The 66,858-nt window shown below is 44.0% G+C and overlaps 18 non-coding genes and 1 pseudogene across 18 annotated transcripts; 9 read left to right on the forward strand and 10 right to left on the reverse strand.

Moving 5' to 3' along the window:
* Positions 1 to 3,907: 3,907 nt before the first annotated feature.
* Positions 3,908 to 3,980, reverse strand: trnar-ccu (transfer RNA arginine (anticodon CCU)). Its single transcript has one exon. It is a non-coding gene; the product is annotated as a tRNA-Arg (tRNA).
* A 3,022-nt stretch (positions 3,981 to 7,002) lies between these two features.
* On the forward strand, positions 7,003 to 7,144 carry LOC138228241 (U4 spliceosomal RNA). The gene has a single exon (XR_011185327.1). It is a non-coding gene; the product is annotated as a U4 spliceosomal RNA (small nuclear RNA).
* Positions 7,145 to 18,283: 11,139 nt separating this feature from the next.
* trnas-cga (transfer RNA serine (anticodon CGA)) lies at positions 18,284 to 18,365 on the reverse strand. Its single transcript has one exon. It is a non-coding gene; the product is annotated as a tRNA-Ser (tRNA).
* A 2,250-nt stretch (positions 18,366 to 20,615) lies between these two features.
* trnag-ucc (transfer RNA glycine (anticodon UCC)) lies at positions 20,616 to 20,687 on the forward strand. Its single transcript has one exon. It is a non-coding gene; the product is annotated as a tRNA-Gly (tRNA).
* An 830-nt stretch (positions 20,688 to 21,517) lies between these two features.
* On the forward strand, positions 21,518 to 21,591 carry trnai-aau (transfer RNA isoleucine (anticodon AAU)). Its single transcript has one exon. It is a non-coding gene; the product is annotated as a tRNA-Ile (tRNA).
* Positions 21,592 to 28,844: 7,253 nt separating this feature from the next.
* On the reverse strand, positions 28,845 to 28,986 carry LOC138228231 (U4 spliceosomal RNA). The gene has a single exon (XR_011185317.1). It is a non-coding gene; the product is annotated as a U4 spliceosomal RNA (small nuclear RNA).
* Positions 28,987 to 30,279: 1,293 nt separating this feature from the next.
* Positions 30,280 to 30,398, forward strand: LOC138228446 (5S ribosomal RNA). Its single transcript, XR_011185523.1, has one exon. It is a non-coding gene; the product is annotated as a 5S ribosomal RNA (ribosomal RNA).
* Positions 30,399 to 31,033: 635 nt separating this feature from the next.
* On the reverse strand, positions 31,034 to 31,197 carry LOC138228109 (U1 spliceosomal RNA). Its single transcript, XR_011185205.1, has one exon. It is a non-coding gene; the product is annotated as a U1 spliceosomal RNA (small nuclear RNA).
* A 1,768-nt stretch (positions 31,198 to 32,965) lies between these two features.
* LOC138228078 (5S ribosomal RNA) lies at positions 32,966 to 33,084 on the forward strand. Its single transcript, XR_011185181.1, has one exon. It is a non-coding gene; the product is annotated as a 5S ribosomal RNA (ribosomal RNA).
* A 772-nt stretch (positions 33,085 to 33,856) lies between these two features.
* On the forward strand, positions 33,857 to 33,930 carry trnat-agu (transfer RNA threonine (anticodon AGU)). Its single transcript has one exon. It is a non-coding gene; the product is annotated as a tRNA-Thr (tRNA).
* Positions 33,931 to 35,811: 1,881 nt separating this feature from the next.
* Positions 35,812 to 35,893, reverse strand: trnas-cga (transfer RNA serine (anticodon CGA)). The gene has a single exon. It is a non-coding gene; the product is annotated as a tRNA-Ser (tRNA).
* Positions 35,894 to 37,282: 1,389 nt separating this feature from the next.
* On the reverse strand, positions 37,283 to 37,364 carry trnas-gcu (transfer RNA serine (anticodon GCU)). Its single transcript has one exon. It is a non-coding gene; the product is annotated as a tRNA-Ser (tRNA).
* Positions 37,365 to 37,960: 596 nt separating this feature from the next.
* LOC138228390 (U5 spliceosomal RNA) lies at positions 37,961 to 38,074 on the reverse strand. Its single transcript, XR_011185470.1, has one exon. It is a non-coding gene; the product is annotated as a U5 spliceosomal RNA (small nuclear RNA).
* Positions 38,075 to 38,467: 393 nt separating this feature from the next.
* LOC138228416 (U5 spliceosomal RNA) lies at positions 38,468 to 38,581 on the reverse strand. Its single transcript, XR_011185496.1, has one exon. It is a non-coding gene; the product is annotated as a U5 spliceosomal RNA (small nuclear RNA).
* A 3,297-nt stretch (positions 38,582 to 41,878) lies between these two features.
* Positions 41,879 to 42,020, reverse strand: LOC138228243 (U4 spliceosomal RNA). Its single transcript, XR_011185329.1, has one exon. It is a non-coding gene; the product is annotated as a U4 spliceosomal RNA (small nuclear RNA).
* An 11,005-nt stretch (positions 42,021 to 53,025) lies between these two features.
* On the forward strand, positions 53,026 to 53,107 carry trnas-cga (transfer RNA serine (anticodon CGA)). Its single transcript has one exon. It is a non-coding gene; the product is annotated as a tRNA-Ser (tRNA).
* A 6,009-nt stretch (positions 53,108 to 59,116) lies between these two features.
* On the reverse strand, positions 59,117 to 59,189 carry trnar-ccu (transfer RNA arginine (anticodon CCU)). The gene has a single exon. It is a non-coding gene; the product is annotated as a tRNA-Arg (tRNA).
* A 1,297-nt stretch (positions 59,190 to 60,486) lies between these two features.
* On the forward strand, positions 60,487 to 60,603 carry LOC138228423 (U5 spliceosomal RNA). Its single transcript, XR_011185502.1, has one exon. It is a non-coding gene; the product is annotated as a U5 spliceosomal RNA (small nuclear RNA).
* A 230-nt stretch (positions 60,604 to 60,833) lies between these two features.
* On the forward strand, positions 60,834 to 60,913 carry LOC138228288 (U4 spliceosomal RNA; annotated as a pseudogene).
* The last annotated feature ends 5,945 nt before the right edge of the window (positions 60,914 to 66,858 follow it).

The following is a 66,858-nucleotide window of genomic DNA, read 5'->3' on the forward strand; positions in this document are numbered from 1 at the left end:
TAACTGAACAGTTGGTGGTTCAAGCCCCTCCAGTATGCATGTCTCAGTTTTTCCAATGTAAACATCATCACCATCGCTAAAGAAGATGGCGCAGAAGGCTCCACAGCCGAAACGTTGTGCTTCTTTTCTTCTCTTTTCAGCATGGAGTAAACCTTTGCTTTATCCTTTGCAGCCTAAGCATGCTGACGCAGCTACCTTTCTCTTAACGCGCCTCAATCATTATTCACCAAAACGATCAGCAGAATAAGTCGCCTTTGTGGTGATGTCACTCCTCTGCTTCACAAATGTCCTTAGTGACGGGCCATTTCTTTCTGCCATTTTTCCGGAGCGGTTATTGATTGCTCCATCATTTCCCTCTAACTTTCCATCACTAGGTTGAAAAAAAAAACAGAAACAGGCTGACAGGACGACAATCAAATTGCAAAAACTCATCAAAGCACTCGATAGAGTATTTGAATCCACAAGTAGCTACGAGCAACTTTGTCCTGGCTTGCATGAAAGTCGGAAAATGTCAAAAAGAAAAAGATGGTGGCTTTTTCATATTCGTTCTTTTATTTTTAGTTCGTTGCTTCTTCTGTCCATTGTCCTCCTGCCTGGCTCTTGACCTGTTTGTACGCACACAGTAGACTTTCATGCAGGGGATTTGTCCTGAGCCTCTGTGAAAGACCCACCCACCCCCATAAATAACTGCTCTAGAAACACATGAATGCAAAACTAAACCACAGCTTAAAGAGGAGCTTGTCATGACCGCCAGGCAGTTAAGACCAACTCTTAAGCGATCTAATCAGCACCAGCAGTGGGTGATTATTAATAAACGCCGCCGCACGAGTTAACCCACCTGCACACACTCCACCGTGCGGTACGCAGTGCTATTTTTACCATCTTTACCTGCTTCCCGCTGGTATTGAGTCTACTCCTTGAGAGCTCTACCTGGCGTTTTTTCCATTACCTCGTTTATTCTGGATATTGGACTCCCCTTCTGCCTTTTCGACTTTGGACCTCGCCTCTCACCTCGGACTGTTTGCCACCAGTGTTCTCCCTGGATTACGACTTACCTTACGCCTCTTGACCACGAAACAAAGCAAAGCAGAGCAAAACAAAATGAACAAACGAAAACCCTCACGTCCCGCACTTGCATATAACGCCGTTACGTGCCCAAGCGGTATTGTACGTCATCCTAGCACTGCACCCCGGGGCGTATGGTATATGGGAACGAGCACACGCCACGAATCGTCTCGAATCACTCCCTACAGCTGTAAGGCACCTTGAAGCGTGCGCCCCCAACATTCTTCTTTGCGCATCTGTGAAAGGTAAACTCTTGAGCAAACTCTGAACCAGCTCTAAGGAAACTAATCTGATTAGACGTTACTTTGACTCATCCTTTAAGGGACCCTTGTTAATTGGAGAATCCAATGATTTCGAATGAATTCTGTATGCGTTAAAAGACAGCTATACACAGAAAACATGCAGGACACTTCTCATGATGTTTCCCGAGCCGAAACACAGTGCGTTTTTCCAAGCCATCTGACAAAGCCCGCCCACTGAAAACTGCAGCAGATCGTGTAAAGACGTTCAACTTTGTAACTACTGCACGCACGCACAGGAAGCAGAATAAATTCCTCTTTTCAAACTGTCAAAGGTTTGCTTTGCGAACACTGCAGGACATCGCACAATCGCTTTTGAACGGGGACAAACGATTTCTTATGGGGCGCAGTAAGTACAGACGTTTAAAAAGCTCCACTCATGCCGACGATGCAGCATGAAGAAGCGCAACCTAACGTTTGCATTCCTAGCAAATTCCTTTTATTTTTTTATAAATAAAGACAGTCTTGTTTAACAAACAACACACACAACATTTTACATTGTCAATTCAGTTCAAATCAATGTATTTCTATATAGCGCCTTTCACAACAAGGGCTTCCCAAGGCACTTAACAATGCAAGTTGTTAAGAGCCTTGTGTCTAATATGCCGCCTAGGTAACATGCTGTCTCTTATGAGGCAAATGTTTAAATCCTCTGAGTTAAGTGCTGAAGTTATAGTAGTCCTATCAGTATTGTTGCCTCCGATCAACAGATCCTCAGTTTTCTCAGAGTTGAGTAACAAAAAGTTTTCACACATCCAAGTATTTCCTTCCTTAATGCATTTAACTAAACTGATAATAGAAGAGTTGTCGTTTGGTGTAAACAAAATGTTTATTTGAGTGTCATCAGCATATGAATGAAAGTTCATATTATTTTTTCATATTATCCTACCTAGCAGCAGCATGTAGAGAGAGAGAGCAATATTGGTCCCAGCACTGATCTTCTGGTACCCCAAATTGAACTGGTGACATTCATGAAGCAGTACAATTATTAGATATTTGAACATAATGAAAACGATGAGTAAAATGTGATGTAAACCACTGAAGGACGGTTCTAGATAAGCCAACCTCAAACTCAAGCCTGTGTAACAAAACAGAGAGGTCAACCGTGTCAAAGGCAGCTCTAAGATCTAGAAGCACAAGCACTGTTGCATTCCCCGCATCAGTAGCTAAGAGAATATCATTTACGACTCTTGTTAATGCAGTTTCAGAAACCAGACTGAAATTTCTCAAGTATATTATTTGAATCCAGATACGATTGACGTTGGGCAACAACTATTCTCTCAAGACTTTTAGATTGAAATGGGACCTTTGAGACAGGCCTGTAGTTGTTAAGAACTTGTGGATCCAAATTTGACTTCTTAAGGAGCGGTCTAACAACCGCTACCTTAAATTGATCAGGTACAACACCTGACGCAAGCGATGCATTCATCATACTAATTATAGGTCCTGCCAGTCCTTTGAGGGGAATCTTTGACTAGCTGAGTGGGGATGGGATCTAGCGAACAGGTGGTTGACTTTGTCTTACGTCTGTGTTCATGAGTCCACCATAAGAAGAAATCTGAACAGGAGTGGTGATCATGCGAGGTCACCACGGAGGAAACCACTGCTCTCCCCCCAAAAAAAACCACCACTGCCCCTCTCAAGTTTGCTAAAGACCACATGGATGTCCCACAGCAACTCCTGGAACAATGTTCTGTGGACAGATGTGACAAAAGTTGAACTTGTTGGTAAATGTGCACAGCGTTATGTTTGGAGATAACAAAACACTGCATACCAACTCCAAAACCTCATCCCACCTGGGAAGCATGGCGGAAGCTGTACGGCTTGCAATCATCGAGGGACCGATGAATTCCAAGATGTATCAGGAAATTCTACAGCAGAATGTCAGGGTGTCTGCCTGTGATCTAAAACTCGAAAGACGCTGGGTCATGCAACATGACAAAAACAAAGGAGTACATCAACAACAGAGTGGCTGAAACAGAAGAAATTCCGTATTTTGGGATGGCCAAGTAAGAGTCCTGACCCCAATCCCATTGCAGTGCTGTGGCGTGATCTGAAGCAGGCCGTTCAGCGCAAGACATCCCAAAAATATACATGAACTGAAACAGTTTTGCATAGACGAATAGGCCAAAATACCTCCTAACCGCTGCTCAGGTCTGACCAGCCGCTACAGAAAGTGGGGGTTGAGGTTTTTGTCATAAAGGAGGTTCCACTAGCTCCTTAATATAAGGGTTCACGTACTTTTTCCATCAATGACCTTGATTGTTTAAACCATTTGGTCAATAAAGAAACAGCAATGTCAAATGTTGGGCGTGTGTTGTTTGTTAAATCAGACTCTCTTTATTAATTATTATGACTTAGATAAAGATAAGATCACATGTTAGGAGCCATTCATGCAGAAATCCACATCATTCCGAAGGGCTGTTTACAAAAGTTTTTCTCCCAACTCTATGTGAGAGAAAAGCAGAGACGCTCACTGAGTAAGGTGGGGTTGCAGCTTTGCAAATTGCAAGGACATTTGTATGCTCAAAATGGGACAGGAGCACCCCAGATGGGACTTGAACCCACAATCCCTGGCTTAGGAGGCCAGTGCCTTATCCATTAGGCCACTGGGGCACACTAGATGAGGTCGATCACGCTGATGAAGAGCCAGTTTTGTTTTCCTTTGCTTTTTCAAAGGGATCCCCAAAATTAGGGAAGTTAGGCAGCAGAAGGTTTACTGTGACCTGAGAAGGACCGGCATCCAATCACGGTGGTACACACACACACGCTCTCACTCATCTGAGCTACACGGCTATCTCAGGATGATCTCAGGTGCGCCAAGCTGGTACGGAACATATTGAACTGATCGATGGCGAATTGTCTCTCAGACAGGCTTTTCACCTCTGAGCTCCCTGACTGACAGTGATCAGCTAGGTAGTGAAACAGTCAGCTGCTTCTAAGCCTTAAACAGCTGCATCTCAGCGCTTCCACGGAGAGATGATTTGAAAGCCGAACAAGTCACCTCTGAGCTCCCTGACTTTAGGGTACGGTGTTCCCTGAAGGGCTCTCAAACCCTGCATTTCAGATGTCTAGCTGTATCGCTGATGTGTTGCACCTCAGAATCACTTTTAAACCTTACCTCTGGTATCTTTAATCCCTATTGCTCAACGCATGGTGAAAGTATTGCATAAATGTTTCTGAAAATGAGCAATGGGCACCTGAGAGTCTCATTTGCCTGTTTCACAAATGATCATATTTGACTAGAGATTCTGTTTGGGATTCAGTTGTGCATTCTGACAGCAATCCCTTTCAAAAAACGATACATTCTGGATGAGATCAAAGGTGCAGGAACACTGTATTTAGGATGTGTTTGCAGGTATTCTGTCTCTCTAGCTTCAACACAGTGATATATATATATATGCTCACTAATTTTTTGGTACATGCCCAGGGCAATAATCATTATGAGGATTTATTTCCTGATGTGCTAGGGGTAGTTTTGTGAAATACTTCAACACACTGGATCGCAGGTTTAAACCCCCTGGACTCTTACTCCTTAAAAACCAACAAATGCAGATATGTAGCAATCATATTGTAGCAGACACTCATTTGCCTGTTTCACAAATGATCATATTTTACTAGAGATTCTGTCTGGGATACGGATGTGCATTCTGACAGCAATCTCTTTCAAAAATGATTTTACCTTATCGCGGCTTTGCCCTTCTTGCCTCTTTGGACAATATCTCCATCTTGTGGTCGTTGTTGGTAATCTCTAGACAATATCTCCATCTTGTGGTCGTTGTTGGTAATGTCTTCTTATGCCCTTTTATAATTTCAATTCTCTATTAGTTGATTCTAGAATAGAGTTGAAAACATCAGTTTTATAGCACACAATATGACATTATTTATAGTCCAATTAGAAATTTATTACCCTGTTTTTAACATAATAACAAATTAAAATTGATTAAAACTAAGTTTGGAACACCAGGGAACATAAAAAAAATGATTTTTAGGAAAACCATGAGGTTCTCTGTGTCCGAAGCCTGCAAGGGGAGAAAGCTAGAATCCTTTGATTTTTCTAAATTTGAAAATAAACATCATATAACAACAGCTTTCATTCCTAGGAGTGAAAAACAACCATTTTTGAAGACATATTAGTTTCTAAAACACTACAATAAAGTTAAAAACATCCGTTTTATATTACATTATTTTTTGTGAAATTAGTCATTTTTTGCACTATTTTTAATAAAATCTCTAATTAAAAGTGATTAAAATTAAGTTTGGAACAACAAGAAACACAAAAAAAAAGATTTTAAGGAAAAAAATGATGTCTTCTGTGCCAGGTGCCTGAAAGGGGAGAAAGCTAGAATCCTACCCAGGCTCCTGGAGCTCTTTCCTGGCTAAAGGAGGGTGAATCCATCCCCTTCAAAGCTCCATGAAAAAATGATATTTTTAAATTTGAAAAAAAAAACATTATAGAACAACATCTCTTGGTCCACAGAGTGCAAAAATCCAACTTTGAAAAAAATCCATTGACTGGTCCCTGAATCCTGAAGTTTCTTTGCATGATATCGGGCTTGCAACCACTTTCTGGAAAATGATGAAAAATGCCAAAAATGAAAAAAAAGTTATCAATTCTAGAGCCTAAGAGGAAAACAAGACAAAGGTATATCTCCAAATAATTTTATGTGCTTCAGAAGAGCCCAGGAAAGTTTTTTGCATACATGAAACCACGCCCGTTTGCACGTAAGAGGACATGGTTGCACACACGACTGCATGAAAGCACGCGTGCATGCGAAGTCATCCTGTTGAGCATTTGAAAAGCCGCACCACGCCGCACTTGAAATAGCTCTTACATTAGTGGTAGACGCAGGAATCGCCTTTTTATTTACGCTCTTACCAACGCGATGGAAAGCAAAACAAAGCAAAGCAGAACAGAGCAAAACAAAACGAACAAACGAAAACCCTCACGTCCCGCACTTGCATATAACGCCGTTACGTGCCCAAGCGGTATTGTACGTCATCCTAGCACTGCACCCCGGGGCGTACGGTATATGGGAACGAGCACACGCCACGAATCGTCTCGAATCACTCCCTACAGCTGTAAGGCGCCTTGAAGCGTGCACCCCCAACATTCTTCTTTGCGCATCTGTGAAAGGTAAACTCTTGAGCAAACTTTGAACCAGCTCTAAGGAAACTAATCCGATTAGACTTTACTTTGACGCTAAACGCCACAGATTGTGTTTGTCCGTTCGTGTCAGTCGTCCCGCAGCCACGGGAAGTGGGACACAAACATGCTGCAATGCTTTCAAGACGTTAGGATTTGTTTGTGCAACATCCAAGAAGAGTACTTGTGGCTTGAATGTGAACTGTACGTGCCCGCCCCCTTTCCTCTGTAGTGCATGAGTTCCTCCCGGCATGCCCTTCGTCATTGTTCTCTCATCTTGTATTTAAAGGGTTGTATTTCTGCTGCTGAAAATAAGCAATGGTTTTCTCACAACGCCCTTTGTTCCCGACGGAGCCCTTGTCTGTCATGAAATTCTTCAAAACCTCAAGCTAGAAGAAGAAGACGACAAATATGAAGCGTTACAGCAACGACATGCCATGAGACGATTGATAACGATTTCCATAGGATCCCCGCGGTTGCCTGGCAACCGTCAGCTTTGCGCAGTGGCAGTATCGGAGCCTGTGAGGTTTAGCCGAGGCGCGATTATTGCTAGTTGAAAACTTTTCCCAATACCCCGCTTCCACCGGTTTGCAATAGAATCGGCGAAAGCAATTTTTGACAGTCTCGTCAGAGACTGAGCAAGGTGTTTAAAGACAGATTTTGTCATGGTGACATCATGGTAGAAAGAAACGAGCTTGTTACGTCTCAACAGAAACGCTCTTTAGCTCTTTCAGCGTTATGCAGAGAACAGTGTCTGTCGAGATTACTTTTGTGTCAGCGCGAAACGCCGTGTGCTGTCAGTTTGATTTCATATTGCTCGTAGCGGCGCCCGGCTTTTGTCTGTCAAACGTTGGGTTGCGCTTCTTCATGCTGCATCGTCGGCATGAGTGGAGCTTTTTAAACGTCTGTACTTACTGCGCCCCATAAGAAATCGTTTGTCCCCGTTCAAAAGAGATTGTGCGATGTCCTGCAGCATTCGCAAAGCAAACCTTTGACAGTTTGAAAAGAGGAATTTATTCTGCTTCCTGTGCGTGCAGTAGTTACAAAGTTGAACGCCTTTACAAGATCTGCTGCAGTTTTCAGTGGGCGGGCTTTGTCAAACGGCTTGGAAAAACGCACTGTTTCGGCTCGGGAAACATCCCAGTGGGCATTGATTCGTCGAATATACGTATATTTACGGCGAAAATACGGCTTTACGTATATATACGTCGCCTCGACGTATAATCAACGTCGAATTGCAACCGTAAAATCGACGACATGAATAAACGCATACATAACGTCGAAAACACATCTAACACAGTGCCTGAGGCTTTTTACTGTATGTATCGTGTGTGCCGCAACTAGGAGTATACGGCACTCTGCACAGTGTACGAAGTAAATTATTTTCGCAGTAATTAATTTATTATATTTACTATATTTATTATACACGTGTAAATTAATTACTGCGAAAATAATTTACTTCGTACACTGTGCAGAATCAGCGGTTTTACAGTATATATCGCCTTTAAAGGTGGCTTCTCAAAACGCTTTACGGGATAAAAACAACCAGAACAGCAGCAACAACAATATTGTATTTCGTTGCACTTTGAAAACCAAGTAATAACTTAACTATACAGTACGTGCAAACGTTTCGTATGTTGCTGTCGTGAATGCCTGCGTACCCATAAGTATCTTATTTGCCTTGAGTCTGTCTACAGTATATCTGTCCCACTACCCCCCTCTCTCCCTCAATTCAATTCAATTCAAGGTGTTTTATTTGCATGACAGATGGGTACAAGCATTGTTGGGTATGTATATGGTAACGCTTACTGCCGACATGCACTGTGTAAGACCCGGCGTACCAGAGCAGCGCACCGAGGAAGCGTTTGCATTTATAACTTAGTTTTTAAAATTAGTCAAGCAATATGAACTCCCGGAGTGCTGGCTGTGACAAATTAAACCGGTCTCACAGGTATTCAAAGTAGGAAGTACAGTGTTAAGTGGTAGCTGGGCTACTCCCTCAATAGAATCGCTTTAAGGAAAAGCATTTTCAGAGAGCAATCACGCTGTGTTTATGTAGAAAAAGCGATTAGGTTTATGAGCAATCTAATTACCTATTCGCTTAAAACGCTATATAAAATAAAGTTTATTTAGAGATGAATGATCAGTGTCGCAGTTTAAATAATGGGAGTCAGGAAACTAACACACAACGCAATTTAATAACGCAATAAAAACGCTATAAAATAATGTGACTAGGCACAGAAAAAGTTTACAGCACAGTACAATAATAAATGCTGACCATGACTTTAGAAGCATAAATTACCTTACACTCAATTTAAACACAAGCTGTCTTTCTGTATGAACCTCTAAGCTGGTTCAAACAGAAAATGTAGAAATGCATTAGCCTGATTATGATTAAAAAACACATAATTAAACACGCGTTTGCGATTTAAATCACAACACGATTTAAATCAATATAAATGTTTATATTGTAACGCATACTGTCCAGCCTCCATTTCTCTATAAAAATTTACTCTGTTGCACACACACACTAGAAGCAGGAACCGCTGTCAGAAGGGAAGATATGTTCAAAATATCGCAAATATCGATCATGTTGCGATATTTTGAAATATAAAAGTCAATTGATTGTCCATAATATCACTTACCTATTTTTTCGAAGAAATGTTTGTTAAAAGAAAAGTCCAACACCAGCTGGATTTGAACACACAACCTGCCAGTTGGTAGTCACGCACCTAGACCAGTCAGCTACAAGACAGCTCGCATGAACAGGCAGACGAAACAGCCCTACACAGCCCTGTCGCAGTACACGGATATAATCATACCGTTATTAAATTCTTTAGATACGCGATTCCATATTATATTCCCTTTTAATCAAATTCTAAAAGTATGCTTGTTGACTCCGGTATCACGTTAGTTAAAGACTTTGAAGCTTACAATGTTTAGGGAGAAATGGAATACTGGTGTGTATTTTTTTCTTTAAAGTACCAAGACCAGCTATATACTGTATGTTTATGTTCCAAAATTAATATCGTTTATGGCCTTCACACGCATTACAGTATGCTCCTATTCTTTTTATGCTCAGCTACTAAGATTTTCCTTCAGTGGTAAAATTCAATATCTACAACGGGCACAGTAAAGACGTTTACAGTAAGTCTTTCTACGACAGACCAACGGACCACGAGTGCCCCTGTCGGTCAACCAATCACGCACCGCGGTACCCCGTGTCATCTTACCTGCGGTACGTGTCTGTACCGCTCACTTTGAATGGCTGCATCTGTAGCTGATCACTGTCAGTCAGGGAGCTCAGAGGTGAAAAGCCTGTTTGAGAGACAATTCGCTGTCGATCAGTTCAATATGTTCCGTACCAGCTCGGCACACTTGAGACCATCTTGGTAGCTGTGTAGCTCAGATGAGTGAGAGCGTGCGTGTGTGTATCACCGTGATTGGATGCCGGTCCTTCTCAGGTCACAGTAAACCTTCTGCTGCCTAACTTCCCTAATTTTGGGGATCCCTTTGAAAAAGCAAAAGAAAACTAAACTGGCTCTTCATCAGCGTGATCGACCCCACCCAGTGTGCCCCAGTGGCCTAATGGCTAAGACACTGGCCTCCTAAGCCAGGGATTGTGGGTTCGAGTCCCAGCTGGGGTGCTCCTGTCCCATTTTGAGTGTACAAATGTCCTTGTGATTTGCAAAGCTACAACCCCACCTTACTCAGTGAGCGTCTCTGCTTTTCTCTCACATACAGTTGGGAGAAAAAAATGTGTAAACAGCCCTTCGGAATGATGTGGATTTCTGCATGAATGGCTCCTAACATGTGATCTTATCTTTATCTAAGTCATAATAATTAATAAAGAGAGTCTGATTTAACAAACAACACACGCCCAACATTTGACATTGCTGTTTCTTTATTGACCAAATGGTTTAAACAATCAAGGTCATTGATGGAAAAAGTACGTGAACCCTTATATTAAGGAGCTAGTGGAACCTCCTTTATGACAAAAACCTCAACCCCCACTTTCTGTAGCGGCTGTTCAGACCTGAGCAGCGGTTAGGAGGTATTTTGGCCTATTCCTCTATGCAAAACTGTTTCAGTTCATGTATATTTTTGGGATGTCTTGCGCTGAACGGCCTGCTTCAGATCATGCCACAGCACTTCAATGGGATTGGGGTCAGGACTCTTACTTGGCCATCCCAAAATACGGAATTTCTTCTGTTTCAGCCACTCTGTTGTTGATGTACTCCTTTGTTTTTGTCATGCTGCATGACCCAGCGTCTTTCGAGTTTTAGATCACAGGCAGACACCCTGACATTCTGCTGTAGAATTTCCTGATACATCTTGGAATTCATCGGTCCCTCGATGATTGCAACCCGTACAGCCTCTGCCATGCTTCCCAGGTGGGATGAGGTTTTGGAGTTGGTATGCAGTGTTTTGTTATCTCCAAACATAACGCTGTGCACATTTACCAACAAGTTCAACTTTTGTCACGTCTGTCCACAGAACATTGTTCCAGGAGTTGCTGTGGAACATCCATGTGGTCTTTAGCAAACTTGAGAGGGGCAGTGGTGGTTTTTTTGGGGGGGAGAGCAGTGGTTTCCTCCATGGTGACCTCGCATGATCAACACTCCTGTTCAGATTTCTTCTTATGGTGGACTCATGGACACAAACGTAAGACAAAGTCAACCACCTGTTCGCTAGATCCCATCCCCACTCAGCTAGTCAAAGATTCCCTCGAAGGACTGGCAGGACCTATAATTAGTATGATGAATGCATCGCTTGCGTCAGGCGTTGTACCTGATCAATTTAAGGTAGCGGTTGTTAGACCGCTCCTTAAGAAGTCAAATTTGGATCCACAAGTTCTTAACAACTACAGGCCTTTCTCAAAGGTCCCATTTCAATCTAAAAGTCTTGAGAGAATAGTTGTTGCCCAACGTCAATCGTATCTGGATTCAAATAATATACTTGAGAAATTTCAGTCTGCTTTCTGAAACTGCATTAACAAGAGTCGTAAATGATATTCTCTTAGCTACTGATGCGGGGAATGCAACAGTGCTTGTGCTTCTAGATCTTAGAGCTGCCTTTGACACGGTTGACCTCTCTGTTTTGTTACACAGGCTTGAGTTTGAGGTTGGCTTATTTGGAACCGTCCTTAAGTGGTTTACTTCACATTTAACTCATCGTTTTCATTATGTTCAAATATCTAATAATTGTACTGCTTCATCAATGTCACCAGTTCAATTTGGGGTACCAGAGGGATCAGTGCTGGGACCAATATTGCTCTCTCTCTCTACATGCTGCTGCTAGGTAGGATAATCCGAAAAAATAATATGAACTTTCATTCATATGCTGATGACACTCAAATAAACATTTTGTTTACACCAAACGACAACTCTTCTATTATCACTTTAGTTAAATGCATTAATGAAGGAAATACTTGGATGTGTGAAAACTTTTTGTTACTCAACTCTGAGAAAACTGAGGATCTGTTGATCGGAGGCAACAATACTGATAGGACTACTATAACTTCAGCACTTAACTCAGAGGATTTAAACATTTGCCTCAAAGAGACAGCACGTTACCGAGGCGGCATATTAGACACAAGGCTCTTAACAACTTGCATTGTTAAGAACCTTGGGAAGCCCTTGTTGTGAAAGGCGCTATATAGAAATACATTGATTTGAACTGAATTGACAATGTAAAATGTTGTGTGTGTTGTTTGTTAAACAAGACTGTCTTTATTTATAAAAAAATGAAAGGAATTTGCTAGGAATGCAAACGTTAGGTTGCGCTTCTTCATGCTGCATCGTCGGCATGAGTGGAGCTTTTTAAACGTCTGTACTTACTGCGCCCCATAAGAAATCGTTTATCCCCGTTCAAAAGCGATTGTGCGATGTCCTGCAGTGTTCGCAAAGCAAACCTTTGACAGTTTGAAAAGAGGAATTTATTCTGCTTCCTGTGCGTGCGTGCAGTAGTTACAAAGTTGAACGTCTTTACACGATCTGCTGCAGTTTTCAGTGGGCGGGCTTTGTCAGATGGCTTGGAAAAACGCACTGTGTTTCGGCTCGGGAAACATCATGAGAAGTGTCCTGCATGTTTTCTGTGTATAGCTGTCTTTTAACGCATACAGAATTCATTCGAAATCATTGGATTCTCCAATTAACAAGGGTCCCTTAAAGGATGAGTCAAAGTAACGTCTAATCGGATTAGTTTCCTTAGAGCTGGTTCAGAGTTTGCTCAAGAGTTTACCTTTCACAGATGCGCAAAGAAGAATGTTGGGGGCGCACGCTTCAAGGTGCCTTACAGCTGTAGGGAGTGATTCGAGACGATTCGTGGCGTGTGCTCGTTCCCATATACCATACGCCCCGGGGTGCAGTGCTAGGATGACGTACAATACCGCTTGGGCACGTAACGGCGTTATATGCAAGTGCGGGACGTGAGGGTTTTCGTTTGTTCGTTTTGTTTTGCTCTGCTTTGCTTTGTTTCGTTGTCAAGAGGCGTAAGGTAAGTCGTAATCCAGGGAGAACACTGGTGGCAAACAGTCCGAGGTGAGAGGCGAGGTCCAAAGTCAAAAAGGCAGAAGGGGAGTCCAATATCCAGAATAAACGAGGTAATGGAAAAAACGCCAGGTAGAGCTCTCAAGGAGTAGACTCAATACCAGCGGGAAGCAGGTAAAGATGGTAAAAATAGCACTGCGTACCGCACGGTGGAGTGTGTGCAGGTGGGTTAACTCGTGCGGCGGCGTTTGTTAATAATCACCCACTGCTGGTGCTGATTAGATCGCTTAAGAGTTGGTCTTAACTGCCTGGCGGTCATGACAAGCTCCTCTTTAAGCTGTGGTTTAGTTTTGCATTCATGTGTTTCTAGAGCAGTTATTTATGGGGGTGGGTGGGTCTTTCACAGAGGCTCAGGACAAATCCCCTGCATGAAAGTCTACTGTGTGCGTTCAAACAGGTCAAGAGCCAGGCAGGAGAACAATGGACAGAAGAAGCAACGAACTAAAAATAAAAGAACGAATATGAAAAAGCCACCATCTTTTTCTTTTTGACATTTTCCGACTTTCATGCAAGCCAGGACAAAGTTGCTCGTAGCTACTTGTGGATTCAAATACTCTATCGAGTGCTTTGATGAGTTTTTGCAATTTGATTGTCGTCCTGTCAGCCTGTTTCTGTTTTTTTTTTCAATCTAGTGATGGAAAGTAAGAGGGAAATGATGGAGCAATCAATAACCGCTCCGGAAAAATGGCAGAAAGAAATGGCCCGTCACTAAGGACATTTGTGAAGCAGAGGAGTGACATCACCACAAAGGCGACTTATTCTGCTGATCGTTTTGGTGAATAATGATTGAGGCGCGTTAAGAGAAAGGTAGCTGCGTCAGCATGCTTAGGCTGCAAAGGATAAAGCAAAGGTTTACTCCATGCTGAAAAGAGAAGAAAAGAAGCACAACGTTTCGGCTGTGGAGCCTTCTGCGCCATCTTCTTTAGCGATGGTGATGATGTTTACATTGGAAAAACTGAGACACGCATACTGGAGGGGCTTGAACCACCAACTGTTCAGTTAACAGCCAAATGCACTAACCGATTGCACCACAGAGTCTGACGGTCTTTTGTGCTCCCTACATTTGCAGGTTTATGGTCAAAGAAAACAATCGTTTGCGCTTCTCGTAGCCAGCAATAATTTTTCACTGACAACCAAGAAATGGATTTCATCTTTCACAAAATGTATGGATTTCTTCAAAAACAAGTTATTCCAGAAAGGAAATGAATTCTTGCATTAAACTGAACAAAGCTGTACATGTTTGTCTGAAATGATACATTTGGCACAACAAGACACGGAGAGAGGCACAGCTGGTATTCAGACCCAGGATCGCCTGCTTACTAGGCAGGCACTTTAAGCCACTAGGGAGCACCGCACTTTTACAGACACTTGGACACATCTGCGCTCGGTGTGCACTTAACATAATCTCTGAGCCCGTTGCCTCTTTCCCATTTAATAGCAGAACTGACGCCAAGAGAAATGATGAGAAATGGCATTTATCGGGCACTTTTCATGTCCAAGGAGCTCAATGCCCTTGACACCTCCCCAAGGCGACAGAGCTGTGCATTCTTTGGCGACACCATTTTTTCTTTTGTTTAATTTCTATATTTATTGATAGAATAAAAACGATATGTCATGTACTGTAAGGGAAATGTCTCTTTTCATGGGGAAAGCTAGCACCAGCAAATGTTGTGTTTAGAAGAAGTGATTTAACATGACACGTGACCTAATTTACCGGAGCAAAAGCTCACCCAGCAAGCCCTGCTTTACTTCTACAGGAGAGAAGTACTGTAGAGTCTGCAAGATGTTCAGCTGGGTAGCTACGTCAGCATGCCTCGGCTGCAAAGGAACAAGTAATAGGTTTATTGCATGCTGAAAAGAGAAGAACGGAAACACAGCGTTTCAGCTGTGAGGTCTTCTCACACCTGAAGAAGCCTCACACCTGTAAAAGGCTCCATGGTTTTCTTTCTTCTCTTTTCAACATGGAATACACCTATTGTCTGCAAGATGTGACAATTTCATGGTGTTTTGGAAGAAAACCTTTTTTCTTTGAATTCAAAATCAATCGGAATTTCAGCACGACACATCAACACTTTTTTTGTTTTAAGGAGATGACATTTTAAACCTGATAAAAATAGTAGGAAACACAAGTTTCTTGCTGTGAAAATTTAGATGGGGAAGTGTACTACTAGTAGCAGTGTAGAGCTCTCTGTGGTGGAGTGCAAGCGCATGTTCTATGGGCCAGTGGCGTAATGGATAACGCGCCTGACTTTGGATCAGAAGATTGTAGGTCTGAGTCCTGCCTGGCTCGTGAGGCTTTTAAACCTCTCAGGTTCCTCGGTAACAGGTTGCCGTCATGTATATGAACTATAGAAAAGCATTTGCCACAACCCGTAAATTAGCACGCAAGTGCGGGCTAGTTAACACAGAACTGTATGGAGATCATCTCCAGCTCCGAGCTCAATTGCAATGAAAAAACATGCAGAACAGAACTGGAGAGCAGCTGAATTTGTGCTCAGTAGGGTGGGGAGGACTCAGCATTGCTATTGTTCTAATTGGCATGAACTGCAGGAGATCTGAATCAGAACATGTCAGTTAGTTCGATCATTGCGTCAATATGTAGGCCACGTTAATACAGAATTATTACTTTGTCTGTCTCGTCTTTGTATATAGCTGAATGTCCCTGACAATTTCATGTTAGTTTTTAAGAACGACATTGGTGCTAATATATACATATATAGCATATAAGGAACACGTAAAAGTTTAGTCCATGCTGAAAAGATAAGAAAATCGCCACAACGTTTCATCTTGGAATAAATCTTTACTTGTTGTTTTGCAGCCTACCCATTCTGACCTAACTCCTCCCTTGAAATTCCCTAACAGATAAGGGTACGTAACGGCTCATGCGATGCTCAGTTGCAATTTGTCCCAAAACAAACAAGAACAGCAGCTGAGGGTTTGAGTTTGAACATGCACTGTATTAAAGCAGCTTTTATTTCCATTGATAAATGCTAGATATTCCTACAGAGATTCTCCAGGTGAGTAAGCGATTCCTGTTTCTGTTTCTATTTCTGTTTCATATATATATACAATATATATATATGTTACATGTGTCTCTGCAATAGTACAAATGTGTTATACACTATCAGGGGCTGCTTTTTTGTGCACCTCATCTACAACAAGGCTTTTTTTCATTTATGTTTGTGGACCTTCACCATTTGAGGAAGTGAGTTAGATAAGAAAGTTACAGGTATGGTGAGCAATGACTGACAAAGGCACGTACTGCGTATTCCTTACAGAAGAGTAAGCAATTTGTTCTAAAAAACACCGGCTAAAGTCAAACATCGTTAGCAATCTTATTACTTAAATAGAATTAACATCAATAAACTGTAAGGTGCTGGTACATGCGAGTAGATGTGATCTTCTATTAAACAAAAATGCAATTACAGCTCTAAAAAGGTCAACCTAGACTTCTGTAACAGATCTGTTCAGGTCATCGCTGTTCCTCTGACCTTGTGAGTCTTTGGAATTTTAAAAGTGTATTTTGCTTGCCTTTCATGTGGTCTGTGTACAAGTCACTGTGGCGTATGCGGTCCTACACAGCCTTGCTATAGACGTGACGAGCCTCCGCTATGTTGCAATGGAGAACAGGTTCAGTATGGAGCTGCCGAGAAAATTCAGCTGGAAAGCTCGTTGCAGAAAAGCATCGTTATCTGCGTCCAGCTGCAAAGCGTCACTCGTGGGTGCTGAAGAATCGATTTCCAAGGCAGTGGGTCTAGGCGATTTAGAGTGTTAAAGGTCCCAGCGAAAACAAAACAGCGCTGGTCCTTTTTCATGCACGCACGAGAGCACCGTAGTCGGCAGAATTTGAACCTGCGCAGGGAGACCCAAACAGATTTCAAATTTGTTGCCTTAACCACTCGGCCACGATTACAGTAAATACGCCAGCTGTTGGCTTCTTGCTACAATCGAACAGGGAGTGCGAGGCGGCGGCGGCGGCAACTTTTTTCAAGTTCGCTCTCCGTTTAAGAAACCTTTTACGCCATACGTGTAAGCAGACACACACCTCAGAGTACTTAAGCGTGGCTTCAAGTTGGAATGATAAAGTCTCCCCGTTCGGACATGAAAATAGAACTTTCTTAGACAGAAATAAATCAACAACGGAGACATGTGGACGACGATTTCAGTCACTGCACTTTGAATAGCATTTTTACTCGAGTTACAGGAGATGCACGAATGGCCCTTGACCTACGCTCTTACGAATGCCTTGGAACATTCAAAGAGAACAGCCCTCAAGTCCTGCGGTTTATTATAATGCTGTTGCGTGTCGAGGCAGTATTTGACTCCGTCCTACCGTTGAGACACGGGGCGTACTGTAAATGAACTGCACCTGACAGCTTTAGAAAAACACCTGGGCTCAGTACGGTGCTGAGAGCTCAGCGTTGCTGTTGTTCTAATTAGCACGCACTGCATCGGCTATGACCCGAACTTTTCAATTATTCCGATCAGTAAGTCAACACGTACTCCACATGAAAGGTAGAAATATTCTCTTGTCTGTCTCTTGTTTTTATAGAACTGAATGTCCCTGACAATGTACTGTTAGTTTTAATTGAAGAACGGCATCTGTGTTCAAATATACCAGACAAGTTTACGTAACTGCTCATGCAACACTCAGTTGTAATTAGTCAAGAAATAAAGTCGAACAACAGCTGCGAGTTTGATTCTGAACGTATGAGATTGCAGCGCCTTTTACTTCCATTGACAAATGATAGAGATTCGAAGAGAGATCCTTCAGACCAGCAAGCAAACCCACGGCTATTTCGGTTTTCTATCTAGGCAACGTTGGTGTCTGCAATAGCATACATGAAAGCGTGATGCAATTTCTGTGGCTACATTTGTTGCATGTCATGCACAGTAAGAGTGTTTCTAACACCAAATACAAAGTCAACAATTAGCGATCACGCCTTCTCCTCAGTTAACCCACTGAAACCCTTGCTGTTAACAGTTCTTTACTGCGTGCTTTACGAGCACCTACATATTGTGTCGATTCTTTCAGCTTTATTCATTAGGTTTTCAAAGGCATAAGTAGAGCACCAGAGGTGCGAACACAAAGTGTGTGGTTACCTGAAGAATTGATTTCCATGGCAGCGGGGACAAGCGATTTAGCGTTTTTATAGCACGAGGAAAGGAGAAGCGGCACTACACCTTTTCAGCGCAGGCACAAAGCGACGTGCGGCAGACGCCGTAGTCGGCAGGATTCGAACCTGCGCGGGGAGTCCCCAATGGATTTCGAGTCCATCGCCTTAACCACTCGGCCACGACTACAGCGAGCTCGCCGCTGCCGCATTCCTCCTATAATCTAACACGGAGTGCGAGGTGGCTGCGGAAACGTTTTCAAAGTCGCTCTCCGTTAAAAAAAAAAATACCTTTCACAAAATACGTGCCGGCAGACAGACACGCCTCAGAGGGTTTAAGGCTGGCTTCACGTTCAAATGATAAAGTCTCCCCGTCCGGATGTCAAAATGCAACTTTGGCAGACAGAAAAAACATCAACAAACCACAAATGCACCACACTGCACTTTCAAAAGCATTTACATTCGTGTTAGACGCAGGAATTGCCTTTGATTTGCGCGCTTACGAACGCCATGGAAAACGAAACAAAACTAAAGCCCTCAGCTCTTGCACTTGATTATAATGCCGTTACGTGTCGAAGCAGTAATTTACGTCATCCCACCACTGCAACACGGGGAATAGAGGGAAATGAGCACAAGGTGAGATATTTTTAATCTGTAAGGCTTCTGTAGTTTCTTTTTGAAATCATTGTTACAACATATTATGTAAAAGCATGTTGAAAAGAATCTACCTGCATTCCAGCGGCCCTGAGCAAGAGGAAAAAAATGATGTCTTCTGTGCCAGGTGCCTGCAAGGGGAGAAAGCTAGAATCCTACCCAGGCTCCTGGAGCTCTGTCCTGGCTAAAGGAGGGTGAATCCATCCCCTTCAAAGCTCCATGAAAAAATGATCATTTAAAATTTGAAAAAAAAAACATCATATAACAACAGTTTTCATTCATAGGAGTGAAAAACAACCATTTTTGAAGACATATTAGTTTCTAAAACACTACAATAAAGTTGAAAACATCCGTTTTATATTACATTAATTTTTGTGAAATTAGTCATTTATTGCACTATTTTTAATAAAATCTCTAATTAAAAGTGATTAAAATTAAGTTTGGAACAACAAGGAACACAAAAAAAAAGATTTTAAGGAAAAAAATATTGTCTTTTGTGCCAGGTGCCTGCAAGGGGAGAAAGCTAGAATCCTACCCAGGCTCCTGGAGCTCTGTCCTAGCTAAAGGAGGGTGAATCCATCCCATTCAAAGCTCCATGAAAAAATGATATTTTTAAATTTGAAAAAAAAAACCATTATAGAACAACATCTCTGTGTCCACAGAGTGCAAAAATCCAACTTTGAAGAAAATCCATTGACTGATCCCCGAATCCTGAAGTTTCTTCGCATGATATCGGGCTTGCAACCACTTTCTGGAAAATGATGAAAAATGCCAAAAATGAAAAAAAAGTTATCAATTCTAGAGCCTAAGAGGGAAATAAGAGAAATGTATATCTCCAAATAATTTTATGTGCTTCAGAAGAGCCCAGGAAAGTTTTTTGCATACATGAAACCACGCCCGTTTGCACGTAAGCAGACATGGTTGCACACACGACTGCATGAAAGCACGCGTGCATGCAAAATCATCCTGTTAAGCATTTGAAAAGCCGCACCACGGCGCACTTGAAATAGCTCTTACATTAGTGGTCGACACAGGAATCGCCTTTTTATTTACGCTCTTACCAACGCGATGGAAAGCAAAACAAAGCAAAGCAGAGCAAAACAAAACGAACAAACGCAAAACCCTCACGTCCCGCACTTGCATATAACGCCGTTACGTGCCCAAGCGGTATTGTACGTCATCCTAGCACTGCACCCCGGGGCGTACGGTATATGGGAATGAGCACACGCCACGAATCGTCTGAAATCACTCCCTACAGCTGTAAGGCGCCTTGAAGCGTGCACCCCCAACATTCTTCTTTGCGCATCTGTGAAAGGTAAACTCTTGAGCAAACTCTGAACCAGCTCTAAGGAAACTAATCCGATTAGACGTTACTTTGACTCATCCTTTAACAGTTTTCAGTCTCTGTCTTTAAACACCTTGCTCAGTCACATTCAAGCCACAAGTACTCTTCTCGGATGTTGCACAAACAAATCCTAATGTCTTGAAAGCATTGCAGCATGTTTGTGTCCCACTTCCCGTGGCTGCAGGACGACTGACACGAACGGACAAACACAATCTGTGGCGTTTAGCGTGACATAGTCTTGCAGGCATCGTGCTGTCTTACTGCAATACTATACCACTTGAGGAAACAGTCCATCTGGCCATGAAACTCATTTGAATGTCTAGCTACAGCAACTAACAATAACATGATTTATTCAGGATGTGTGGAATCAGCACGTCCCGGAGACAGCTTCTGAAATCGTGAGCATTCTCTGGTGGTGTCCTGGAGGGTTCCCCCGGGCATGTGTTGGTGGTATAGTGGTGAGCATAGCTACCTTCCAAGCAGTTGACCCGGGTTCGATTCCCGGCCAACGCAGTGGCAAGTGTTTTCAAATGCTGTCACAAGCCTTGGATTGTGACTAGCAAAGCGAAGCCTTTTGAAAGAGCTAAAGCACTGCAAAACGGAATTGAAGGAGAATCTTACAGGGGATTCTGAGCGGTGTCTAAATAAATAAATTCACAGCGTCCGCGGATGGCATTTTGCAGCTGGAAGTAGATGTCGACGCTTTTTGCACACAGCACCAAAAAAGCGTCTTTTTTGAAGGTACAGGCATTGAGCATTGGTGGTTCATTGTTAGAACTCTCACCTGCCACGCAGGAGGCTTGGTTTCCATTCCTGGCCAATGCAGTGGCTTTTGCAGCGAACTGCTCCATCACTTGCATCCCAACTTTTGCAACTCGCAACTGAAAACCCACTGAAGCTAAGCAGGTGTGAGCCAGGTCAGTACCTGGATGAGGGTGAGCTACAGGGAAAAACAAAGCTTCCAGCTGAAAGTGGTGTTAATGGGGCCAGCGGGGAGGCGCTCACCCTGAGGTCTGTGCGGGTCCCAATCTCCCAATATAGTGACGGAGAAGCTGTGTTGTAAAAGGGCGCTGTCTTTTGGATGAGATGTAAAACTGAGGTCATAGTGCTCTGTGGTCATTAAAAATGACCACCAAAACCTTTGACAAAAGCTCTTGGTAATTGATGGTCTTCAATAATGTTTCTCCTTTAGGTACATTTAAAATCAGCTGAATAATGCTGTGAAACCATGAAACTGCATGAGAAAGCCCGTACACTGAATTACACGGCTTTCTATTCAAAGGAGGACAAAAGAAATTCCCTGAGTTTGATTTTTTGCAGCACAGAGAGGGGCACTGTCACGAGGCCGGTTAGCTCAGTTGGTTAGAGTGTGGTGCTAATAACGCCAAGGTCACGGGTTCGAGCCCCGTACGGGCCATGTCCTTTTCTCCTCTCTTACCAAAGCTGTTAGGTTCCTTTCCGTGGTGAGATGGGTTGTCCTGCAACGCTGCCACACAGTGCCGACAGACAAGAGTGTTGCGGGAGAAGAGAAAAGTGTTTGAAGATTTAAGAGTGTCTTAGGTGGAGCCAAAATCAAGTGTCACAAATGCAAGTGGGAAGATTTCCAATGTTTAATATGGTCAAAATAAGCGGAAGTTACCAGCTGGTCCGGCACAGTCTGCCATGCTTTTGTCATATACTGTAAAGGGGTGTCGAACTGGAGCCTCACCATTTGCATATGTGAGGCTCCAGTTATACATCGATTGTCACATTAAATGACAAAAATAAAGAGAGGTAAAGCAGCTGGAGAGGTTTTCTTACAACTTTTGAGCTGACACAGTTTTGGAAAATGTTTCCTTCACGCTGCACTGTACAATATAGGCAGCCAAGAGTCTCCAAAACAAAACAGAATTGACAGATAGGAGAAAATTCCCACTCGTCCTGAAGTTCCCAAAATCCAGCACTGAGCGTAAACAAAGTGTCTAAGTAGCGTGGGAATGTTAAACCTAACCCTAGCTGGAGTTTGAGCAATCCAGCACTGAGAGTAAAAAGATGAGTCAAAGTAACGTCTAATCAGATTAGTTTCCTTAGAGCTGGTTCAGAGTTTGCTCAAGAGTTTACCTTTCACAGATGCGCAAAGAAGAATGTTGGGGGTGCACGCTTCAAGGCGCCTTACAGCTGTAGGGAGTGATTCGAGACGATTCGTGGCGTGTGCTCGTTCCCATATACCGTACGCCCCGGGGTGCAGTGCTAGGATGACGTACAATACCGCTTGGGCACGTAACGGCGTTATATGCAAGTGCGGGACGTGAGGGTTTTCGTTTGTTCGTTTTGTTTTGCTCTGCTTTGCTTTGTTTTGCTTTCCATCGCGTTGGTAAGAGCGTAAATAAAAAGGCGATTCCTGCGTCTACCACTAATGTAAGAGCTATTTCAAGTGCGGCGTGGTGCGGCTTTTCAAATGCTCAACAGGATGACTTCGCATGCACGTGTGCTTTCATGCAGTCGTGTGTGCAACCATGTCTGCTTATGTGCAAACGGGCGTGGTTTCATGTATGCAAAAAACTTTCCTGGGCTCTTCTGAAGCACATAAAATTATTTGGAGATATACATTTGTCTTGTTTTCCTCTTAGGCTCTAGAATTGATAACTTTTTTTTAGGATTCTAGCTTTCTCCCCTTGCAGGCATCGGGCACAGAGGACCTCATGGTTTTCCTAAAAATCTTTTTTTTTTGTGTTCCTTGTTGTTCCAAACTTAATTTTAATCACTTTTAATTAGATATTTTATTAAAAATAGTGCAAAAAATGACTAATTTCACTAAAAATAATGTAATATAAAACTGATGTTTTTAACTTTATTGTAGTGTTTTAGAAACTACTATGTCTTCAAAAATGGTTATTTTTCACTCCTAGGAATGAAAGCTGTTGTTATATGATGTTTATTTTCAAATTTTGAAAAAATCAAAGGATTCTAGCTTTCTCCCCTTGCAGGCATTGGACACAGAGAACCTCATGGTTTTCCTAAAAATCATTTGTTATGTTCCCTGGTGTTCCAAACTTAGTTTTAATCAATTTTAATTTGTTATTATGTTAAAAACAGGGTAATAAGTTTCTAATTGGACTATAAATAATGTCATATTGTCTGCTATAAAACTGATGTTTTCATCTCCATTGTAGAGATTCTAGAATCAACTAATAGAGAATTAAAATAAAAAAGGGCATAAGAAGACATTACCAACAACGACCACAAGATGGAGATGTTGTATAGACATTACCAATAACGACCACAAGATGGAGATATTGTCCAAAGAGGCAAGAAGGGCAAAGCCGCGATAAGGAGATTGCTGTCAGAATGCACATCCGGATCCCAAACAGAATCTCTAGTAAAATATGATCATTTGTGAAACAGGCAAATGAGTGTCAGCTACAATATGATTGCTACATATCTGCATTTGTTGGTTTTTAAGGAGTAAGAGTGCAGGCGGTTTAAACCTGCGATCCAGTGTGTTGAAGTATTTCACAACACTACCCCTAGCACATCAGGAAATAAATCCTCATAATGATTATTGCCCTGGGCATGTACCAAAAAATCAGTGAGCATATACATATATCGCTGTGTTGAAGCTAGAGACACAGAATAAGTGCAAACACATCCTAAATACAGTGTTCCTGCACCTTGACCTCATCCAGAATGTATCGTTTTTTGAAAGCGATTGCTGTCAGAATGCACAACTGAATCCCAAACAGAATCTCTAGTCAAATATGATCATTTGTGAAACAGGCAAATGAGTCTCTCAGGTGCCCATTGCTCATTTTCCGACACATTTATGCAATACTTTCACCATGCATTGAGCAATAGGGATTAAAGACACCACAGGTAAAGTTTTCGCGTTGAGCAATAGGGATTAAAGATACCAGAGGTAAGGTTTAAAAGTGATTCTGAGGTGTAACACATCAGCTAGGCATCGGAAATGCGGGGTTTGATAGCCCTTCATGGAACACCGTACCCTAAAGGTACCAGAAGTCCACTAGTATAAGCATTAAGTCACTGTCAGCCCTGTTGCAATGTGATTGCTACATATCTTCATTTCTTTGGTTTTTAAGGAGTAAGAGTGCAGGGGGTCTAAATCTGCGATCCAGTGTGTTGAAGTATTTCACAACACTACCTGTAGCCCGTCTGGAAATAAATCCTCATTCTGATTATTGACCTGGGCATGTACCAGTAAATCACTGAGTATATATATATATCACTGTGTTGAAGCTAGAGACCTGTATGTAATAATATGATGCTAAAATGTTATTTTCACATGTAAGAAAACCGGCTCAGGGACGCCAAATATGTAATGTTGCCATAGCAAAATTAAATGTAGTGGCTCTCTGAAGGCACCAGTTCTGTAGGGTTTGGGCATTTACTGAGACAATTATTAATTGTAGCAGTAAATCACAAAGTTGATTCTTTTGATGGCTTTAGAATCCAACCATGTGACATAACTCAAACAACGCGCACACACAGGTACTAATACACGAGGATACATTTATTAATACATAAAATATGCATGTAAACCTAACAGATCTTATCGAGAGGGTTATCAGAATACAAAAGATATATATTCAGTCAGTTACGAAGTGTTACACATATCAAGAGGACATACGTTCAGTATATCATTCATTAAGACCGTTTCGTTAATGAACTTGGTTATAACTTCTACATTAGATACTCAAACAAGTACATAACTCTTAGGAATTAAATTGATATCAACTGGTTGGGATAACAATTGAATTCTCGAGCTGTAATGCATTGAAGTTGAATACTCATCCAATCTTTGGGGATTCAGATCTTCCTGCGGGCACAAAGAAACAGTTGCAGGCTGTTGCTGTCCAATCCGCGCTCTCTGGCTCCGTGCCAGGCTGTGCTGTGCGGCTTGCGACGCTGCGCTGCTGATGCTCACTGTGGGCTTTAACTAGCAAAGTTTGTGCACAGGAGAAAAGATGACTGTGGGTCCCAGCAAGTCAGGAAGAGGACCGGTTCGTTTCTGATGAAGAGCTAGTTCTGAATAGTGATTCAGCTGTCCACAGTTCCGACCTGTTCACGAGGCCTGCTGCTGGTGCTAACCTCGGGTGGATCCTCTGGTTATTCTCTGGCAACCTCCGCTCTAGACTCTTAGAACAAAGGAAAGTTCTGGCACTCGGACACACTGGCCGTTCCGTGGTTGTCCGGGCTGAGTCTCAGGATGGTCAGGAGGCGCGCTGCGAGAATGTCCTGCCCTTGGGAGCCTTCTGCTCCTGGGCCGCCCTGCCCTGGAATTCTCCTTTGAATTCCCTTTAGAATTGTCCACAGAATCCTCTGAATCCTCCCTTCTGAATCTTACTGAATCTCACAGGCTCTCTGTGTTGCCTGTTTTTACCTGGAGGAACTTCAGCTCATTGATTGGCTGAAAGTTCCATGGGCATCAGAGTCCCACGTGGGTTACTCGGCCCTACCAGTCCCTGATTGATTGATCAAGGTGAGATATGAGTCACTTAGTCCTGACACTTAGTAATGCAGTCCAGATGTCCAACTGGCACTCCCTAGACAGATAGGCGCCAATGGATGACCATTGATCATGATAGCCAGGCTTAGCTAAGTGCATCCCCCTTTGGGAGCTGTCCTAGGACCTTAAATCACCCTGCATGAATAGTCTCTCTGTGGCTGCACCACAGAGATGAACAGAGAAATGGGGCCTCATTTGGGAAGGCTCAGAACACTTAATTCTGCCTTATTAATAAGCCTCGCCGCTACACACATATATTAATATAATAAATGATTGCTTATGCTTTATAAACAAATCTAATTAAAATAAAAGCTTAAGTTTTGTATTTATCTTGTACCATAGAACATGATTTTCTTTGTATTTCAATCCCACAAAGTGTCCAAATGACGCACTACATGATATAAGGAAGATTATCACATGCATATCGGTATTATCTTTCTTACGAAAATGCATTCCTTTCATTACCTTTTACTTTTTAAAATGAACTCAAATTGTGTATAATGTAATAATTTAAGTAGAATAGATTCTAATAATATAATGATCCAGTGTGTTGCACTACTTCACTGCTTCACTGCTCTATGCCGTCTGGAAATAAATCCTCAGACTGCTTACTGCCCTGGGCATGTACCAATGAATTACAGGAGCACATCTATTTCTCACTGCGTTGAAGCAGGAGACACACAGTCTCTGCAAACACATCCTAAATACAGTGTTCCAGCACCTTTGACCTCATCCAGAACGTATCATTTCTTGAAAGGGATTGCTGTCCGAATGCACATCTGAATCCCAAACAGAATCTCTAGTAAAATACGATCATTTGTGAAACAGGCAAATGACTGTCTCAGGGGCCCATTCCTCATTGTCAGACATATGTATGCAATGCTTTCACCGTGCATTGAGCAATAGGGATTAAAAACACAGCAGGTAAGGTTAGATGTCATGTTCTATGATCATTTCTTTCAGCATTAGGGACTAAATATACTAAACGTATCATACTAAAATGTTATTTTCACATATATTAATGTAATAAATGATTGCTTATGCTTTATAAATAAATCTAATTAAAATAAAAGCTTAAGTTTTGTATTTATCTTGTCCCATAGAACATGATTTTCTTTGTATTTCAAGCCCACAAAGTGTCCTTTGATCTCTATTCTGTGGTAATCCACGATGACCCCGTTCTTCAGGTGATTCATCATGTCCTCCCTCGCCTGTTGAGAGGCCACCTGATCTCTTCTGCCGTGGCGTGCTTCATACACGCCCTCTTGAAGTGAGCAGGAAGCTGATCAAAAGTATTCAGGCACATCTTGCACACCAGGGGAATCCTCGCGGGTTTCCTTTGAAAATAAATAATACCATCTGTGTATAGAAACAAGCTAAGACTGATTTCTTAAATTATCCTTAAAATTCTCTCTCATAGTTTGAGCATAATGATTTTATTGCATTTATATAAGAATTGCTCATTGCTCCTAAATAAATAATGGCCTCAGTCACAGACTTTCCAATAGAAGCCATTGTGGAGTTCAGCAACTGCAGGTCCTAGAAGTGGGGAAGGAATTTTAAAAGAGAAATTGAATTACAATACAGAAGGAATGGCTGAGGGTTCACTGAAATATATAAATATACAAATTCCAAAGACTGAGTCCATATAGAAACAACTACTTTTCATTTTCAGTATAAGAAAAAAAAAACATTATCTTCCAAAGCATCATAAAATTGTCCCTTCTTCCAGACTCTACTTCTCTCTTGTAGTAGTATAGCAGACCTTTCCAGGTGAGCAGATCACAGAGTCTGAAATGAGCTTCCTCCATCAAGCAAAGTACCTGAACATGACTCTGTCTTCATAAAAGCGCCCCTGTAATAAAGAAATTAAATCCGAAATCAAGAGGGCAGTTGCCTACTGAAATACAAGAAGTCATCAATTTTAACCTAGCAACACATTAAAGGCTGCATCTATACAAATACGATTCTAGAAATGCTCACCAGATTACGTTTTAAGAAGGAACTGCGCCTCAGGTTCCGCCGAGATCTTAACTCGGATGGCAGGATTCAGAGTCCGGAGTGCGGACTGATGGCGCACGGAGGGTCCATATACTGTGGATCCCTCAGTGATCTTCCGCGTATTCAAACCGCCAGCGTGTGACTCCCCTGTCCCCGTGACCTCATTGCTCTGCTCTCTCCTCTGTGCAGCTGAGCCCGACTCACGGTAAAATGGAAAAAAATATGCCCTCGACGTGAGATTTATTCTGGAGCGAGCCAGTGTTGCGCATAGCTGCCTTCAAAGCAGTTAACCCAGGTTCGATTCCCGGCCAACGCAGTTGCGAATGTTTTCAAATGCTGTCATGAGCCTTGGATTGTGACTAGCAAAGCGAAGCCTTTTGAAAGAGCTAAAGCACTGCAAAACGGAATTGAAGGAGAATCTTACAGGGGATTCTGAGCAGCGTCTGCATACATGCAGTCAGATAAAGGTGCTGAAAGCTTGAGCTACTCTCAATGTCATGCTGCCCTTCCCCGGAGTAAATCTGTTACATTGAAAGAATGCTTCTGGCAGGTTCAAAAAGGGACCCTTGTTAATTGGAGAAATCAATGATTTCGAATGAATTCTGTATGCGTTAAAAGACAGCTATACACAGAAAACATGCAGGACACTGCTCATGATGTTTCCCGAGCCGAAACACAGTGCGTTTTTCCAAGCCATTTGACAAAGCCCACCCACTGAAAACTGCAGCAGATCGTGTAAAGACGTTCAACTTTGTAACTACTGCACGCACAGGAAGCAGAATAAATTCCTCTTTTCAAACTGTCAAAGGTTTGCTTTGCGAACGCTGCAGGACATCGCACAATCTCTTTTGAATGGGGACAAACGATTTCTTATGGGGCGCAGTAAGTACAGACGTTTAAAATGCTCCACTCATGCCGACGATGCAGCATGAAGAAGTGCAACCTAACGTTTGACAGACAAAAGCCAGGCGCCGCTATGAGCAATATGAAATCATACTGACAGCACACGGCGTTTCGCGCTGACACAAAAGTAATCTCGACAGACGCTGTTCTCTGCATAAAGCTGAAAGAGCTAAAGAGCGTTCCTGTTGACACGTAACAAGCTCGTTTCTTTCTACCATGATATCACCGTGACCAAATCTGTCTTTAAACACCTTGCTCAGTCTCTGACAAGACTGTCAAAAATTGCTTTCGCCGATTCTATTGCAAACCGGCGGAAGCGGGGTATTGGGAAAAGTTTTCAACTAGCAATAATCGCGCCTCGGCTAAACCTCACAGGCTACGATACTGCCACTGAGCAAAGCTGACGGTTGCCAGGCAACCGCGGGGATCCTATGGAAATCGTTATCGATCGTCTCATGGCATGTCGTTGCTATAACGCTTCATATTTGTCGTCTTCTTCTTCTTCTAGCTTGAGGTTTTGAAGAATTTCATGACAGACAAGGGCTCCGTTGGGAACAAAGGGCGTTGTGAGAAAACCGTTGCTTATTTTCAGCAGCAGAAATACAACCCTTTAAATACAAGATGACAGAACAATGACGAAGGGCATGCCGGGAGGAACTCATGCACTACAGAGGAAAGGGGGCGGGCACGTACAGTTCACATTCAAGCCACAAGTACTCTTCTTGGATGTTGCACAAACAAATCCTAACGTCTTGAAAGCATTGCAGCATGTTTGTGTCCCATTTCCCGTGGCTGCGGGACGACTGACACGAACGGACAAACACAATCTGTGGCGTTCAGCGTGACATAGTCTTGCAGGCATCGTGCTGTCTCACTGCAATATTATACCGCTGGAGGAAACAGTCCATCTGGCCATGAAACTCATTTGAACGTCTAGCTACAGCAACTAACAATATCATGATTTATTCAGGATGTGTGGAATCAGCACGTCCCGGAGACAGCTTCCGAAATCGTGAGCATTCTCTGGTGGTAGGGGCGTTCAAGATGGCGCTCAGGTGGGAGGTAAAGTTTAGTGGTTGGGGAGTTTTTTTGAGTTTTTCATGACCTGAATGTTAATTTTTGCTTTTTTTGACTACAGAAAAATAAGGACTTAACACTAGTTGTTTAAACTTCAGTTTTAATTGAAAGAAAAAAAAACGATTTTTTTTTTAGGTTTAAAAAGTCCGATATGAGTAACACTGGGAAAAGAAAAGAGAGTGCTGGGTCTTCGAAGGAGAACTCTAAGATACCTCAATCGTATATGTATAGCACTACAAAAAAATCGATGGCAACTAAAGGGAAAAGTGAAGCAGCTGCAGGGGCAGCAACAGGGCGGAGGCGCCGCGCGCCCGGCCGACGTGTTGGACCGGTGCGCTTTACGTGCTGAAATAAACACGCGACAGCCCCGAAATGTTTCCAGAGTGCTGTGCACTGAAGACTTGGCTGGTGCTCCTCTGTGCAGATTGTTGGTGCTCCTCCAGTGCGGGACGAGCCAACACAAGGGAGCGCATTCGCCAACATCCAGGCACGCAATGCGATTTGGAAAGCAGCTCCTTTCCAAAGAGTTGCACACGAACGATCCTTCAGTCCCGCTCGGGGGGCACGGAACCCCCGCCACACACAGCTTCAAGTAGCGAGTCAGGCGCTGGGGCTTTCGCTTACGGCCACACCACCCTGAACACGCCCAATCTCGTCTGATCTCGGAAGCTAAGCAGCGTCGGGCCTGGTTAGTACTTGGATGGGAGACTGCCTCGGAATACCAGGTGCTGTAAGCTTTTGCTCTCCCGGCCAGCAGGGGTCGCCGTTGGTGCCGTAGGCTTTGGGAGGAAAACCTGCAGGATGGAAAGGTGATCTATAGCCTCATCTCTAGAGATGTTTTGTTGCTGTGGCATGTGTGTGACCCATATTCAAAAAAAAAACCCGTCTGTAAAACGAATATCGAAGCTGCCTCTAAATCTGCAAATGAAGATGAGTCGATAAACCACTCGTTTTTCGTATAACTAGACATATATTCATTTGTTACCGATTTCATTCATTGAGCACGGATACAATAGAGGTACAGCCATTCACTGTTTGACATGTCTGCACTGGTACAGAACCGAGCAATCAGAAAACGGGTGAAACTGTCTTTAGACTCAGCATACAGTACCGAGGCCCCCCATGACCAAATAAAGGCTAACCTCGATAATCAGCCTAAAGAACGCAAACTACAGCAAAACGACTGACTTTGAAAAGGGAATGAACGTCCGGAAGGAGTAGTGGAACTAGCTTGAGATGCTTCTCCGGACCCCTAACTAAAAGCCAGCGAGAACCAGCAGCGGCGTCCACTCCTGTCGAACCGGGATCCTTCCGCAGCCACGCAGCTCGTGGTGTCTTAACCCTCCCGTATCTGATTTTGGACCAAGCACATCAGGGGAGAGCGCGAACGCAGTCCCCCACTACCAGAAATTATGCAGTTGAGATTCCCACATTTGGGGAATTCGCAGGGGTCAGCACAGCCGGAGTGCAATGGCCGAGCCTCGCCCTGGGTGAACCTCCTTCTTGATCAAGGTATCTCCCCTGCCAGGTAAGTATGAGTTAAACAGGCCCCTGCAAGCGGCCCGCACCCACAGCACAAATCGCGCAGCCTAGGCCACCTCCTCGCCCCGCACGCCACCGCCTCCTGCTGGGCCCACTCTTTCACACACTCACACGCCACACTAACACTCAAAAGTGTGGGCAAAACGAGAAAACGAGCGCGCCGTTTCCTACACATCTGCAGTCGCCGTTGCGCATTCGCAGCATGTCCCGGGATGCAATTCGGCCTCATTTGCATAACTCCAGACCGGCAGATCGCCACGCAAGCTCGCGACGTGCGCCTGCCACACACCGAACAAACCTTTTCAGCAATTTCCAAAAAACGGGCCTGCTCGCCTGCCCACAAGGCTCCGTCTCTTACCTGCTCTCCAGAGCCTGCTGCCTTCTGTGCTTTTCTCTCGGCACCGCTGCAGTGCACACAACTCCTGCAGCGGGAGGGGGGGAGAAAGTTCCCACGCTCCGCCGCAGGGAAGGCTCGCTCCGTGCGCACACGTCCTTTCGATGCCAGTCCAACAAGTGCTCCGCATTAGCTGCGTCGGGGCTCCGGCGTGTCGCACCTCACCTCACCTCGCACTGCCCCCTCCTTGAATGTCTGCCGCTGGGCATGCCCCACTCTCCTCCGCCTTATCTTATCGCGTGTGAGCACCGACAATGGCCACAATGCCGGGGAATGGCACCTGTAAAGTGTTAATTAGGGCACAGGAACAGCCCGTCTCGTCTCGGGGGGGCCGGCTTCAGAGACAATACAGCAAACACAGCGGGGCGGGGGAAGAAGAAGACGACACCACACATGCGGGTACATTCAGCTCCGGCGGGAACGAGACATTTGTCGGTCTTTTCAAGTGCCGAGAGCCGAGCAATCCTTCACTTGTATCGTTTCTCCCCGGTGACTAGATCTGGCCCTGCGACTCTCGACTGGGCTCACCCCCGGGGCAGCCCAGCAGGTGTGAGCCTGGCCGGCACCCGGATGGGAGATTCCACCCCGGAAAAGCTCCGGTTGCTGCTGCTCCTGCAAGAGGTGTGACTGGGACCAGTAGGGAGCGCTCACCCTGCGGGCTGTGTGGCTCTCTTACGCCCCAGCCTCCTGATGGAGGTCAAACCGAGGTCCCGACCCTCCTTGGCCATTAGGAAACCCCAGGGCGTCTCTCAAAAAGAGACGCCGGGGGTGTCCCTCTGGTGTTAGTGCTCCCCTTTACCCATCAGTTGGGGTCTCCTCCTAATCCCCGTCTCACCTGTAACAATCAATGACGAGGCCCCCCTGTCCGTGAGATTTAGTACTCGCGCAAGAGACCGGGGGCAGAGCGCGAACGCGGTCCCCCGCCCCCCACAAAGTGCGCGCTCCGGGTTCCCTCTCGGGGCCCTGCAACACAGCGGAAGGGCAGCGAGAAGGAGCCTCTTGCTCTGACGCCGCAAGGCCACAAGAGGGCGGAGGCGCCGCGCGCCCGGCCGACGTGTTGGACCGGTGCGCTTTACGTGCTGAAATAAACACGCGAAAGCCCCGAAATGTTTCCAGAGTGCTGTGCACTGGAGGTTTTTGTCTGGTGAAGACTTGCCTGGTGCTCCTCCGTGCAGATTGTTTGTCCTCCTCCAGTGCGGGACGAGCCAACACAAGGGAGCGCATTCGCCAACATCCAGGCACGCAATGCGATTTGGAAAGCAGCTCCTTTCCAAAGAGTTGCACACGAACGATCCTTCAGTCCCGCTCGGGGGGCACGGAACCCCCGCCACACACAGCTTCAAGTAGCGAGTCAGGGGCTGGGCTTTCGCTTACGGCCACACCACCCTGAACACGCCCGATCTCGTCTGATCTTGGAAGCTAAGTAGCGTCGGGCCTGGTTAGTACTTGGATGGGAGTCTGCCTGGGAATACCAGGTGCTGTAAGCTTTTGCTCTCCCGGCCAGCAGGGGTCGCCGTTGGTGCCGTAGGCTTTGGGAGGAAAACCTGCAGGATGGAAAGGTGATCTATAGCCTCATCTCTAGAGATGTTTTGTTGCTGTGGCATGTGTGTGACCCATATTAAAAAAAAAAAACCCGTCTGTAAAACGAATATCGAGGCTGCCTCTAAATCTGCAAATGAAGATGAGTCGATAAACCACTCGTTTTTCGTATAACTAGACATATATTCATTTGTTACCGATTTCATTCATTGAGCACGGATACAATAGAGGTACAGCCATTCACTGTTTGACATGTCTGCACTGGTACAGAACCGAGCAATCAGAAAATGGGTGAAACTGTCTTTAGACTCAGCATACAGTAACCACTCGGCCACCTCTTCTAGGAAACTGGGCTGTCCTGACATGGGTTGGCGCACTCCAGTTGATCTTTTTCTTTTTTTTCCCTCATACTCGAGGGTCATTTTCCTGTTCCACATGCGATTTCAACATTTTCCTTGGGAGATGTCAAGCCAGCAAGCCACTGCTGTGGTTCAGTGGCCAGTGTGGAGTTCAGTGGCCCTGTTGTACACAGAAAGCACATTGAGCTCCTTGGACATGAAAAGTTCCAGATAAAAGCCATTTGTCATCCTTTCTCTTGGTGTCGATGTTGCTATTGTATGTAAAGATGGCAACTTGCTCAGCGAGCAGGCGGAGCACACACCGAATGCAGATGTGTCTGAGTGGTGTGTCCAAGTGGCTGCAAAAGGACAGCACTCCCGGGGCGCCGTGGCTTAGTTGGTTAAAGCGCCTGTCTAGTAAACAGAAAATCCTGGGTCCGAATCCCAGCGGTGCCTTTTTTTGTTCTGTGTTCTCGAACAGAACTGGTCATTATGGACAACCGCATACGTCTAGACTTAATTAATTGCAAGTATTCATTTCCTGTCTTGAACGACTTGTTTTTCTTAAAATGGATGCAACTTGCAAAACATGAAATACAAACCTCGCTAATCAGCGCTCGCGGCTGGCAAAAAAAAAAAGAAGTCAGCAATGTTTTTTTCTTTAACCTTAAGCCTGCTAATGGAGAAGAACCTAGTCGCCACATCACATACATCCGTTTCAACGATAAGAAGGTAACAACTATCCTCACTCCAGAGTAAATCTCACGTTGAGGGCATATTTTTTTCCACTTTACCATGAGTCGGGCTCAGCTGCACAGAGGCGAGAGCAGAGCAATGAGGTCAGGGGGATAGGGGAGTCACACGCTGGCGGTTTGAACACGCGGAAGATCACTGAGGGATCCACAGTATGTGGACCCTCCGTGCGCCATCAGTCCACACTCCAGACTCTGAATCCTGCCATCCGAGTTAAGATCTCGGCGGAACCTGAGGCGCTGTTCTTTCTTAAAACGTAATCTGGTGAGCATTTCTAGAATCGTACTTGTATAGATGCAGCCTTTAATGTGTTGCTAGGTTAAAATTTATGACTTCTTGTATTTCAGTAGGCAACTGCCCTCTTGATTTCGGATTGAATTTCTTTATTACAGGGGCGCTTTTATGATGACAGAGTCATGTTCAGGTACTTTGCTTGATGGAGGAAGCTCATTTCGGACTCTGTGATCTGCTCACCTGGAAAGGTCTGCTGTACTACTACAAGAGAGAAGTAGAGTCTGGAGGAAGGGACAATTTTATGATGCTTTGGAAGGTAATGTTTTTTTTTTTCTTTGAAATCGAAATGAATCAGAATATCAGTGCAAAAGACAAACTCTTGGTTTGGTTTAAAGAGATATGGTTTTAAAACAGACAAAATGTAGAAAACAGGTGTTTCTCACTTTTGGAAAAGAATGGACCGGGGGTAATATTTTACTAGTTGCAGTGCTAAGCTCACTGGGTTACAGTCCTGCAGTGTCACACCAGGGCCAGTGGTGCAATGGATAATGTGTCTGACTATGGATTAGGAGTTTGGAGGTTTGACTCCTGCCTGGCGCTGGTTGTTTTTAAACACATCAGCCTACTCCCTAAGTAGCCTGTGCTACTTACTGCATTGTAATCGTACCCAGTAAGAGATTTCCTTCATGTAAATGAACTGCACCTGACAGCTTTAGAAAAACACCTGGGCTCAGTACGGTGCTGAGAGCTCAAGTTGTACCAATAAACTTGACAGTAAAAGGTTGTAATTAGTCAAGAAATAAAGTCGAACAACAGCTGCGGGTTTGATTCTGAACGTATCAGATTGCAGCACCTTTTACTTCAATTGACAAATGATAGAGATTCGAAGAGAGATCCTTCAGACCAGCAAGCGAACCCACGGCTATTTCGGTTTTCTATCTAGGCAACGTTGGTGTCTGCAATAGCATACATGAAAGCGTGATGCAATTTCTGTGGCTACATTTGTTGCACGTCATGCACAGTAAGAGTGTTTCTAACACCAAATAAAAAGTCAACAATTAGCGATCATGCCTTCTCCTCAGTTAACCCACTGAAACCCTTGCTGTTAACAGTTCTTTAATGCGTGCTTTACGAGCACCTACATATTGTGTCGGTTCTTTCAGTTTTATTCATTAGGTTTTCAAAGGCATAAGTAGAACACCAGAGGTGCGAACGCAAGATGTGTGGTTATCTGAAGAACTCATTTCCATGGCAGCAGGGCCAAGCGATTTAGCGTTTTTATAGTACCAGGAAAGGAGAAACAGCACTTCGCCTTTGCCGCGCAGGCACAAGGAGACATGCGGCAGACGCCGTAGTCGGCAGGATTCGAACCTGCGCGGGGAGTCCCCAATGGATTTCGAGTCCATCGCCTTAACCACTCGGCCACGACTACAGCGAGTTCGCCCTCGCCGCATTCCTCCTTTAATCTAACACGGAGTGCGACGTGGCTGCGGAAACCTTTTCAAAGTCGCTCTCCGTTAAAAAAAATAAATACCTTTGACAAAATACGTGCCGGCAGATAGACACGCCTCAGAGGGTTTAAGGCTGGCTTCACGTTCAAATGATAAAGTCTCCCCGTCCGGATGTCAAAATGCAGCTTTGGCAGACAGAACAAACAGCAACAAACCACAAATGTGGATAAGGATTTTACAAGCTGCACCACACTGCACTTTCAAAAGCATTTACATTCCTGTTAGACGCAGGAATTGCCTTTGATTTGCGTGCTTACAAACGCCATGGAAAACGAAACAAAACAAAAGCCCTCAGCTCCTGCACTTGATTATAATGCCGTTACGTGTCGAAGCAGGAATTTACGTCATCCTACCACTGCAACACAGGGAATAGAGGGAAATGAGCACACGCTACGAATTGTCTCAATCATTCCTGTTAGACGCAGGAATTGCCTTTGATTTGCGCGCTTACGAACGCCATGGAAAACGAAACAAAACTAAAGCCCTCAGCTCCTGCACTTGATTATAATGCCATTACGTGTCGAAGCAGTAATTTACGTCATCCTACCACTGCAACACGGGGAATAGAGGGAAATGAGCACACGCTATGAATCGTCTCAATCACTCCCTAGAGTCCTAAGGCGCATTGAAGGGTGCACCCCCATCATTAATCGTTGCGCCTCTGTGAAAGGAAAGCTCTTGAGCAGTCTTTGAAACAGCTCGGATGAAACACTTGATTGCTTCCATGTGCATCTGGAGCCCATTTCTTATTTTCACTTCACGCCCATTAAAGCATTTCTAAAACAGGAGATTCGCGCTTGGGAATGCGCCCTGCCTTACAAATAAAACAGGTCTACGGGTCTGAAACCCGCTCCACGGAAAACAGTTCTGTTGCGCTTTTGATCAAAGGGAGATTCGCTGTTCTTACTTTTTGATGACATAACACCCAAAGGGGCTTCTTTGGAGCTGGATTTCAACCAGCATCCTTGGCGGTATCCTTTACAGTCCTCTGTTCGGTCGACAAGGGACAGAAGGGGGCAGCTTTCCTCACACATACAGTGCAATGTACTGTAGTGTTCCCGTTCATTGAATTTGCAGTTCTGCATCAGACCTCTAACCCGTTTCCTTAGCTTGGATTTAAGCCACGAAGCAGGCTTCTACTGTATAAACGTCTAGAGGAATGACAAACTGTGATTCTGAGAGACTGTCAAAAATCGCTTTCTCCGTTTGCGTTGCAAATAAGTGAAAACGCGGTCTCAACCCAGAGCCAACGTTAACCTACTATACCATGTTCAGCCACCGCTAGAAAATGTACGGCTCTAGTACCAGAGCAACGAGGATGGGATTCGAACCCACGCGTGCAGAGCACAATGGATTAGCAGTCCATCGCCTTAACCACTCGGCCACCTCGTCGAGGAAACTGGGCTGTCCGGACATGGGTTGGCACGCTCCGGACATGGGTTGGCACGCTCCAGATGATCTTTTTCTTTTTTTTCCCTCGTACTCGAGGGTCATTTTCCTGTTCCACATGCGATTTCAACATTTTTCTTGGGAGATGTCAAGCCAGCAAGCCACTGCTGTGGTTCAGTGGCCAGTGTGGAGTTCAGTGGCCCTGTTTATTATGCCTAATAAACAGGAGATCCTGGGTGATCCTAGATGATTGCAAGCCGTACAGCCTCCGCCATGCTTCCCAGGTGGGATGAGGTTTTGGAGTTGGTATGCAGTGTTTTGTTATCTCCAAACATAACGCTGTGCACATTTACCAACAAGTTCAGCTTTTGTCACGTCTGTCCACAGAACATTGTTCCAGGAGTTGCTCTGGAACATCCACGTGGTCTTTAGCAAACTTGAAAGGGGCAGTGGGGGCAGACACTTCCCGCCCCCCAAAGAAAAGAGCGCCAATCAGACAGGCGGAGACCGAGGACTCGCAGAGCAGACAACCACAATCGCCATAACAAGAGCGATTGTGAGCGGTTTTGTTTTCTCTCTTTGACCAGCCCAGCTGCGCCCCACCCGAAAGCAGGGAAGCAGAAAAATTGCATGGAACTCATTCATGCTCCTCTCCACGGAAATCTTTAGTAAAAGGCAAAAGATTTGTATGAAATGAATAGAAACCAGAGTGCGTGGCTGCACAGCTTCAGGAGCCCAGGCCACCTTCAAGGCCTCTGCCCTGCCGGTCGTGGTTGGCAATGCACCTGGCCTTACAAACGAGCCAGTGGGGTCCGTTCAGCTCCGGGCTCATCGCCTGCGGCTCTCGGCTTGCGGGCGTGCCCAATCCGTGCGATAACTCGGAAAACACCCGGCCACACTGTGCCGGAAACGACGCACTCTGGGAAGCCGCTTTGCAAAGCGAGGTCCCAAGATCCCCTGCGGCCGGACACTTCCCGCCCCCCAAAGAAGAGAGCGGCAATCAGACGGGCAGAGACCGAGGACTCGCAGAGCAGACAACCACAATCGCCATAACAAGAGTGATTGTGAGCGGTTTTGTTTTCTCTCTTTGACCAGCCCAGCTGCAACCACCCGAAGGCAGGGAAGCACAAAAATTGCACGGAACTCATTCATGCTCCTCTCTACGGAAATCTTTAGCAAAAGGCGAAAGATTTGTACGAAATGAAGAGAAACCAGAGTGCGTGGCTGCACAGCTGCAGGAGCCCAGGCTGCTTTCAAGGCCTCTGCCCTGCCGATCGTGGTTGGCAATGCACCTGGCCTTACAAACGAGCCAGTGGGGCCCGTTCAGCTCCGGGCTCATCGCTTGCGGCTCTTGGCTTGCGGGCGTGCCCAATCCGTGCAATAACTCGGAAAACACCCTGCCATACTATGCCGGAAACGATGCACTCTGCTACAATATGATTGCTACATATCTGCATTTGTTGGTTTTTAAGGAGTAAGAGTGCAGGGAGTTTAAACCTGCGATCCAGTGTGTTGAAGTATTTCACAACACTACCCCTAGCACATCTGGAAATAAATCCTCATAATGATTATTGCCCTGGGCATGTACCATAAAATCAGTGAGCATATATATATATATAACTGTGTTGAAGCTAGAGACACAGAATAACTGCAAACACATCCTAAATACAGTGTTCCTGCACCTTTGACCTCATCCAGAATGTATCCTTTTTTGAAAGGGATTGCTGTCAGAATGCACAACTGAATCCCAAACAGAATCTCTAGTCAAATATGATCATTTGTGAAACAGGCAAATGAGTCTCTCAGGTGCCCATTGCTCATTTTCCGACACATTTATGCAATACTTTCACCATGCATTGAGCAATAGGGATTAAAGACACCACAGGTAAAGTTTTCGCGTTGAGCAATAGGGATTAAAGATACCAGAGGTAAGGTTTAAAAGTGATTCTGAGGTGTAACACATCAGCTAGACATCTGAAATGCGGGGTTTGAGAGCCCTTCAGGGAACACCTTACCTTAAAGGTACCAGAAGTCCACTAGTATAAGCATTAAGTCACTGTCACCCCTGTTACAATGTGATTGCTACATATCTTCATTTCTTTGGTTTTTAAGGAGTAAGAGTGCAGGGGGTCTAAATCTGCGATCCAGTGTGTTGAAGTATTTCACAACACTACCTGTAGCCCGTCTGGAAATCAATCCTCATTCTGATTGTTGCCCTGGGCATGTACCAATAAATCACTGAGCATATATATATATAGCACTGTGTTGAAGCTAGAGACCTGTATGTATAATATGATGCTAAAATGTTATTTTCACATATATTAATGTAATAAATGATTGCTTATGCTTTATAAACAAATCTAATTAAAATAAAAGCTTACGTTTTGTATTTATCTTGTACCATAGAACATGATTTTCTTTGTATTTCAAGCCCACAAAGTGTCCAAATGACGCACTACATAATATAAGGAAGATTATCACATGCATATCGGTATTATCTTTCTTATGAAAATGCATTCCTTTCATTACCTTTTACTTTTTAAAATGAACTCAAATTGTGTATAATGTAATAATTTAAGTAGAATAGATTCTAATAATATAAAGATCCAGTGTATTGCACTGGCCTGGTCAGCCTGGCCTGGTGGATGGTGCACATAGCACTTTCAGTGCTGGAGGTGTTAATGGCGGAGGTGTTGGAGAGTGATAGCTGTGTGGGATGGGTGGGTGAGTAGCTGTCGTGGGTTGTAGCTTTTCCTTTGCAGCTTGTCCTATACCTTCCTCCTGTAGGCGTCCTTGCTCTCTCTCAACTTCTGTTTTAGCTCCCATCATGTAATGATGAACATGATTTACATGATAAAAGGAAGATTATCACATGCATATCGGTATTATCTTCCTCATGAATATGCATTCCTTTCATTACCTTTTAATTTTTAAAATGAACTCAAGTTGTGTATAATGTAATAATTTAAGTAGAATAGATTCTAATAATATAATGATCCAGTGTGTTGCACTACTTCACTGCTTCACTGCTCTATGCCGTCTGGAAATAAATCCTCAGACTACTTACTGCCCTGGGCATGTACCAATAAATTACAGGAGCACATCTATATATCACTGCGTTGAAGCAGGAGACACAATCACTGCAAACATCCTAAATACAGTGTTCCAGCACCTTTGACCTCATCCAGAACGTATAATTTCTCTCAGGGGCCCATTCCTCATTCTCAAGACACATGTATGCAGTACGTACACTATGCATTGAGCAATAGGGATTAAAGACACCACAGGTAAGGTTAGAAGACATTCTGACTATATTCTAAAATATTGGACTCATATTCTTATGATGGCAGACATGATGCTGTGTTTAAAACCGGGGTTAATGGACATTATATGACTGTCAATTCTGTTTTGTTTTGGAGACTCTTGGCTGCCTATGTGGTACAGTGCAGCGTGAAAAAAACATTTTCCAAAACTGTGTCAGCTCAAAAGTTGTAAGAAAACCTTTCCAGCTGCTTTAACTCTCTTCTTTTTTCTCATTTAATTGTCTGTCGGCACTATGTGGTAGGGTTGCATGACAACCCATCTCACCACGGAAAGGAACCTAACAGCTTTTGTAAGAGAGGAGAAAGGGACCTGGCCTGTACGGAGATCGAACCCACAACCTTGGCGTTATTAGCACCACGCTCTAACCAACTGAGCTAACCAGCCTCACGACAGCAATCCTCTCTGTGCTGCAAAAAATCGAACTCAGGGAATTTCTTTTGCCCTCCTTTGAATAGAAAGCCGTGTAATTCAGTGTACGGGCTTTCTCGTGCAGTTTCATGGTTCTTGTAACCCAAATCCTACACTGGCGTGAAGTGACCCCCCATTTCACAGCATTTTTCAGCTGATTTAAAATGTACCTAAAGGAGAAGCATTATTGAAGACCATCAATTACCAAGAGCTTTTGTCAAAGGTTTTGGTGGTCATTTTTAATGACCACAGAGCGCTGTGACCTCGGTTTTACATCTCATCCAAGAGACAGCGCCCTTTTACAACACAGCGTCTCCGTCACTATGCTGGGGCATTGGGACCCGCACAGACCTCAGGGTGAGCGCCCCCCCGCCGGAACCATTAACACTGCTTCCAGCTGGAAACTTTGTTTTTCCCTGTAGCTCACCCTCATCCGGGTACTGACCTGGCTAACAAATGCTTAGCTTCAGTGGGTTTTCAGTTGCGAGTTGCAAGGGGATGCAAGTGATGGAGCCGCTCGCTGCAAAAGCCACTGTTTTGGCTGGGAATCGAACCAGAGCCTCCCACGTGGGAAGCGAGAATTCTACCACTGAACCATCAATGCTCAGTACCCAGGCCTTCAAAAAAGACGCTTTTTTGGTGCTCTGTTAAAAAAGCGTCGACATTACCTCTTTCAAAAGGCTTCACTTTCCTAGTCAGATTCCAAGGCTCATTGAACCCGGGCTGTTTCCTCCAGCGGTATAGTATTGCAGTTAGACAGCACGATGCCTGCAAGACTATGTCACGCTCTGACGAGACTGTCAAAAATTGCTTTCACCGATTGTATTGCAAACCGGCGGAAGCGGGGTATTGGGAAAAGTTTTCAACTAGCAATAATCGCGCCTCGGCTAAACCTCACAGGCTACGATACTGCCAATGCGCAAAGCTGACGGTTGCCAGGCAACCGCGGGGATCCTATGGAAATCGTTATCAATCGTCTCATGGCATGTTGTTGCTGTAACGCTTCATATTTGTCGTCTTCTTCTTCTAGCTTGAGGTTTTGAAGAATTTCATGACAGACAAGGGCTCCGTCGGGAACAAAGGGCGTTGTGAGAAAACCGTTGCTTATTTTCAGCAGCAGAAATACAACCCTTTAAATACAAGATGACAGAACAATGACGAAGGGCATGCCGGGAGGAACTCATGCACTACAGAGGAAAGGGGGCGGGCACGTACAGTTCACATTCAAGCCACAAGTACTCTTCTCGGATGTTGCACAAACAAATCCTAACGTCTTGAAAGCATTGCAGCATGTTTGTGTCCCACTTCCCGTGGCTGCAGGAGGACTGACACGAACGGACAAACACAATCTGTGGCGTTTAGCGTGACATAGTCTTGCAGGCATCGTGCTGTCTCACTGCAATACTATACCGCTGGAGGAAACAGCCCGGGTTCGATGAGCCTTGGAATGTGACTAGGAAAGTGAAGCCTTTTGAAAGAGGTAAAGCACTGCACAACGGAATTGAGGGAGAATCTTCCAGGGGATTCTGAGCGGTGTCTGCATACACGCAGTCCGATATGGGTGCTGAAAGCTTGAGCTACTCTTAATGTCATGCTGCCTTTCCCCGGAGTAAATCTGTTACATTGAAAGAATGCTTCTCGCAGGTTCAAAAAGGGACCCTTGAATGTGGACATAAAAAAACAAGAGTTCGCTGGCATTATATGCTAGAAGACACAGACCGGCGCCAGACCGGTAAAATGCCAGATGAACTAGGGATTGGACAGTTTCCAAGTGCTTGTACAATCGATGGAAATGTTCAAATAAATGTGCAAAAGAAATAAACAAAATAATCATTTATTTCTTTATCATATTGGCTAGCTAATGTCTTTGCTAGTTAGTGGCTGTGTTTCTGCGTTGGGTAGCAACGGGTGACTGTTCTCAGGCGGAAGATGTAAACAGCTTAATGTTCGTGTTAAATAATTCATTCTATACAGCAATCGCATATTTGGGTACCGTTTCATAAAACTTTCATGCTTAAAATGTTTAGGGAGAAATGGAAGACTGGTGTGTATTTTTTCTTTAAACTACCAAGACCAGCCATACACAGTACAGTTTATGTACATACAGTAATGTTTATGTTCCTAAATTAATATTGTTTATGACCTTCAGATGCGTTATGCTCCTCTTCTTTTTATGCTCAGCTACTAAAATTTCCCTTTAGTGGTAAAATCCATATAAATATTCAAAACTAAGCGGATTAAAATGTGCACAGTAAAGACATTAAATGATTAAATCTTTTCACTACCAACCAATGCACCACGAGTGCCCCTGTCGGTCATTTTGGCCAGCCAAGCACTTACCGCGGTGTCCTCCGGTGCCCTGCAGTGGCTTGTGGGTAGGTTACTGTACCGTGGGTTTTTATCGCGCATTTTGAATGGCTGCATCTGTATGATGTTATATGATGGTTTTTTTTTCAAATTTTAAATGATCATTTTTCATGGAGCTTTGAAGGGGATAAATTCAGCCTCTTTAGCCAGGCCAGAGCTCCAGGAGCCTGTGTAGGATTCTAGCTTTCTCCCCTTGCAGGCATCGGGCACAGAGGACCTCATGGTTTTCCTAAAAATCTTTTTTTTTTTGTATTCCTTGTTGTTCCAAACTTAATTCTAAACACTTTTAATTAGAAATTATATTACAAATAGTGCAAAAAATGACTAATTTCACAAAAAATAATGTAATATAAAACAGATGTTTTTAACTTTATTGTAGTGTTTTAGAAACTAATATGTCTTGAAAAATGGTTATTTTTCACTCCTAGGAATGAAAGCTGTTGTTATATGATGTTTATTTTCAAATTTTGAAAAATCAAAGGATTCTATCTTTCTCCCCTTGCAGGCATCGGACACAGAGAACCTCATGGTTTTCCTAAAAATCATTTTTTATGTTCCCTGGTGTTTCAAACTTAGTTTTAATCAATTTTAATTTGTTATTATGTTAAAAACAGGGTAATAAGTTTCTTATTGGACTATAAATAATGTCATATTGTCTGCTATAAAACTGATGTTTTCAACTCCATTGTAGAGATTCTAGAATCAACCAATAGAGAATTGAAATAAAAAAGGGCATAAGAAGACATTACCAACAACGACCACATGATGGAGATATTGTCCAAAGAGGCAAGAGGGCAAAGCCGCGAAAAGGTAAAATCATTTCTTGAAAGAGATTGCTGTCAGAATGCACATCCGTATCCCAAACAGAATCTCTAGTAAAATATGATCATTTGTGAAACAGGCAAATGAGTGTCTGCTACAATATGATTGCTACATATCTGCATTTGTTGGTTTTTAAGTAGTAAGAGTGGAGGGGGTTTAAACCTGCGATCCAGTGTGTTGAAGTATTTCACAACACTACCCCTAGCACATCTGGAAATAAATCCTCATAATGATTATTGCCCTGGGCATGTACCAAAAAATCAGTGAGCATGCATATATATATCACTGTGTTGAAGCTAGAGACACAGAATAACTGCAAACACATCCTAAATACAGTGTAGTTCAGGTGGGTAGCTGCGTCAGCATGCGTAGGCTGCAAAGGAACAAGTAATAGGTTTATTCCATGCTGAAAAAAAGAAGAAAGAGAACACAACGTTTCGGCCATGGAGCCTTCTTCAGGTGTGAGAGAGACAGGGCAGTAGGCAGAGGTAAAGTAGCGGGAGAACAAAGGTTGGGAGGGTGGAGGAGTGAGAGACGGGAGCAGGGGACAGAAAGAGAGGCCAATCAAGAGGTGTGAAGTCAGAATGGGTGCAGAGAGGTGTGAAATGAAACTTCCAATGAATGGAGAAAATTTAAAAGAACAGTAGTCTGTCATTAAGGGAAGGGAGAATGTGTGATCCTAGCTGCAGAATAATTTTAGTTTCGGTGGTCTTTCTGATGTATGAGTTCCGAAAACCGTTTTTGAGAACACAGACGGAGAGATTAGAGTGGTCGGGGCCGTCAGAGGTGAAATGAGAAACAATGGGCTTGGAGAGATCTTTAATCTTCACAGCCCTGACGTGTTCTCTGAAGTGGTCTCCGAGTCTCCTTCCTGTTTCTCCAATGTAGATGGCTGGACATTTACTGCAAGAGATACAGTAAATGAGGTTGCTGGAAGTACAAGATGCTGTCTGGGTGATCCGGAATTGTCCTGAGGGGCCTTGAATGAGTGTGGTGGTGGCTGTGTACTTGCAGGTGATACAACGAGCTCTGTTGCAAGGGAAAGTGCCTGGTGTGGATGGTTGTTGAGGGCGGTCAAGGGAGCTGTGAACAAGGAGGTTACGCAGATTAGGTGGTCGGTGATATGAGATGATAGGGCGATCAGAAAAGAGGGCCCCAATGGAGGGATCATCCTGTAGGATGGAAAAGTTGTGGTTAATGGTCCTGGGGATAGGAGGTGTGTTAGGGTGGAAAGCACCAAAGGAATGCGGTTGTTACGGCGGGAGTTCCTGATCGGGTTGATGGTCCAGGGGGTGTTTTTGGCTCGGGCAAGGGCCCTGTCAATCACACTGCTGGGGTATCCTCTGTTGATGAAAAATGAGTACATTTCGAGGGCTTGGTTCTCGAAGTCGATGTCATCGCTGCATAGTCGTCGTAACCTAAGGAACTGTGAAAAAGGAAGAGAGTTTTTAGTATGGTTGGGGTGAAATGAGCTGTACAGGAGGTAGCTGTGTGAATCCGTGGGTTTGTAATAAACTGAAGTGGACAGTCGGGGGTAGTTGATAGACAAGTGGATGTCTAGAAACGGAAGAGTGGTGGAAGATATGTTAACCGTATATTTGAGGGACGGGTGGAAGTTGGTGAAATGGTGCAGGAAGAACTCAAGCTGATCGCTGGAGCATGTGGCGGCACCGACGCAGTCATCAATATATCACTTGTAGAGGTCAGGGACATAGCCAGTGTAAGAAGCGAAGAAGCGTTCTTCTACCCAGCTGACAAAAATGTTGGCATAGCTGGGTCCCATTCTGGTGCCCATGGCCACTCCACTGACCTGTTGGTAAAAAAGATTATTGAAAGAGAATGCGTTCAGTGTGAGGACCAATTCTGCAAGGCGTACCAGGGTGTGGGTGGGTGGATCAAGCACTGTGCGTTTGTCCAGCGTGTGCTTGAGGGCTGTAAGGCCGTCATTATGGGGAATGATGGTGTACAGAGATGTGATGTCCATGGTAAAAATGTGGCATTCGGTACCCTGAAATTGGAAATCATTGAAAAGTTGGAGCGCGTGGTTGGTGTCTTTGATGTATGAGGGAAGATCTTCAACCAGCGGTCTCATGAGGCTGTCGAGAAAGGCTGAGATGTAAGTAGTTGGACAGTTACATGTTGATACGATGGGGCGTCCAGGGGTGTCAGGTTTGTGGATTTTGGGGAGGAGGTAAAATTGAGATACCTGTGGATGTTCCATGATGAGCCGGTTCGCCTCCTGGGGGAGCTCGTTACTGCTGATAAGAAGGGAAATGGTGGATACCACTTCCTTTTGGTAGTCAGTGGTAGGGTCCTGTTGGAGAGGGAGGTAGGCAGAAGTGTCAGTTAGTTGTCTAGAGGCTTCAAAGATATATAGATCCTTACCCACACCACAACAGCACCTCCTTTGTCCGCTGGTTTGATGACGATATCATCCCTGTTGCGGAGAGACTGGAGCGCCTGATTTTCTCCTTGGGTGAGGTTAGACCTATGTTTACTGGGTATAGAGAGTGCCTTGGGAGCTTGATTAGTGCATTGGTTGATGAAATAATCAACTGGTGGAAAACGGCCAGAGGAGGGAGTCCAACAGCTCTGTTTGGGATTAATGTTGTTAATGACATCAATAACCGGGTTATAAAGGAACAAGTAACAGTGTTCCTGCACCTTTGACCTCATCCGGAATGTATCGTTTTTTTAAAGGGATTGCTGTCAGAATGCACAACTGAATCCCAAATAGAATCTCTAGTCAAATATGATCATTTGTGAAACAGGCAAATGAGTCTCTCAGGTGCCCATTGCTCATTTTCAGACACATTTATGCAATACTTTCACCATGCGTTGAGCAATAAGGATTAAAGATACCAGAGGTAAGGTTTAAAAGTGATTCTGAGGTGCAACACATCAGCGATACAGCTAGGCATTTGAAATGCGGGGTTTGAGAGCCCTTCAGGGAACACCGTACCCTAAAGGTACCAGAAGTCCACTAGTATAAGCATTAAGTCACTGTCACCCCTGTTACAATGTGATTGCTACATATCTTCATTTCTTTGGTTTTTAAGGAGTAAGAGTGCAGGGGGTCTAAATCTGTGATCCAGTGTGTTGAAGTATTTCACAACACTACCTGTAGCCCGTCTGGAAATAAATCCTCATTCTGATTGTTGCCCTGGGCATGTACCAATAAATCACTGAGCATATATATATATAGCACTGTGTTGAAGCTAGAGACCTGTATGTAATAATATGATGCTAAAATGTTATTTTCACATATATTAATGTAATCAATTATTGCTTATGCTTTATAAACAAATCGAATTTAAATAAAAGCTTAAGTTTTGTATTTATCTTGTACCATAGAACATGATTTTCTTTGTATTTCAAGCCCACAAAGTGTCCAAATGACGCACTACATGATATAAGGAAGATTATCACATGCATATCGGTATTATCTTTCTTATGAAAATGCATTCCTTTCATTACCTTTTACTTTTTAAAATGAACTCAAATTGTGCATAATGTAATAATTTAAGTAGAATAGATTCTAATAATATAATGATCCAGTGTGTTGCACTACTTCACTGCTTCACTGCTCTATGCCGTCTGGAAATAAATCCTCAGACTGCTTACTGCCCTGGGCATGAACCAATAAATTACAGGAGCACATCTATATATCACTGCGTTGAAGCAGGAGACACACAATCACTGCAAACACATCCTAAATACAGTGTTCCATCACCTTTGACCTCATCCAGAACATATCATTTCTTGAAAGGGATTGCTGTCCGAATGCACATTCAAATCCCAAACAGAATCTCTAGTAATATACGATCGTTTGTGAAACATGCAAATGACTGTCTCAGGGGCCCATTCCTCATTGTCAGACACATGTATGCAATGCTTTCACCGTGCATTGAGCAATAGGGATTAAAGACGCCACAGGTAAGGTTAGATGTCATGTTCTATGATCATTTCTTTCAGCATTAGGGACTAAATATACTAAACGTATGATGCTTAAATGTTATTTTCACATATATTAATGTAATAAATGATTGCTTATGCTTTATAAACAAATCTAATTAAAATAAAAGCTTAAGTTTTGTATTTATCTTGTACCATAGAACATGATTTGCTTTGTATTTCAAGCCCACAAAGTGTCCAAATGTTCTATGATCATTTCTTTCAGCATTAGGGACTAAATATACCAAACGTATGATGCTAAAATCCTGAAAAAAGGATGTGCTCCATCTCGTCAGTAGATTGGATTCCAAAACTGATTTGGGTCAATATACATTACCTTTGAAATTAAAGTACAGTCTACTGTAGGGAACCATCAACTTAGAAAGCATTGGCCTTCCCTGGGGGTCAGGTAGGTGCAAAAGATAAACCTTTATCCTATCTTTATCTTAAGATAAGTGGCCAAGCAGTATTTTTCCAAGTTTCACCAAGCTCATCATGTTGCCATAGTAGACAAAGTTCTATAAAATGTTAAATAACTTTTAAAAAAAGCATCTTGGTCTTTCAGTACTGTACAAGGTGAATTAAACTGTCCCTGGTAATAAAAAGTAATTAGAAGCATCCCAGAAACTTTATCTCTAGAAACATTAGCTGTTTTATATCATGTAATTTAGTGTGATGTTGTCAGAATTCAAGGACATTATCACACACAGAAATTGGTTCAGTTAAATCTAAAAAACACACCTAAACATGGGTTTAAATGTAAAATAGAAGTCTTACCTCTTGTCAAAAGATTTAATTCAAGAAGCGATGTAATAAATGATTGCTTATGCTTTATAAACAAATCTAATTAAAATAAAAGCTTAAGTTTGGTATTTATCTTGTACCATAGAACATGATTTTCTTTGTATTTCAAGCCCACAAAGTGTCCAAATGACGCACTACATGATATAAGGAAGATTATCACATGCATATCGGTATTATCTTTCTTATAAAAATGCATTCCTTTCATTACCTTTTACTTTTTAAAATGAACTCAAATTGTGTATAATGTAATAATTTAAGTAGAATAGATTCAGGTAGGAAATATAGAGTCATGATGTTTATGCCTGACATCATTTCACATGTGTGAATTTTAAGCTAAGAAATAAAAACATTTACAATGAATATACCATTGCTTAATTTTTAATGCCTTTAAAAAATAAATACCTCCTGAGAATAATTTGCCACTCCCAGATCCTTGGTAAGGTACTGTTTGAATCCAATCAGGAGAGGAGCATCCAGGGAGTGCTTTCTATAGAGTCCAGCTTGGGCCACTCTCTTCCGGCCTGCTGATACTTTTTAACTACTCAGGGCCTGTAAGGATATAAAACACCGGCTTAAACATTTTATACCTATAAGACAAATTAGAATTTTAGTAAAAAAAGATACATCTGAAAAATAAAAAGTCTTACTGCTGATAGAGTTCTTCAGAGCTCACATCTTCCCCTTCCTTATCCGCTTCTGTTTCAGTTTCTAGAGGAGCCTCTGGCATCTTTTCCTCCTGGACAGCGGCCTCTTGCTCAGGGCCGCTGGAATGCAGGTAGATTCTTTTCAACATGCTTTTACATAATATGTTGTAACAATGATTTCAAAAAGAAACTACAGAAGCCTTACAGATTAAAAATATCTCACCTTGCCGATGTGTCTTCAGGCTTCCCGTGTACAAAAAGGCCCAAGGACTCTAGCAGTCTTACAACCACTATCCTGTTTGCCTCACCAGACACGATCTCTGTTCTGTGGTAATCCACGATGACCCCGTTCTTCAGGTGATTCATCATGTCCTCCCTCGCCTGTTGAGAGGCCATCCTGATCTCTTCTGCCGTGGCGTGCTTCATACATGCCCTCTTCAAGTGAGCAGGAAGCTGATCAAAAGTATTCAGGCACATCTTGCACACCAGGGGAATCCTCACGGGTTTCCTTTGAAAATAAATAATACCATCTGTGTATAGAAACAAGCTAAGACTGATTTCTTAAATTATCCTTAAAATTCTCTCTCATAGTTTGAGCATAATGATTTTATTGCATTTATATAAGAATTGCTCATTGCTCCAAAATAAATAATGGTTTCATAAAAAAGTGAACACTTACTTGGTCTCAGTCACAGACTTTCCAATAGAAGCCATTGTGGAGTTCAGCAACTGCAGGTCCTAGAAGTGGGGAAGGAATTTTAAAAGAGAAATTGAATTACAATACAGAAGGAATGGCTGAGGGATCACTGAAATATATATATATACAAATTCCAAAGACTGAGTCCATATATAAACACCTACCTTTCATTTTCAGTATAAGAAAAAAAAAACATTATCTTCCAAAGCATCATAAAATTGTCCCTTCTTCCAGACTCTACTTCTCTCTTGTAGTAGTATAGCAGACCTTTCCAGGTGAGCAGATCACAGAGTCCGAAATGAGCTTCCTCCATCAACCAAAGTACCTGAACATGACTCTGTCTTCATAAAAGCGCCCCTGTAATAAAGAAATTCAATCCGAAATAAAGAGGGCAGTTGCCTACTGAAATACAAGAAGTCATCAATTTTAACCTAGCAACACATTAAAGGCTGCATCTATACAAGTACGATTCTAGAAATGCTCAACAGATTACGTTTTAAGAAGGAACTGCGCCTCAGGTTCCGCCGAGATCTTAACTCGGATGGCAGGATTCAGAGTCCGGAGTGTGGACTGATGGCGCACGGAGGGTCCACATACTGTGGATCCCTCAGTGATCTTCCGCGTATTCAAACCGCCAGCGTGTGACTCCCCTGTCCCCGTGACCTCATTGCTCTGCTCTCTCCTCTGTGCAGCCGAGCCCGACTCACGGTAAAGTGAAAAAAACTATGCCCTCAACGTAAGATTTACTCTGGAGCGAGGATAGATGTTACCTTTTTATCAATGAACAGGATGTATGTGATGTGGCGACTAGGTTCAATTTTGTATCCTCTTTAAAAGATTAAGGACTGGGGTGAGCGTGATTTACCAACCTTTCAGCTAAGAACCTGACGTGCGCACCGTTTAAGCTGCATAGACTCGGTCGTTTAACTCTTCTCCATTAGCAGGGTTAAGGTTAAAGAAAAAAAACATTGCTGACTTCTTTTTTTTTTGCCTGCCGCTAGCGCTGATTAGCCAGGTTTGTATTTCATGTTTTGCAAGTTGCATCCATTTTAAGAAAAACAAGTCGCGTTAAAGACAGGAAATGAATACTTGTATTTAATTAAGTCTAGCCGTAGGCGGTTGTCCGTAAGGACCAGTTCTGTTAGAGAAGACAGAACAAAGAAGGCACTGCTGGGATTCGGACCCCAGATCTCCTGTTTACTAGACAGGAGCGCGTTACCCAACAAGTTTCGACGAGGTGGCCGAGTGGCCAAGGTGATGGACTGCTAATCCATTGTGCTCTGCACGCATGGGTTCAAATCCCGTTCTTGTCGCTTTCCATGTCTGATATGTGTGCCTGTTCGACGTTGGCCCTCCTGTTGTTTGCTCTGGTACTAGAGCCATACATTTTCTAGCGGTGGCTGAAGAAGGTATAGTAGGCTAACGTCGGTATCGAGCAGTGGCAGTACCAGTATTTACGTGCCGCTGCTGCCAAGTGGCTCTGGGTTGAGACCGCGTTTTCACTTACTTGCACGGAGAAACGGAGAAAGCGATTTTTGACAGTCTCTCGAGAGACTGCGCTAGGTGTTTAGGGATAGACTTTGTCAGTTCCCCCTGGGATGATGGCCTCTCAAATAGTTTGTGATTCCTCTAGACGTTTATACACTAGAAGCCTGCTTCGTGGCTTAAATCCAAGCTAAGGAAACGAGTTAGAGGTCTGATGCAGAACTGAGAAATTCAATGAACGGGAACACTACAGTACATTGCACTCTATGTGTGAGGAAAGCTGCCCCCTTCTGTCCCTTGTCGACCGAATAGAGGACTGTAAATGGTACCGCCAAGAAACTTTAGGATGCTGGTTGGAATCCAGCTCCAAAGAAGCCCCTTTGGGTGTTATGTGATCAAAAGCGCAACAGAACTGTTTTCCGTGGAGCAGGTTTCAGCCCGTAGACCTGTTTTATTTGTAGGGCAGGGAGCATTCCCAAACGCGAATCTCCTGTTTTAGAAATGCTTTGGGCGGCGTGAAGTGAAAATAAGAAATGGGCTCCAGATGCACATGGAAGCAATCAAGTGTTTCATCCGAGCTGTTTCAAAGACTGTTCAAGAGCTTTCCTTTCACAGAGGCGCAACGATTAATGATGGGAGTGCACCCTTCAATGCGCCTTACAACTCTAGGGAGTGATTGAGACGATTCGTAGCGTGTGCTCATTTCCCTCTATTCCCCGTGTTGCAGTGGTAGGATGACGTAAATTACTGCTTCGACACGTAACAGCATTATAATCAAGTGCAAGAGCTGAGGGCTTTAGTTTTGTTTCGTTTTCCATGGCGTTCGTAAGCGCGCAAATCAAAGGCAATCCCTTCGGCTAACACGAATGTAAATGCTTTTGAAAGTGCAGTGTGGTGCAGCTTGTAAAATCCTTGTCCACATTTGTGGTTTGTTGATGTTTTTTCTGTCTGCCAAAGTTGCATTTTGACATCCGGACGGGGAGACTTTATCATTTGAACGTGAAGCCAGCCTTAAACCCTCTTAGGCGTGTCTGTCTGCCGGCACGAATCTTGTGAAAGGTATTTTTTTTTTAACGGAGAGCGACTTTAAAAAGGTTTCCGCAGCCACCTCGCACTCCGTGTTAGATTATAGGAGGAATGCGGCAGCGGCGAGCTCGCTGTAGTCGTAGCCGAGTGGTTAAGGTGATGGACTCGAAATTCATTGGGGAGTCCCCGTGCAGATTCGAATCCTGCAGACTACGGCGTCTGCCGCACGTCGCTTTGTGCCTGCGCGGAAAAGGCGTAGTGCTGCTTCTCCTTTACTCGTGCTATAAAAACGCTAAATCAATTGTCCCCGCTGCCATGGAAATCAATTCTTCAAGTAACCACACACTTTGTGTTCGCACCTCTGGTGCTCTACTTATGCCTTTGAAAACGTAATGAATAAAGCTGAAAGAACCGACACAATATGTAGGTGCTCGTAAAGCACGCAGTAAAGAACTGTTAACAGCAAGGGTTTCAGTGGGTTAACTGAGGAGAAGGCGTGATCGCTAATTGTTGACTTTGTATTTGGTGTTAGAAACACTCTTACTGTGCATGACGTGCAACTAATGTAGCCACAGAAATTGCATCACGCTTTCATGTATGCTATTGCAGACACCAACGTTGCCTAGATAGAAAACCGAAATAGCCGTGGGTTTGCTTGCTGGTCTGAAGGATCTCTCTTCGAATATCTATCATTTGTCAATGGAAGTAAAAGGCGCTGCAATCTCATACGTTCAGAATCAATCTCGCAGCTGTTGTTCGACTTTATTTCTTGATTAATTACAACTGAGTGTTGCATGAGCAGTTACGTAAACTTTTCTGGTATATTTGAACACAGATGCCGTTCTTCAATTAAAACTAACAGTACATTGTCAGGGACATTCAGTTCTATAAAAACATGAGACAGACAAGAGAATATTTCTACCTTTCATGTGGACTACGTGTTGACTTACTGATCGGAATAATTGAAAAGTTCGGGTCATAGCCGATGCAGTGCGTGCTAATAAGAACAACAGCAACGCTGAGCTCTCAGCACCGTACTGAGCCCAGGTGTTTTTCTAAAGCTGTCAGGTGCAGTTCATTTACAGTACGCCCCCTGTCTCAACGGTAGGACGGAGTCAGATACTGCCTCGACACGCAACAGCATTATAATAAACCGCAGGACTTGAGGGCTGTTCTCTTTGAATGTTCCAAGTCATTCGTAAGAGCGTAGGTCAAGGGCCATTCGTGCATCTCCTGTAACTCGAGTAAAAATGCTATTCAAAGTGCAGTGACTGAAATCGTCATCCACATGTCTCCGTTGTTGATTTCTTTCTGTCTAAGAAAGTTCTATTTTCATGTCCGAACGGGGAGACTTTATCATTCCAACTTGAAGCAACCCTTAAGTACTCTGAGGTGTGTGTCTGCTTACACGTATGGCGTAAAAGGTTTCTTAAACGGAGAGCGAACTTGAAAAAAGTTGCCGCCGCCGCCTTGCACTCCTTGTTCGATTGTAGCAAGAAGCCAACAGCTGGCGTACTTACTGTAATCGTGGCCGAGTGGTTAAGGCAACACACTTGAAATCTGTTTGGGTCTCCCTGCGCAGGTTCAAATCCTTTGCATTTGCTCTCGTGCGTGCATGAAAAAGGACCAGCGCTGTTTTGTTTTCGCTGGGACCTTTAACACTCTAAATCGCCTATACCCGCAGCCTGTGAAATCGATTCTTCAGCACCCACGAGTGACGCTTTGCAGCTGGACGCAGATAACGATGCTTTTCTGCAACAAGCTTTCCAGCTGAATTTTCTCAGCAGCTCCGTACTGAACCTGTTCTCCATTGCAACATAGCGGAGGCTCGTCACGTCTATAGCAAGGCTGTGTAGGACCGCATACGCCACAGTGACTTGTACACAGACCACATGAAAGGCAAGCAAAATACACTTTTAAAATTCCAAAGACTCACAAGGTCAGAGGAACAGCGATGACCTGAACAGATCTGTTACAGAAGTCTAGGTTGACCTTTTTAGAGCTGTAATTGCATTTTTGTTTAATAGAAGATCAAATCTACTCGCATGTACCAGCACCTTACAGTTTATTGATGTTTATTCTATTTAAGTAATAAGATTGCTAACGATGTTGGACTTTAGCCGGTGTTTTTTAGAACAAATTGCTTACTCTTCTGTAAGGAATACGCAGTACGTGCCTTTGTTAGTCATTGCTCACCATACCTGTAACTTTCTTATCTAACTCACTTCCTCAAATGGTGAAGGTCCACAAACATAAATGAAAAAAACCCAAATCCAAGTGTCTGTAAAAGCGCGGTGCTCCGCTGGCGCTGTTCCCTAGTGGCTTAAAGTGCCTGCCTAGTAAGCAGGCGATCCTGGGTCTGAATACCAGCGGTGCCTCTCTCCGTGTCTTGTTGTGCCGAATGTCTCATTTCAGACAAACATGTACAGCTTGGTTCAGTTTAATGCAAGAATTCATTTCCTTTCTGGAATAACTTGTTTTTGAAGAAATCCATACAGCTTGTGAAAGATGAAATCCATTTCTTGGTTGTCAGTGGAAAAAGATTGCCGGCTGCAAGAAGCGCAAGTGATTGTTTTCTTTGACCATAAACCTGCAAATGTAGGGCGCACAAAAGACTGTCAGACTCTGTGGTGCTGAAAAGTTGGTGGTTCAAGCCCCTCCAGTATGCGTGTCTCAGTTTTTCCAATGTAAACATCATCACCATCGCTAAAGTAGATGGCACAGAAGACTCCACAGCCGAAACGTTGTGCTTCTTTTCTTCTCTTTTCAGCATGGAGTAAACCTTTGCTTTATCCTTTGCAGCCTACGCATGCTGACACAGCTACCTTTCTCTTAACGCGCCTCAATCATTATTCACCAAAACCATCAGCAGAATGTGTCGCCTTTGTGGTGATGTCACTCCTCTGCTTCACAAATGTCCTTAGTGACGGGCCATTTCTTTCTGCCATTTTTCCGGAGCAGTTATTGATTGCTCCATCATTTCCCTCTTACTTTCCATCACTAGATTGAAAAGAAAAACAGAAACAGACTGACAGGACGACAATCAAATTGCAAAAACTCATCAAAGCACTCGATAGAGTATTTGAATCCACAAGTAGCTACGAGCAACTTTGTCCTGGCTTGCATGAAAGTCGGAAAATGTCAAAAAGAAAAAGATGGTGGCTTTTTCATATTCGTTCTTTTATTTTTAGTTCGTTGCTTCTTCTGTCCATTGTCCTCCTGCCTGGCTCTTGACCTGTGACTGTTTGAACGCACACAGTAGACTTTCATGCAGGGGATTTGTCCTGAGCCTCTGTGAAAGACCCACCCACCCCCATAAATAACTGCTCTAGAAACACATGAATGCAAAACTAAACCACAGCTTAAAGAGGAGCTTGTCATGACCGCCAGGCAGTTAAGACCAACTCTTAAGCAATCTAAACAGCACCAGCAGCGGGTGATTATTAACAAACGCCGCCGCACGAGTTAACCCACCTGCACACACTCCACCGTGCGGTACGCAGTGCTATTTTTACCATCTTTACCTGCTTCCCGCTGGTATTGAGTCTACTCCTTGAGAGCTCTTCCTGGCGTTTTTTCCATTACCTCGTTTATTCTGGATATTGGACTCCCCTTCTGCCTTTTTGACTTTGGACCTTGCCTCTCACCTTGGACTGTTTGCCACCAGTGTTCTCCCTGGATTACGACTTACCTTACGCCTCTTGACCATGAAAGAAAGCAAAGCAGAGCAAAACAAAATGAACAAACGAAAACCCTCACGTCCCGCACTTGCATATAACGCCGTTATGTGCCCAAGCGGTATTGTACGTCATCCTAGCACTGCACCCCGGGGCGTACGGTATATGGGAACGAGCACACGCCACGAATCATCTCGAATCACTCCCTACAGCTGTAAGGCACCTTGAAGCGTGCACCCCCAACATTCTTCTTTGCGCATCTGTGTAAGGTAAACTCTTGAGGAAACTCTGAACCAGCTCTAAGGAAACTAATCCGATTAGACGTTACTTTGACTCATCCTTTAAGGGACCCTTGTTAATTGGAGAAATCAATGATTTCGAATGAATTCTGTATGCGTTAAAAGACAGCTATACACAGAAAACATGCAGGACACTTCTCATGATGTTTCCCAAGCCGAAACACAGTGCGTTTTTCCAAGCCATCTGACAAAGCCCGCCCACTGAAAACTGCAGCAAATCGTGTAAAGACGTTCAACTTTGTAACTACTGCACACACAGGAAGCAGAATAAATTCCTCTTTTCAAACTGTCAAAGGTTTGCTTTGCGAACACTGCAGGACATCGCACAATCTCTTTTGAACGGGGACAAACGATTTCTTATGGGGCACAGTAAGTACAGATGTTTAAAAAGCTCCACTCATGCCGACGATGCAGCATGAAGAAGCGCAACCTAACGTTTGCATTCCTAGCAAATTCCTTTTATTTTTTGATAAATAAAGACAGTCTTGTTTAACAAACAACACACACAACATTTTACATTGTCAATTCAATTCAAATCAATGTATTTCTATATAGCGCCTTTCACAACAAGGTTGTCCCAAGGCACTTAACAATGCAAGTTGTTAAGAGCCTTGTGTCTAATATGCCGCCTAGGTTACATGCTGTCTCTTTGAGGCAAATGTTTAAATCCTCTGAGTTAAGTGCTGAAGTTATAGTAGTCTTATCAGTATTGTTGCCTCCGATCAACAGATCCTCATTTTTCTCAGAGTTGAGTAACAAAAAGTTTTCACACATCCAAGTATTTCCTTCCTTAATGCATTTAACTAAACTGATAATAGAAGAGTTGTTGTTTGGTGTAAACAAAATGTTTATTTGAGTGTCATCAGCATATGAATGAAAGTTCATATTATTTTTTCATATTATCCTACCTAGCAGCAGCATGTAGAGAGAGAGAGCAATATTGGTCCCAGCACTGATCTTCTGGTACCCCAAATTGAACTGGTGACATTGATGAAGCAGTACAATTATTAGATATTTGAACATAATGAAAACGATGAGTAAAATGTGAAGTAAACCACTGAAGGACGGTTCCAGATAAGCCAACCTCAAACTCAAGCCTGTGTAACAAAACAGAGAGGTCAACCGTGTCAAAGGCAGCTCTAAGATCTAGAAGCACAAGCACTGTTGCATTCCCCGCATCAGTAGCTAAGAGAATATCATTTACGACTCTTGTTAATGCAGTTTCAGAAACCAGAATGAAATTTCTCAAGCATATTATTTGATCTGAACAGGAGTGGTGATCATGCGAGGTCACCATGGAGGAAACCACTGCTCTCCCCCCCAAAAAAACCACCACTGCCCCTCTCAAGTTTGTTAAAGACCACATGGATGTTCCACAGCAACTCCTGGAACAATGTTCTGTGGACAGATGTGACAAAAGTTGAACTTGTTGGTAAATGTGCACAGCGTTATGTTTGGAGATAACAAAACACTGCATACCAACTCCAAAACCTCATCCCACCTGGGAAGCATAGCGGAGGCTGTACGGCTTGCAATCATCGAGGGACCGATGAATTCCAAGATGTATCAGGAAATTCTACAGCAGAATGTCAGGGTGTCTGCCTGTGATCTAAAACTCTAAAGACGCTGGGTCATGCAGCATGACAAAAACAAAGGAGTACATCAACAACAGAGTGGCTGAAACAGAAGAAATTCCGTATTTTGGGATGGCCAAGTAAGAGTCCTGACCCCAATCCCATTGAAGTGCTGTGGCGTGATCTGAAGCAGGCCGTTCAGTGCAAGACATCCCAAAAATATACATGAACTGAAACAGTTTTTCATAGAGGAATAGGCCAAAATACCTCCTAACCGCTGCTCAGGTCTGACCAGCCGCTACAGAAAGTGGGGGTTGAGGTTTTTGTCATAAAGGAGGTTCCACTAGCTCCTTAATATAAGGGTTCATGTACTTTTTCCATCAATGACCTTGATTGTTTAAACCATTTGGTCAATAAAGAAACAGCAATGTCAAATGTTGGGCGTGTGTTGTTTGTTAAATCAGACTCTCTTTATTAATTATTATGACTTAGATAAAGATAAGATCACATGTTAGGAGCCATTCATGCAGAAATCCACATCATTCCAAAGGGCTGTTTACAAAAGTTTTTCTCCCAACTGTATGTGAGAGAAAAGCAGAGACGCTCACTGAGTAAGGTGGGGTTGCAGCTTCACAAATCACAAGGACATTTGTACACTCAAAAAGGGACAGGAGCACCCCAGATGGGACTCGAACCCACAATCCCTGGCTTAGGAGGCCAGTGCCTTATCCATTAGGCCACTGGGGCACACTGGGTTGGGTCGATCACGCTGATGAAGAGCCAGTTTTTTTTTTCCTTTGCTTTTTCAGAGGGATCCCCAAAATTAGGAAAGTTAGGCAGCAGAAGGTTTACTGTGACCTGAGAAGGACCGGCATCCAATCACGGTGGTACACACACACACGCTCTCACTCATCTGAGCTACACGGCTACCAAGATGATCTCAGGTGCGCCGAGCTGGTACGGAACATATTGAACTGATTGACGGCGAATTGTCTCTCAGACAGGCTTTTCACCTCTGAGCTCCCTGACTGACAGTAATCAGCTAGGTAGTGAAACAGTCAGCTGCTTCTAAGCCTTAAACAGCTGCATCTCGGCGCTTCCACAGAGAGATGATTTGAAAGCCAAACATCGCCCATTGGGAACACCTTACTATCACTAGTTTAAGAGACTCTTAAGGTCTTGCAGAGGTGCCTGTCTAATAGCATGCGCTTTGCAAGCTATAGGTGTTTAGGCTGAGGCAGAATGCCTGTTAACAAAATGTTTTTCTAAAGGGGCCTCGCACTCTTTTCCAAGCAATGGTCACCATCCCTACCGAGTGTCACAATGTAGTCATGTCCTAGGACATCACCTGTTAGTCTCCATTTGTCTGCCACCAACACTTTAGGTTACGGGGTCACAACCGCACCCCGGAGACCAGAGGAGCCGTTGGCGTTCTGGCGGCGCAGATTGGGCTGAAGGTGGGGCGCTTGAATCTCGCTGTTGGAGGCCGTCTGAAACTGACCCAAGCCTTTCCCTTGAATTAAATGTAAATAAGAAATGAACCCCAGATGCACATGGAATCAATCACGTGTTTCCTTTGAGCCGTTTCAGAGACTGCTCCAGAGTTTACCTTGCACAGATGCGCAAAGATTAATGATGGGGGTGCACGCTTCCAGGCGTCTTACTACTGTAGGGAGTGATTGAGACAATTCGTAGCTTGTGCTCATTTCCCTCTATTCCCCGTGTTACAGTGGTAGGATGACGTAAATTCCTGCTTCGACACGTAACGGAATTATAATCAAGTGGAGGAGCTGAGGGCTTTAGTTTTGTTTCGTTTTCCATGGCGTTCGTAAGCGCGCAAAACAAAACAAGAAAACAATCCAACTACTCCAACTACAGGCTGATCAAGGTATCTCCCCTGCCAGGTAAGCCGAGAGCCGCACGCGATGAGCCCGGAGCTGAACGGGCCCCACTGGCTCGTTTGTAAGGCCAGGTGCATTGCCAACCACGACCGGCAGGGCAGAGGCCTTGAAGGCGGCCTGGGCTCCTGCAGCTGTCCAGCCATGCACTCTGGTTTCTCTTCATCTCGTACAAATCTTTTGCCTTTTACTAAAGATTTCCAAGTAAAGGAGCATGAATGAGTTCCATACAATTTTTGTGCTTCCCTGCCTTCGGGTGGGGCGCAGCTGGGCTGGTCAAAGAGAGAAAACAAAACCGCTCACAATCGCTCTTATTACGGCGACTGTGGCCGTCTGCTCTGCGAGTCCTCGGTCTCCGCCTGTCTGATTGGCGCTCTTTCCTCTGGGAGGCGGGAAGTGTCCGGCCGCAAATATGAAGCGTTACAGCAACGACATGCCATGAGACGATTGATAACGATTTCCATAGGATCCCCGCGGTTGCCTGGCAACCGTCAGCTTTTTGCAGTGGCAGTATCGTAGCCTGTGAGGTTTAGCCGAGGCACGATTATTGCTAGTTGAAAACTTTTCTCGTCAGAGCGTGACATAGTCTTGCAGGCATCGTGCTGTCTAACTGCAATACTATACCGCTGGAGGAAACAGCCCGGGTTCAATGAGCCTTGGAATGTGACTAGGAAAGTGAAGCCTTTTGAAAGAGGTAATGTCGACGCTTTTTTAACAGAGCACCAAAAAAACGTCTTTTTTGAAGGACTGGGCAGTGAGCATTGTTGGTTCAGTGGTAGAATTCTCGCTTCCCATGCGGGAAGCTCTGGTTCGATTCCCAGCCAAAGCAGTGGCTTTTGCAGCGAGTGGCTCCATCACTTGCATCCCCTTGCAACTCGCAACTGAAAACCCACTGAAGCAAAACAGGTGTTAGCCAGGTCAGTACCCGGATGAGGGTGAGCTACAGGGAAAAACAAAGTTTCCAGCTGGAAGCGGTGTTAATGGTGCCGGTGGGGGGGCGCTCACCCTGAGGTCTGTGCGGGTCCCAATCCCCCAGCATAGTGACGGAGACGCTGTGTTGTAAAAGGGCGCTGTCTCTTGGATGAGATGTAAAACCGAGGTCACAGCGCTCTGTGGTCATTAAAAATGACCACCAAAACCTTTGACAAAAGCTCTTGGTAATTGATGGTCTTCAATAATGCTTCTCCTTTAGGTACATTTTAAATCAGCTGAAAAATGCTGTGAAATGGGGGGTCACTTCACGCCAGTGTAGGATTTGGGTTACAAGAACTATAAAACTGCACGAGAAAGCCCGTACACTGAATTACACGGCTTTCAATTCAAAGGAGGGCAAAAGAAATTCCCTGAGTTCGATTTTTTGCAGCACAGAGAGGATTGCTGTCGTCAGGCTGGTTAGCTCAGTTGGTTAGAGCTAATAACACCAAGGTTGTGGGTTCGAGTCCTGTACGGGCCAGGTCCTTTTCTCCTCTCTTACAAAAGCTGTTAGGTTCCTTTCCGTGGTGAGATGGGTTGTCATGCAATGCTGCTACATAGTGCCGACAGACAATTAAATGACAAAAATGAAGAGAGTTAAAGCAGCTGGAAAGGTTTTCTTACAACTTTTGAGCTGACACAGTTTTGGAAAATGTTTTCTTCACGCTGCACTGTACCACATAGGCAGCCAAGAGTCTCCAAAACAAAACAGAATTGACAGTCATATAATGTCCATTAACCCCGGTTTTAAACACAGCATCATGTCTGCCATCATAAGAATATGAGTCCAATATTTTAGAATATAGTCAGAATGTCTTCTAACCTTACCTGTGGTGTCTTTAATCCCTATTGCTCAATGCATGGTGTACGTACTGCATACATGTGTCTTGAGAATGAGGAATGGGCCCCTAAGACATTTACCTGTTTCACAAATGATCGGATTTTACTAGAGATTCTGTTTGGGATTCAGATGTGCATTCGGACAGCAATTCCTTTCAAGAAATGATACGTTCTGGATGAGGTCAAAGGTGCTGGAACACTGTATTTAGGATGTGTTTGCAGTGATTGTGTCTCCTGCTTCAGCGCAGTGATATATAGATGTGCTCCTGTAATTTATTGGTACATGCCCAGGGCAGTAAGTAGTCTGAGGATTTATTTCCAGAAGGCATAGAGCAGTGAAACAGTGAAGTAGTGCAGCACACTGGATCATTATATTATTAGAATCTATTCTACCTAAATTATTACATTATACACAACTTGAGCTCTCAGCACCGTACTGAGCCCAGGTGTTTTTCTAAAGCTGTCAGGTGCAGTTCATTTACATGAAGGAAATCTCTTACTGGGTACGATTACAATGCAGTAAGTAGCACAGGCTACTTAGGGAGTAGGCTGATGTGTTTAAAAACAACCAGCGCCAGGCAGGAGTCAAACCTCCAAACTCCTAATCCATAGTCAGACACATTATCCATTGCACCACTGGCCCTGGTGTGACACTGCAGGACTGTAACCCAGTGAGCTTAGCACTGCAACTAGTAAAATATTACCCCCGGTCCATTCTTTTCCAAAAGTGAGAAACACCTGTTTTCTACATTTTGTCTGTTTTAAAACCATATCTCTTTAAACCAAACCAAGAGTTTGTCTTTTGCACTGATATTCTGATTCATTTCGATTTCAAAGAAAAAAAAAACATTACCTTCCAAAGCATCATAAAATTGTCCCTTCCTCCAGACTCTACTTCTCTCTTGTAGTAGTACAGCAGACCTTTCCAGGTGAGCAGATCACAGAGTCCGAAATGAGCTTCCTCCATCAAGCAAAGTACCTGAACATGACTCTGTCATCATAAAAGCGCCCCTGTAATAAAGAAATTAAATCCGAAATCAAGAGGGCAGTTGCCTGCTGAAGTTCAAGAAGTCATAAATTTTAACCTAGCAACACATTAAAGGCTGCATCTATACAAGTACGATTCTAGAAATGCTCACCAGATTACGTTTTAAGAAAGAACTGCGCCTCCGGTTCCGCCGAGATCTTAACTCGGATGGCAGGATTCAGAGTCTGGAGTGTGGAATGATGGCGCATGGAGGGTCCACATACTGTGGATCCCTCAGTGATCTTCCGCGTGTTCAAACTGCCAGCGTGTGACTCCCCTGTCCCCGTGACCTCATTGCTCTGCTCTCGCCTCTCTGCAGCTGAGCCCGACTCATGGTAAAGTGGAAAAAAATATGCCCTCAACGTGAGATTTACTCTGGAGTGAGGATAGTTGTTACCTTCTTATCGTTAAAACGGATGTATGTGATGTGGCGACTAGTTTCTTCTCCATTAGCAGGCTTAAGGTTAAAGAAAAAAACATTGCTGACTTCTTTTTTTTTTGCCAGCCGTGAGCGCTGATTAGCGAGGTTTGTATTTCATGTTTTGCAAGTTGCATCCATTTTAAGAAAAACAAGTCGTTCAAGACAGGAAATGAATACTTGCATTTAATTAAGTCTAGACGTATGCGGTTGTCCATACTGACCAGTTCTGTTCGAGAACACAGAACAAAAAAAGGCACCGCTGGGATTCGGACCCAGGATTTTCTGTTTACTAGACAGGCGCTTTAACCAACTAAGCCACAGCGCCCCAGGAGTGCTGTCTTTTTGCAGCCACTTGGACACACCACTCAGACACATCTGCATTCGGTGTGTGCTCCGCCTGCTCACTGAGCAAGTTGCCACCTTTACATACAATAGCAACATCGACACCAAGAGAAAGGATGACAAATGGCTTTTATCTGGAACTTTTCATGTCCAAGGAGCTCAATGTGCTTTCTGTGTACAACAGGGCCACTGAACTCCACACTGGCCACTGAACCACAGCAGTGGCTTGCTGGCTTGACATCTCCCAAGGAAAATGTTGAAATCGCATGTGGAACAGGAAAATGACCCTCAAGTATGAGGGAAAAAAAAGAAAAAGATCAACTGGAGTGCGCCAACCCATGTCAGGACAGCCCAGTTTCGTTGACGAGTTGGCCGAGTGGTTAAGGCGATGGACTGCTAATCCGTTGTGCTCCACACACATGGGGTTGAATCCCATCCTTGTCGCTCTCCATGTCTGACACGTGTGCCTGTGCGCCTTTGGCCCTCCTGTTGTTTGCTCCGGTACTAGAGCCGTACATTTCCTAGCGGTGGCTGAACATGGTATAGTAGGCTAATGTCAGTATCGAGCAGTGACAGTAACAGTATTTACGTGCCGCTGCTCCCAAGTGGCTCTGGTTTGAGACTGTGTTTTCACTTACTTGCAACGCAAACGGAGAAAGCGATTTTTGACAGTCTCTCGAGAGACTGCGCTAGGTGTTTAGGGATAGACTTTGTCAGTTCCCCCTGGGATGATGGCCTCTCAATTAGTTTGTGATTCCTCTAGACGTTTATACACTAGAAGCCTGCTTCATGGCTTAAATCCAAGCTAAGGAAACGAGTTAGAGGTCTGATGCAGAACTGCGAATTCAATGAACGGGAACACTACAGTACATTGCACTGTGTGTGTTAGGAAAGCTGCCCCCTTCTGTCCCTTGTCGACCGAACAGAGGACTGTAAAGGATACCGCCAAGAAACTTTAGGATGCTGGTTGGAATCCAGCTCCAAAGAAGCCCCTTTGGGTGTTATGTCATCAAAAAGTAAGAACAGCGAATCTCCCTTTAATCAAAAGCGCAACAGAACTGTTTTCCGTGGAGGAGGTTTCAGACCCGTAGACCTGTTTTATTCGTAGGGCAGGGCGCATTCCCAAACGCGAATCTCATGTTTTAGAAATGCTTTGGGCGGCGTGAAGTGAAAATAAGAAATGGGCTCCAGATGCACATGGAAGCAATCAAGTGTTTCATCCGAGCTGTTTCAAAGACTGCTCAAGAGCTTTCCTTTCACAGAGGCGCAACGATTAATGATGGGGGTGCACCCTTCAATGCGCCTTATGACTCTAGGGCGTGATTGAGACGTACGTAGCGTGTGCTCATTTCCCTCTATTCCCCGTGTTGCAGTGGTAGGATGACGTAAATTCCTGCTTCGACACGTAACGGCATTATAATCAAGTGTAGGAGCTGAGGGCTTTAGTTTTGTTTCGTTTTCCATGGCGTTCGTAAGCGCGCAAATCAAAGGCAATTCCTGCGTCTAACAGGAATGTAAATGCTTTGGAAAGTGCAGTGTGATGCAGCTTGTAAAATCCTTGTCCACATTTGTGGTTTGTTGATGTTTTTTCTGTCTGCCAAAGTTGCATTTTGACATCCGGACGGGGAGACTTTATCATTTGAACGTGAAGCCAGCCTTAAACCCTCTGAGGCGTGTCTGTCTGCCGGCATGTATCTTGCGAAAGGTATTTTGTTTTTAACGGAGAGCGACTTTAAAAAAGTTTCCGCAGCCACCTCGCACTCCGTGTTAGATTATAGGAGGAATGCGGTGGCGGTGAGCTCGCTGTAGTCGTGGCCGAGTAGTTAAGGCGATGGACTTGAAATCCTATGGGGACTCCCTGCTCAGGTTCGAATCCTGCCGACTACGGCGTCTGCCACATGTCGCCTTGTGCCTGTGCGGCAAAGGCGAAGTGCTGCTTCTCCTTTCCTGGTACTATAAAAATGCTACATCGCTTGGTCCTGCTTCCATGGAAAGCAGTTCTTCAGGTAATTCTACTCTCTTACCAAAGCTGTTAGGTGCCTTTCCGTGATGAGATGGGTTGTCATGCAACGCTGCCACATAGTGCCGACAGACAAGAGTGTTGCGGGAGAAGAGAAAAGTGTTTGAAGTTTTAAGAGTGTCTTAGGTGGAGCCAAAATCAAGTGTCACAAATGCAAGTGGTTGGATTTCCAATGTTTAATATGGTAAAAATAAGCGGAAGTTATCTGCCGGTCCGGCACAGTCTGCCATGCTTTTGTCATATACTGTAAAGTGGTGTCGAACTGGGTGTCGAACTGGAGCCTCACCATTTGCATATGTGAGGCTCCAGTTATACATCGAGTGTCACATTAAATGACAATAATGAAGAGAGTTAAAGCAGCTGGAGAGGTTTTCTTACAACTTTTGAGCTGACACAGTTTTGGAAAATGTTTCCTTCACGCTGGCTGCACTGAACAACACAGGCAGCCAAGAGTCTCCAAAACAAAACAGAATGGACAGATAGGAGAAAATTCCCACTCGTCCTGAAGTTCCCAAAATCCAGCACTGAGCGTAAACAAAGTGTCTAAGTAGCGTGGGAATGCTAACCCTAACCCTAGCTGGAGTTTGAGCAATCCAGCACTGAGCGTAAAAAGATGAGTCAAAGTAACGTCTAATCGGATTAGTTTCCTTAGAGCTGGTTCAGAGTTTGCTCAAGAGTTTACCTTTCACAGATGCGCAAAGAAGAATGTTGGGGGTGCACGCTTCAAGGCGCCTTACAGCTGTAGGGAGTGATTCGAGACGATTCGTGGCGTGTGCTCGTTCCCATATACCGTACGCCCCGGGCTGCAGTGCTAGGATGACATACAATACCGCTTGGGCACGTAATGGCCTTATATGCAAGTGTGGGACGTGAGGGTTTTCGTTTGTTCGTTTTGT

Source organism: Lepisosteus oculatus, unplaced genomic scaffold, assembly GCF_040954835.1.
Source record: "Lepisosteus oculatus isolate fLepOcu1 unplaced genomic scaffold, fLepOcu1.hap2 HAP2_SCAFFOLD_40, whole genome shotgun sequence".
Classification (NCBI taxonomy): Eukaryota; Metazoa; Chordata; class Actinopteri; order Semionotiformes; family Lepisosteidae; genus Lepisosteus; species Lepisosteus oculatus.